The 72,089-nt window shown below is 36.9% G+C and overlaps 1 non-coding gene across 1 annotated transcript; it reads right to left on the bottom strand.

The window, feature by feature from the left end:
- Positions 1 to 30,538: 30,538 nt before the first annotated feature.
- Positions 30,539 to 30,645, bottom strand: LOC145564973 (small nucleolar RNA R71). Its single transcript, XR_014094941.1, has one exon. It is a non-coding gene; the product is annotated as a small nucleolar RNA R71 (small nucleolar RNA).
- Between the last annotated feature and the right edge of the window lie 41,444 nt (positions 30,646 to 72,089).

The following is a 72,089-nucleotide window of genomic DNA, read 5'->3' on the forward strand; positions in this document are numbered from 1 at the left end:
AATGACAACAAAGGAGGGGGGACCAAACTTGATCCCCAAGGCTTAAGGAAAACTGACCACATGCTTGAACCTTGCACCGACCCTCGCGCGCCATGTGGCAGCCCAAGCCGTGGCACCCAAGCTGTCGCTTGGAGTGTTCGGCTGGGTCTGCTTCCTTGGCCTAGCAGCGGCCATGCTTTCACGCCAACTGTAGACACCCATTAGTGTCTCCCCAAAACCAAACCCAGTGATGAGTACCTTTCATGTCGAATCATAATCGAATGAAACGAAAGTGTGGAAAGGTCTAGTGTTGCGGAAAGTTTTATTTCTTTTCTTTTCTTTCCTCTCTGTTTTTGAAAACTTTTTTTTGAGAAAACAGCCAATCCAGTTTGGTTGGTCCATGATATGGGTCTAATAGTGGTGTAGTTGGATGGGGTTTGCAAAGACCTTTCCAACGATATATTATAAGCCCAATTCCGATGAATATTGAGGAAATTATGGTCAATTTACTAAACTGGGCACGGTTTGAGTTTTAAGTACGGCCCAATGATCTAGGGGAGGGCCTAATATGATTTATCATTCCTAATGTGAATGGCTTTAGTCTTCTAGAACACTCTAGAAGGTCTTATCATTCTTAATTCAGTTAGGACTCTTCAGAGTTTTAATTAGATCAAATAGCATTTTCGACTGAAATTATATTATTTTATCTTCCAGTATGGGAAAATTATCAGAATTTCGAAAACGCGTTGAAATCCGAATTGGCGTCCAACCCCAGGCCTTGGCGCCTAGAACCAGGATTGGCGCCTAGCGCTAGCCACTGGTCCTGGCGCCAATGAGCTAGGGCTGGCGCCAATGTGTTTTTGCGATCTTCAGACTCTGTTTTGATAAATTATCTTTTTTGGATGATTTTCTCTATAAATATCGTATCGAAAACTCCATTTTCAAGGATCAAGAGTCACCAATTCTCTTTATTCTTCAACATTCATTAACATTCATCAACAATCATCAATTACCATTCATTAATTCTCTCTTCATTCATCAAGCTTTCATTCATTCTTCTTTCTTTCTTTCTTGCTTTTTAATTCTAAATTCCGCATTCACAAGATCTAGAAACACCTAGCCATATTCGAAGTTGCCTTCGCCCTAGACGTGAAAGGTTTTAATTTCTGAGGGTTTGGTCCCAAATCTCTATTTCAATTACTTAATTTAATTGTTTGTTTATTATTTTCCTTGAAGTTACTAACGTGTGTATTTTGTTATTAGAAAGAGGTACGAGGCATCAAAGTAAGTACTTTAATTGATTTTATTGATTTATGATGTAGAAATCATGTTTATATTGTTATTATTATATTCCTAGTATCATGTCTAGGGTATTTTTAATATTAAATATGATTGCTATGATGCCTTTTATTCTCTTCCTAATATTTATGATTGTTAGTATCATGTTAGGGCTAAAGATTTGATTTTTTTTGCTTAGTGACATGCTAGGATTTGTTATTAATCTTGTTAGTATCATGCCTAGGATCTTGCTATGCTTTAACATGATTATGATTATTATGATTATGATATTATTATTAATGATGTTGATTATTTATTGTGTTGCTTGATTATTTATATTTATTGCTTGATCACGCCTTTATTGCATGTTAAAGGGAATTTGTACTTGCAACCACGCTTAATAAGATAATTAATAATCTTGTTAGGGTTAATGTGATTATAATTCAAGTGATCGCCAATAATAGTTTATTTGTGCATTAAATTCAACCAACATAGATTAAACAGGTTTAGGGTTAATTCTATTGATTGTATGTTAGTCAGAAAGCGCACATGAATACGAGCAGAATAAAGTAGAGGCCTATTATTAGGGCAGGTTCAATCTCTTTTAGGTTGGATTTGTACCATCATCCCCGAACCCTATTTTGGTTCATGACCTTATGGAGTTGACGATCTCTTGGATCTTTAAGGGGTGTAACCTTCACCTCGTGAACGGTTTACAAGTTCCTTAAAAAACTTGTTGGCGACTCTTTTGCTCTATCTTCTTCCCTTTTGGACGCCACCGTACTTTAGTGTATGATCACAGTGGGGTTCAAACTAGTGGGATTAAATAAGGCTTGAAACTATTCCCTACAGTTTTTGGCGACTCCACTAGGGAGGATTTCTATTTTAATTCCTGAATTTGTTTCGGCAATGATTTAGAATGAGTGGATGAGACTCGAAAAGTTCTAAGTATTTCATGTGCGTAATTTTGATTAACATTATTGTCATATGCATAAAAAGGTTCTCATTGGAAAGACCATCCGTAATGAGTCAAAAACATAGGATTTTACACGTAGGAAATTTGAGAAATGTCTTTCACAACTAGGACTGAAATAACACCGCGCGAAACTGGATGATTTTATTGAGCATAGAAAGCTGCTGAGGCATGTGGGAAGTAGCGTCAGGGGCCAGAGCTTGGCGCCACACTTTTAGCCGTAGCGCCAGACGCCAGTATTGGCGCCAGGCGCTACAGTTAAAAGTTGGCGCCAGTCTCTGTTTGCTGGCGCCAATTTCCCCCAATACCGAGCCAGAAATATGCGTTCTAATTTCCACCGGTTTTTCGTATTGTTTGCTCGATCCTACTTCCTGATTGAAATTTTTCTCATTTTTCTGAAACCCATATGTGTTCTACATATGGACATAACCCTCTGGGAAATCATGCTCTATCTACTCGATTGAACGCTCCTGGCAACAAAGGGTACATCTGAGAGGTTGAATTCACCAAACCATGGAAGTGAGTTTTTTCTAAAAACTCGCGGTGTCCTATCCACACACGCTAACCCTTCACGGTTAGGCTTCTACGCGGTGCATCTGGACAATTAACCATGGACCCTATTTGACTAAACCATATCCCAAACTTTAGAGAACTAGAGCCATGGTTAGGTTGCGAACTCATTGCATCATATTGTGCCTACTTGACTAATTGTGCATTATTTGTTGTGCATATATATCCTATGCTCCTCTTAACCGTTTGTTGATTTGTGTTGAGCTAAAATTAATGACTTAAAGAATTTTGCCTAATTAATTAATTAATTAATTTGAGTCAACAAAGTTTTTCCTTTTTTTAATCGGAATTGACCTAGTACGACTTTAGGCATACCCCAGTTGACTAATAATACCGAAAACAGTCCAAGACCGAAGCTCCAATATTGGTGCCAAAGTCTGAGCTGTAGCGCCACTGTATGGTGTGTAGCGCCAGAAATTTACTAAAAAGTCTGGCGCCAATCACCATATTGTGGCGCCAGTCCTGTCGCTTGGCCAACAGTTTGGATTATTGGTCGAGTCATCACCTAGGGTCTAATTAACCAGTTTGCTAATTAATTCGGTTAATTTCCGCTGTCAATAACACCTCGTCGAGCTATTAATCGAGTCTTGGTCACACAGTCTAGCCACATGGTCATGACACGAGTCTTAATGCACCATCTACACTCACTAGTCTTAGCACACACTTTGAGTACATTACCATGACCATGTCTTAGGTTCATGCATGAGTCGGTCTTTTCCGTCGTTTGAGTTGAGGGTACATTCTACTCCTAATTCTTCATATCCCTCCATCTAAATCTTCTTCACATTCTTCCATCTTTGTTCACCTCCTCCATCCATTGCATGTTGAATAAAGTTGGAGTCAAATAATTAACAATAAGTATCCCCAAATTCCTTTCCCACAGTACTTGGTCGAGGAGAGAAGGGCGATTAATCAAGGACAACCTCTTTATTCAAGTCTCGCTTTTTGATAAACCGATTCGTCAAAAGAGAAAGGCTAAGAAGATAATGGCAACTAAAGAAGAAGTCAATGAGCTTAGGGATCAATTGGTTACCATGACTGAGACACTGAAACTCCTCACACTTAAGGTCGATGATCCCGTGAAGCAACAACGGATGGACCTCATGCAAGAGAGTCTGAGCAAGTTATCTAGTGACTATAAATTTCAGGGCATGAGCTCGCAAGGGGTCTCGCTAGATAAAGAACTTCTTCCGCATAAGTTCAATGCCAACGACATCCCAAAATTTAAGGCAACAGATAATCCTTACTTCCATCTAAAAGCTTTCGAAACTATAATGACCATTAAGGGTATCGATAAGAAGGTTTTCCCCTCTCTGTTCCCACTATCTCTTGAAACCGTTTGCCAACAAGGGTTCTTCTCCCTTAACAAGGAGAAAACCTCTACCTGGGAACCGATAGTAAACACTTTTGTTGATAGGTACAAGTGCAATATTCAAGTTGAAACCGATCATAGACAACTTGAGATGCTAAGACAAAAAGAAAATGAAGGCTTTACTTCTTTCTTTAATAAATGGAGGGAAACTTCCTCTAAGATGATTGAGGTCCCCATCGAAAAGGAATCTGTGAGGATGTTTATCAAGAATCTCCAAGAAAAGTATTCGAAGCACCTAAAATATCAACACAATTTGAATACTTTCAAGGCCGTTTATGACATCGGAATTGAAATCGAAGATGACCTTGCAAAGCAAAAAGCTACTAACAATAGTAACCACGGTGGCTGGAAAGGAAAGAAGAACAACAATCCTTCTTCTTCCGAAAACGCCTACTCTAGTAACAATGTTAGTACCTTTGATCTCAGTGAAGTTTTAGCCATAGATAACCAACGATCTAAGAAGCAACTAAGGAAAGACTTCACCCCCATTGGGATGAGCTACGATACTGCCTTCGATCGACTCCATGCCAAAGGACTCATTACTCCCATTGGACCTATTGAAGATCCCGCACCTGAAAAGAGATTGCCTAGTTGGAATCCAGACGAACACTGCAAGTATCATCAAGGTAGGGGTCATACTACTGAGAGCTGTTGGAAGCTAAAGGAGGCCATCCAACATTTGATTGATAATAACAAGCTTCCCATGCCTCCAGTTAACAAGAAGAGCGAGTGATGATAAAGGAAACAACACAAGACAAGAGGCGAGCTCCAACGAAAAGATTTCATGACCTCTTTTTCTATTTCTTTTTCATTTTTACTCTTTCCCCAATCAGTCTAGCATAGGCATCCTTTCTTTTCCCTTAGATTAACTTTGTAGATTCTTTATTTTCCTGTAATAAAATGAGCATCTATGTTCTTGCACATGATCATCACATTACATTGCATCATAAAAATAAAATAAAAAAATAAAAAAAAACCATGTCGAATTAAGCACAAGGTATACCAATGATTTGAGGCACATCATATCTCCTTTCACCTTTCAAATTTACAATTCTTTCTTCATAAACCACTTTGAGCCTTATCTAATGATAGACCTTGCTTTTTTCAACCTACATCTATCTAAACTTGGGATGGGATGGTGTGCAACTTATGTAATTTTCAACGAACAAAGCTTGAGTGATTTCAGAAAATCAAAATAGCAAAAATAAGCAATAATAAAAAACGAATAAAAGTGTACAAAAGGGTAAGTGTTCCAATGTATTTGATATGAAAGTATCTACGATAAGAACACGTCTCAGATTGCGTCTCTTATCGAGTGCTCGGTACCGTGCCTGAGAAACATGAATGTCAAGTGAGTGATAGACCGCATGATCGAGATTGCCCACACTTATAAAAATAAAATAAATGCTAAATCAAAAAAGCTAAAAAAAAGAGTAGAAAACCTCAAGCATAAAAATACAAATATTCAAAAGCAAGGATGCACACCTTGGGGGCTTATCTAGGGTCTTGAGCCTTTATCCCCTTCTTCTGTAAACCTTTAGCCTAACCAAGTTACAACCCTTAAAAAGACCTTTTTGAGGTATACACACTTGTGCGAGGTTTGGCTAGAGCTACGTTCGGCCTGATTCCTAACGGATACGTAGGCAACCTCACATCGAGGTACGGCCGTAATAAACATGCATTCATATTCACATTCATACACTTACACCATGATCATATCAAGGGATCTCCAATGCTCATCCCTTTTCATTTAGAGCTAGACTTGGGGGCTTGATCCTTACATCATTAGCTTACCTAACCTAAGAGTCACCACCATTTGACTCTTTTCAATAATATATTTTTCCACACACTTAGCTCTTGCGGCCTAGCTTTAGTGTCACTATCACACACTGCACAGATACATGACCAAATATACTTCCCTTAGGAACCCTTTGTCATGAAATCTTAATGCTGAAGCATGCCTTGTCATATCAAAATTCACTCATCAATCATAATTGTCATTACATAGAAGTATGAAGTGCTTAGCCTCCGTGCCTAAGTTACCCAAATACTTTCATCATGGAGTCAACCATTGAGATAGCCTAGGATGGATTAATCCTTGCACCTTGAGAGATAGTATCAAATGACATTTGACTAAGCTCATTCAACATGCACCTTCAAACACTTCGATTCTTTTTTTTTCACGTCTTTCTTTTTCAGGAGAAAGTCGGTACCTTCCACAATTGACGGAAAATTTTTGCTTTTTTTCATTTTCGAGTCGCACGATCACATTACAATGCACACACGAGTCATGTACACATTGAGTCGTGTCGTGTCATATAACTTTGATTTGATTCTAACACACATGTCATTTCACTTCGAGTCGAGTCAACCTCGAGTCAGTCAACATATCGAGTCAAGTTTATGCCTTGAGTCGTGTCAAGTTGATGAGTCAAGCAACGTTAAGCCTTAGGTCAACCCTAAGATGATTAAAAAGATTGGCAAAGTTCTATAGTCAAAATAAATACAAGTGCAGCGGAACAGGGAAGACCCTATCACAGCGTTCGGCGACAGAATCAATTCTTGGCGCCAGAAATATTTCAGCAACGATAGAGCTCGAAGCCTCCCAAAAAGGTGATTTCGACTTCATACAGCAATTTCGGGTTCCTTGGTACGCCAGTTAGCCCCTATAAGCAATTTGACATGATTAAGTAGTCAGTTGGATTACAATTGCAATAAGTGATCGACCTGATGAAAGATCGTCTCACTTAGCTTAAAGCGCCTAGGCATTGGCTCAAAAGCAGAAAAGGCACCGACGTATAGGTTCAAAGCAACGAGAGCGCCGACGTACAGGCATAGCAAAAGCAAAGTTCAGGCGAACTTTTAAAGATCGACAGGCGTGGATCTTCGGTATTTTCCTTTGGGAAAATTATCGCATCAAATGAGGATGACTTCAAGTAAAGTTATTTTCGACGGCATTCGCTAAGATTGTGGAGGTTGTCACCAAAGATTTGAGAAGATAGCACGAGATGGGTGGTCTTCGACGGCATTCGCTAAGATTGTGGAGGTTGTCACCAAAGATTTTAGAAGATAGCACGAGATGGGCGGTCTTCGACGGTATTTGCTAAGATTGTGGAGGTTTTCACCAAAGATTTGAGAAGATAGCACGAGATGGGCGGTCTTCGACGGCATTCGCTAAGATTGTGGAGGTTGTCACCAAAGATTTGAGAAGATAGCACGAGATGGGCGGTCTTCGACGGCATTCGCTAAGATTATGGAGGTTGTCACCAAAGATTTGAGAAGATAGCACGAGATGGGCGGTCTTCAACGGCATTCGCTAAGATTGTGGAGGTTGTCACCCAAGATTTGAGAGGATAGCACGGGATGGGCGGTCTTCGACGACTTTTGCTATGATTGGAAAGGTTGTCACTATGATTCAAGAAAAGGATCAAGATGTAGCGACATTGATCGACGGCGTTCCCTAGATTGCGGAAGATCGTCAAAACAAACAGCAAGATGGCGTTTCATAGATTGTGGAAAGTTGTCACAAACAACTGAAGGTGATTTCAGGGCGAAAATGTCTTCGATCATAATTCTTGAGGCATGGAAGATGATCATAATGCGGATGAGAATTATTTCAAGAGAAATAATTTTCGATGATGTTCCTTTGGACGTGGAATATTATCACAGCGGAGGAGGTAGTTTCAGGCGAAGCAATCTTCTAAATGGAAGCAGTTACAAGGCGTAGCGGTTTTCAAGCGGGATGACATTCTCTAGCTTGCAGGAGGTCGTCAAAACAAAAACAACAGTACGACAACAAATCGGTTACTTTCAGAGACGTGTGCTCGACGGTACAAGATACGCGTTTCTTAACTCTTTTATCTATTTAACTAACGCTAGTTTTGCAGGTATCGGCGTTAAAAGAACACGTCGCTTGGAGTGTTCGGTTGGGTTTGCTTCCTTGGCCTAGCAGCGGCCATGCTTTCACGCCAACTGTAGACACCCATTTGTGTCTCCCCAAAACCAAACCCAGTGATGAGTACCTTTCACGTCGAATCATAATCAAATGAAACGAAAGTGTGGAAAGGTCTAGTGTTGCAGAAAGTTTTATTTCTTTTCTTTTCTTTCCTCTCTGTTTTTGAAAACTTTTTTTTGAGAAAACAGCCAATACAGTTTGGTTGGTCCATGATTTGGGTCCAATAGTGGTGTAGTTGGATGGGGTTTGCAAAGACCTTTCCAACGATATATTATAAGCCCAATTCCGATGAATATTGAGGAAATTATGGTCAATTTACTAAACTGGGTCCGGTTTGAGTTTTAAGTACGGCCCAATGATCTAGGGGAGGGCCTAATATGATTTATCATTCCTAATGTGAATGGCTTTAGTCTTCTAGAACACTCTAGAAGGTCTTATCATTCTTAATTCAGTTAGGACTCTTCAGAGTTTTAATTAGATCAAATAGCATTTTCGACTGAAATTATATTATTTTATCTTCCAGTATGGGAAAATTATCGGAATTTCGAAAACGCATTGAAATCCGAATTGGCGTCCGACCCCAGGCCTTGGCGCCTGGAATCAGGATTGGCGCCAGACGCCAGCAATGGCGCCTGGCGCTAGCCACTGGTCCTGGCGCCAATGAGCTAGGGCTGGCGCCAATGTGTTTTTGGGATCTTCAGACTCTGTTTTGATAAATTATCTTTTTTGGATGATTTTCTCTATAAATGTCGTATCGAAAACTCCGTTTTCAAGGATCAAGAGTCACCAATTCTCTTTATTCTTCAACATTCATTAACATTCATCAACAATCATCAATTACCATTCATTAATTCTCTCTTCATTCATCAAGCTTTCATTCATTCTTCTTTCTTTCTTTCTTGCTTTTTAATACAAAATTCCGCATTCACAAGATCTAGAAACACCTAGCCATATTCGAAGTTGCCTTCGCCCTAGACGTGAAAGGTTTTAATTTCTAAGGGTTTGGTCCCAAATCTCTATTTCAATTATTTAATTTAATTGTTTGTTTATTATTTTCCTTGAAGTTACTAACGTGTGTATTTTGTTATTAGAAAGAGGTACGAGGCATCAAAGTAAGTACTTTAATTGATTTTATTGATTTATGATGTAGAAATCATGTTTATATTGTTATTATGATATTCCTAGTATCATGTCTAGGGTATTTTTAGGATTAAATATGATTGCTATGATGCCTTTTATTCTCTTCCTAATATTTATGATTGTTAGTATCATGTTAGGGCTAAAGATTTATTCTCTTCCTAATATTAACCCAACAAGCTTTCTTGTTCCTGGGCGTGGCGCTCCATGCCGCAACTCTCCCACGCTGGCCCTGCGCGCTAACACGCATGCGCTGTTATCTTAATGCTATTGATGCTACTTGCGCATGCTAGCTAGGCTTGCTAGCCATGCGCCAGCACCAATGGAAGCTATGGTGTGCTAGCTTGCACCAGCCAGCCTTGGCATGGCTTGGTGAGCATGCTAGCCACCTTAACTATACCAAATGCCCTCAGCACCCGGTTTTCTCGGGGCATTCTAATGCTAGAGGTATTTTTGTTAAATTGTTGATTAATTAGTAATTTTACTATCTCATCTGTAATTAATTCGACTCAAATTACGACGCTCGATTTCGACGCTCAAATCTCGAATTCCGACGTATAAATATTAATTACTCATGCGACTCATGAATTCCTTCCAAATTAATTCATCGTGTTGGATCGTTAGTTTCTTGGGTGTGACACGATGGTTTCAATCAAGATTAAGCTGTAACATTAATTACACATTAATATTACTGATTGGAAGCGGCCTCCACCTAGGCATTCCGATCACTTGGCCATACTGAATAATTAGCTTTCTAATAATTTCGAACCCTATACCGGAATAATACACTTGTTCAAAAGGACACCATTCCTATCAATCTCCCACTTGTACTTCAGGACAAGTCATTTTTTAGTATATAGCCTTTTTCCTTTGCCACTTAATGTCTCTTCGTGAACTATAAGGTAAGATTTATTCTTCATCCTTATTATGTCCAGAAGGGTTTCTCGATATCCAAATCCGACTTTCAACAAATAGATGATTTCTGAAATCCATCCGAGCACGGCTATGCATTTTCACAGTCTTGGTCTTCGAGAGGCATTGTAAACAACAAAGTCATCTTCGCTATTATTAGTAGGGGGACATTCCCAGTCTTGTACTGTAGCTTCTCTTACTAAGAGGACCTAGCCGCCTGAGTGTTACCATTATAATCTTCATTTACGGCAGACGTTTGACTAACATCATAACAGACTAGAAGTTTAAAAAGAGATCTAAAAATATTCATGTTCGAGGGAAGAGGTTCTGATAGCTATAATGAGAAGTATACTTACGACGATTTTAAATCTCTTAAAGTATTCTCATAGGTAGATCCAGTATGGTTCTAAACCAATACCTGTGCAAATTATTCATGACAATCAATACCTTGTAGCATAAGAAATGGTGCTATAAATCAAACTACATACTAATCTCAAGTAGTCATTAATCGTCCATGATTTAAATAACCTTGATAAGGGGTAATTTTGGATTATAATAGTCAATGTTCACTTAATAGGTGGTTTATTCAAGACTGGTCTTGATACCCTATTTTGAATATTCTCAAATCAAATGGACTTACTATACAATCCTAAACCAAAATTAAATAGAAAACGGAGTAATAAAATTGTATGAAATTTAAATTACTCCAAAGGCCTGAATGGTTCATCTTAGTGTCTTACATTAAAATTTTCAAAATTAATTAAAACACTAAGCATGGAAATCAAAGCCAATCTCCAATGTGCATGATTCCCATTGCCTCAACGTGCTTATTGTGCTTCATTTGAGACAAAGGTTTAGCAAGTGGATCGAATTTGTTCCAAATTTACAAATTCTGATTTCACCCTCTTATTTCCATTCTCTTATCATGTAAAATCGCCACTTGACATGTTTGACCATCTAATGTTCCCTTGGCTATCTGGCCTGAGCAATAGCTCTATTGTTGTAATAATAGAGGGCTATTGGACCCTTGATAGAGAGTAAAAAATCAAGTTCACCAACAAACTTACGATTCCGAACAGCCTCCTTAGCTGCTTCAGTAGCTGCCAAGTATTCAGCTTTAGTTTTAGAATCTTTATTTGTGCTCTGCTTGGAACTCTTCCAACTATCGTGATTTGAAATCATCTTTGTCTATTTAAAAGCTTGCGTCGGTATAACCTTCAACAACTAATTATTTATACCAGAAATTTATCCTTGTTCCTTTTCATGTACTTTAGGATATTCTTGGCCGCAGTCCAATGCGCCTCTCCTTGGTCTGATTGGTATCGGCTCCAGCACTCAAGGCATACGATACATCCGGCCTGGTACATATCATGACGTACATGATCAATCCAATTAGCGAAGAATATGGAATCTAGTTCATCCTTTCTTGCTCATCAGGTGTCTTTAGACACCACTTCTTGCTCAGGGTTATGCCATGTGACATGGTTAGGTGACCTCTCTTGGACTCTTACATGTTGAATCGATGTAAGTACTTTGGCTCAATCCAATAATCTTCTTAGATCTATCCCTATAGATCCTGAAGCCCATTGATATGTACTGAGCCTCTCCCAAGTCTTTCATAGAAAAACATTTTCCAACCCAGGCCTTTAAAGACTGTAACATCGGAATGTTGTTTCCAATGAAGAAAATGTCATCGACATGTAAGACTAGGAAAGTGATGTCACTCCCACTGACCTTCTTGTAAACATAAGATTCATTTAGATTCTTGATAAAACCAAACTTACTGATGGCTTCATCAAATCGCAGATTCCAACTTTTGCTTGCTTGCTTTACTCCATAAATGGAATTCTATAGTTTGCATACTTTTTCAGCGTTGTTTTGGTCGAAAAAAACTTCAAGCCGTGTTATGTACATAGTTTCTTTCAAAATCCCATTGAGGAAGGCGGTTTTAACTTCCATTTGCCATATTTAATAGTTATAATATGCAGTAATCGCTAGGAGGATTAGAACGGATTTAAGCGTTGCGACTGGAGGAAAGGTTTCATCGTAATCAATACTATGAATTTTCCTGTAACCCTTTGCTACCAATATAGCTTTGTAAATAAATACATTTCCATCTTTGTCGGTTTTCAATTTGAAAATCAACTTACATCTTATAGGTGTGTAACCCTCGGGAAAGTCAACCAAGTCCTAGATTTTATTTTCAAACATGGAATCGATTTCATATCTCATGGCCTCTTGCCATTTAGTAGAGTTGGTGCTTGCCATCGCTTGCCTGTAGGTTTTTGATTCGTCTCCATCCATCACCAGGATTTCCTAATTCTCGGTTAATACAATACTAAGATACGGTTGAGACCTCACCTTTACGACCTACGTAGGGTAATGGACTGAGCATTTGCGTTGTCGGTTTGACTTTGCACAATTTAACCAGCATCAACACTTGTTGTTTGAGCACTTTGACTATCAATCTGATTTTGTTGCTCGTCTTCTCGAACTTCATCGAGTTCTATTTTCCCCCCACTTGTCATTTTGGAAAGGTGTTCCTTCTCCAAAAAGACACCATCGCGAGCAACAAACACTTTGTTCTCAGATTTATTGTAGAAGTAATAACCTTTGGTTTCTTTTCGGTAGCCTATAAAGTAAAACTTGTCAGATTTGGGATGAAGTTTGTTAAAACCAATTTCTCTATATATGCTTCGCATCCCCATTTCTTTAGAAAAGACAACGTAAAAGGTTTCTTCGTCCATAACTCGTATTGAGTATTTTCTACAGCTTTTGATGGAGCACGGTTTAGTGTTAGTGCCAAAGTGCGTGTCCCCAAAAAGAGATAGGAAGATCACTAAGACCCATTGTTGATCGTACCATGTCCAACAAGGTTCTTTTTCTCCTTTCGGATACTGCGTTCCATTAAGGAGTCCTTGAAGGTGTCAATTCTGAAAGTATACCTTTTTCTTTTAGATGGTCATCGAATTCTTGTCTCAAGTATTCACCACCTTGATCCGATCGAAGGGCTTTGATTTTCTTGCCAAGCTAATTTTTAACTTCACTCTAAAATTGTTTGAGTTTTTCAATCGACTCAGATTTATGCGACATAAAAGTATACATAACCATATATACTATAGTTCTCCGTGAAGGTGATAAAATATCGATGTCCGTTTCTTGTTGTGGAACTCATTGGTCCACAAACATCGGTGTGTATTAGGCCAAACAAGTCACCTGCCCTTACTGGGGAACCAAACCCGATGATGAACAACCTTTCACCGCCATTATTGGTCGGGTTGAGTATTTAATCTTGGAGTGCTTAAATCCATATTTCCATTTCATAAACCAACCCAAATCCGATCCCATTTCCCCAAACCATAACTTATTTTCCACTTTTCGTGCCTTTAAACCCTAAATAATTCATTTTGTGTCCTTTAAAATCATTCATTTCGTGTCCTTTTTAAAAAAACGTTTAGTCCAGTTTATTTTTGTCCATTATCTGGGTTCAATGATTGAATAGTTGGATGGGGATTTAAAAGAGCATTCCAATGATATATTATAAGTCCAAATCCAAGTTATAACGAATAAGTTATGGCCAAAATATTAAATTGAACCCAAACCGAACCTAAGCCCACCATACCTACGACCCAATGATCACGTGGAGGGTCCAAATCATTTAATCCCATTCCTAAACAAATTAGGATTAATTTGAAGCTTCTATAAGTTTCTAAAAGATCTTAATTATCCTTTTTGAAAAGATAAGATTAAAGAGTTTGAAATTGACTAAAACTATTTCTATCCGAATTGAAAGATGTTCAAAGATACTCAGATATGATTTTCGTGCCTCATATTTTTTTTATCCAAATTTTATATGGTTGGATAGCCCTTGAAATTATATTTCCAATGATATATTATAATATCAATTCCGAGCTATAACGGAAAAGATATGAATAAAAATTCAAACTCTATCAAAAACTGACACTGTCTCACTATTTCGGCCATATATTTAATTATACAAAATATTTTAATTTGATTCTAATTAGGTTAGAAATTAGACTTCAATATCTTTTAACGATATATTATTTATCTTATTCCAATTTTTGGATCAAAAGATATGATAAAAACAAAAACCACAAAAACAACAGTTTATCAAGTTTTATTCCGATTTAATTCGGATCTTGTCTTGTTTTTTCGACCCTTCTTTCTTCTCTATAAATAGAGGTCTTATCTCCCCTTTTTTAAAGATCAACAAGAATTATCATCAAATCCTTCTCTCTTTCTCTTTTACACCAAAAATCATTCTTCTCTCTCTCTCTCTCATATTCTAAGCCTTAAACCTATATTTCAAATTACACCATTCTTCCTCTAAGCACTCCAAGGAGTCCATACTTAACCAGAGGTTCCTTCCTTAAACCAAGGCGTGAAAGGTACAAATAACTGAGAGTTTGGACCAAATCAACTCTACTTTAATGCGGAAATTACTCACTAATCATACTAATAACAAGATTAATTAACAAACAATCAAGAATAAACATGATTAACAAGCAATACCAACAACTAAAATATTAATCAAAATAAAGTAAATAAAAATAGAGGAGAGAGAGTTAGAGATTCTCATTTATTGAATGTGAAAATCTACAAGCAAGATGATCAATATTCCTCTTCAATATCCAAGCTCAACAATGGTGAAACCCTTACTTTCTCTCTCTAAACTACCCTAATCCTAACCTAAATATAGAGAGAGAAGCTCTTCTAAAAACTAATTAGAGAGTTGAAATAAAAGTGGTAATTGTCTTCCATCCCCCTTTTAATTACCCCAAAAAATGGGTATATATACCAAGCTAAGAATACTAAGTAAGTAAAACAAAAGAAAAGGAAGTAAATTTAAAAGGAAAAGTAAAATAGGAAACTAATTAAAAAAATAAAAGAAAGAAATAAGAAAAAGGGAAAAGAAACGAAAGAAATTAAAAATAAAAGAAAAAGAAAATAAAACCCCAAAATCCCACAAACACCTCAGACTCTTTCAAGCTTCTTCGAAGTTGGCTGCTTAAACTTCATCACCACTGCACACCATCATCACCACACATCATCATCACAAATCGAAGATCAACGGCCATCACCAAGCTTCAATTGTTTGATCTCATTAAATATCATGTGCGAGGCTCGTGAATTGGTTCGGTCGAACCAAGGGTTAGTGTGGCCGAATTACGGGGTTAGTGCGGTCGAACCATGGGTGTGTTCGACCACACCTCTTCAATTTACAGAACTTTAAAAGTCTCTGACTCGTACTTTGATCGAACTCTCAACGATTTGCTCGAACCCAATTGGAATTGCATTTTGCTCGTGCGAATGGGTAATTGGATTAATATTTGCAGGTTGTTGCTGGTTGTTGATGGTGGTGCAGATGGTTGGTAAAAGCGGTGAAGGGCTACTGTAAATTGGTGGTCGTATTGAGGAAATTGGGTTGTCTGGGTTGCAGCTTGTGTTGGTGAGGGTGAGTGGAATTGGTGGGTGATGGTGGTTCAGGTGCGGTTAATTGTTTTGGCTGCTATGGTTTTGTTTGGGTGGCTGCTGTGGCTGATAGGGGTGTGGAGTAGGGAATTTGAGAGGTGGAGTTGCTGTGTGCGCCGATTTGGGTGGCTAAGGGTGGTTAATTGGTGTGGATTGTGGTGGTTTGCGTGACTGGTTAGAGTGGTGATGTGAGGGATGTTGCGGGGTGTTGGTGTATTGGAGGTGAGTGGTGGTTGCTGTTATTGCTGGAGCAGGGGAGTTGTTAGGTGGGTGAAATTGGTGGGTGTTGGTGGTGGTGCGGCTGCTGGTTTGTTTGGTTAAAGGGGCAGCAGTGGTGGTCATTGGTGGTGAGGTGGTTGATTGGTGCGTGAGGGAGCAGGGGAAATGGTGTGGTGGAGGATGATAGGAGGTGGCTGTGGTGGTGTTGGCGGCTTGTGCAGTCGGCTATTAACTTTTGACATGAATTCGGAAACCGAACTCACTTGACTTAAAACCCGAACACCTACACGCAAAACCGAGGAAAGGGATTAAGAAAAATAAAATAGAACTAAGTAATAAAATAAAACTAAATAAACAAAAATAAGAAATGAGAGAATTAAAACTAAAACTAACAAAATTAAATAAAACACAAACAAATAAAATATGAAAAACACTCCAAACTAATTAAAATAAATAAAAGTAAAATAGAAATAAGAGAAATAAAACTAAAACTAATAAAGACATAAAACTGTACAAGTAAATAAAATAAACTTAAAACTAATTAAAACTATGAAAGTAACAAATGAAAGGAACGAAATAAAATAAATCGAAAGCAAATAAAATACAAAAATAAACTAATTCTAATAAAAACTACGAAAAGAACTAAAACACGACAAAATTACCAAATAAACAAGAAATGTTATTAAAGAGAAAACAAGAGAAAGAAAGTGAAAATAAGATAAAATAAACACGAAAATGACTCTAATACTACTCCCTAAGAGTGACATAAATGTCACTCATCATCCTCATGTCTAGCCATGCGATCATACCATGAGTCTTAATAAACTCACCTAAACTCACATGTTGAGTCGTTGCACACACTTTGTCTTCGAGTAATAAACTATATTGTTTATGATCGTATACTAGGACCATGCATGCATCGTTTTCCGCCGTAATAAGAATGAGTAGAGTATTTACTATCAGTTTTCAAAATCGTTTCATACACTCTTCCTTTTCAATCCGAGTATTAAGTGAATTCATTAAGTGAGTTCTTCCTTACACAATACTTGAGTCTAAAATAACTAGGCAATAGTTGGAAGAATAAGGGGAACGTCACTCCTTCCTTCTTTCCTTCCAATCAAAGCATCATTAACAAGAAACTATTTTCTTTAGCAGGCAGCTAGAAGTAATTCATAAACAGCCATGAAGACAAAGCACGATGCAAGCTTCTCACCAAGATTTCATGTTTTCTTCTTCTTTTGTTTCAAACCCTTCCCCCTAAAAAGTCTAGCATAGGTTCTCCTTATACATGTGTTTGTGTGTCACATTTCTTACCTTCTTCATAAACGAGCATCTCTTTCTTACATTCGATCATGTGATTAGCAAAAAAAAAAAAAATTAAAGAAAAAAAGAAAAAAAAACTATTGCCGTACCGAACACAAGGTATACCAATGATATGAGGTGCCTTTGCAACCCATTCATTCCCCATTAACCACTCAATCACAGATCAATTTCATCATCAACCACTTTGAGCCTCGTCTAATGATTGAACTTTTTTATTCAACCCACATTCACTTAACCCTAGGATGGGAATGTGTGTAATTGTATAACATTCAAAAATCAAGTAAAAAAAAAAAGCAGCAAAGCAACAATAAAACAATGTCTAAAGGCAAGTGTTCCAATATCTTTGATATGAACACGTCTCAAATTGCGTCTCTCATTGAGTTCTTGGTACCGTGCCTGAGAAAAATGAATGGTAAGGTAGTTATGAACCGCATGATCTGAGATTGCCTACATTTATTCAAAGAATGAAGAAAAAAAAGAAAAAGAAATTTAAAAAATGTTGAAAATAAAACTTGCAAAGTCTAATACATAATTGCATATCTTGGGGGCTTCTCTTGGGTCTTGAGCCTTTTATGCCTTTCTTTCTTAAACCTTCAGCTTAACCACCTTATAACCATTGAAAGACCTCTTTGAGGTGTACACACACTTGTGCAAAGTTCGGCTAGAGCTACGTTCGGCCTGATTCCTAACGGATATGTAGGCAACCTCACATCAAGGTGCGGCCACATTCATATTCATATCCATGCATGATCGAGTCAAAGAATATCCAATGCTTACCCCTATCCATCTAGAGCTAGACTTAGGGGCTTGATCCCACATCATTTAGTCTACCCAGCCTAAAGAGTCACCATTTTTACTCTTCTGACATAAATTTCCATCACCATAGCCTTTGCAGCCAACCTTAGTATCACATTCACACACTTCACTCACACATCCATATCACATATCCATATGATCTTTCTTTTATAAGAACCCTGTTTCATGAAATCTTGTTTCAACAATGTGCATGTTTCATCATCTTTCAAGACAACATTCATTAGAAGAAACATTGTATAGTTGCTTAGCTTCCTGATCTGAGCAAAATTCATTGTTTCATGCATCGCATATCGTGATTAGCTCCTTGACCTAAGCAACATTCATTATGTAATACTCAATAATCACTTCATCTATATACGTGCTTAGCTTCCAGACCTAAGTGACGTTCAAAATCATTTCTTCAAACCATATATGATGCTTAGCTCTATGACCTAAATTCTATTCATTCATCTATTGTGTTACATGATGTAATTGTCCTAAGCCTCTTGGCCTAAGAACATGTATCATGCATACATTATCTTCAAGAAAAGTAATTCAATCCATGCGATTCATTTCGTCTTGCTCAACGAGGAAGTTCAAAACTTCTTCCCTTTTTCATGTCTTTTATTTTGAAGAAGTTCAAAAAGTTTTTTAAAATTTTCTCATCGAGGGAAGTTCGAAAATAAAATTTCAGTTTCACGTCTTTCTTTTTTGGGAGAAAGTTGGTACCTTCCACTCGACTCATGACAAAAATGACGGAAAATTTTTGCTTCTGCATTTTCAGTTGCTTGTGTTTGTACACACACACCATGTACACACACAACCAAGAGTTATACACATGTCATGTCAAGTCAAGCTTGGTCAAGTTAGTTGGTCATGTAAATCATAGTCTATACGAGTCCCTTGGCAAATTTTATTTTGCAGGTGTCAATTACAGCCCACGTTCGGGGACAAGCGAACCTTTTACAACCCACGTTCGGGGACAAACGAACCAACTATAACCCACATCCGGGGACAAGCGGACCATCTACAGCCCACGTTCGGGGACAAGCGAACTATCTATAGCCCATGTTCGGGGACAATCGAACCATCATCATTTTAGTGATCATCTCCGAAGCGAAGATGATTCACGTTGCAAGGTTCTCGATACACAAAAACATGCAATCTCATCATCAGACAAGTCTTTCCTCAAGCATGGAAAGTATTATCCGGTAGATTTCTTCAAGAATAGAAAGCTTCCAAAATCATCTATCGACTTTCCATAAGAATGGAAAGTATTATCCGGTGGATTTCTACAAGCATAGAAAACCGCCAAATTCATATGCGACTTTTCTCAAGCATGGAAAGTATCATCCGGTATATTTCTTCAAGCATAGAAAGCTACCAAACTCGTCAGCTGGCTTTCCACAGGCATGGAAAGCATTTCAACAAACGTCATCCGGTGGATTCCTTCAAGCATAGGAAACTACCAAACTCAGTCGTCACTTATACACTAGTGTCAGATAAGAGTTCTATCCCTTTACTCTTTTATCTGTGGAATTAACATTTTTTGCAGGTATCGGCGTATATAGAGTGATTTAGGATCGTAGAACGTCTTAAATCATTCTCTGTCCCTATCGACTACTTTGACTATCACTTTCAAAACTAACGTTTCTACTAACTCTGTCAAAGTGGGGGCTTTTGTAGACACCTAAAAATGTCTCCCCAAAACAAAACCCGATGATTAACAACCTTTCACGGCCATTATTGGTCAGGTTGAATATTTAATCTTGGAGTGCTTATATCCATATTTCCATTTCATAAACCAACCCAAATCCTATCCCATTTCCCCAAACCATAACTTATTTTCCTCTTTTTGTGCCTTTAAAACTAAAATAATTCATTTCGTGTCCTTTCAAATCATTCATTTCGTGTCCTTTTTATAAAAACATTTCGTCCAATTTATTTTGGTCCATTATCTGGGTTCAATGATTGAATAGTTGGATGGGGCTTTAAAAGAGTTTTCCAACTATATATTATAAGCCCAAATCCGAGTTATAACGAATAAGTTATGGCTAAAATATTAAATTGAGCCCAAACCAAACCTAAGCCCACCTTACCTACAACGCAATGATCATGTGGAGGGTCCAAATTATTTAATCCCATTCCTAAACCAATTAGAATTAATCAGAAGCTTCTATAAGTTCCTAAAAGATATTAGTTATCCTTTTTGAAAAGATAAGATTAAAGAGTTTGAAATTGAATAAAACTTTTCTTTATGAAAATTCTATTTCTATACGAATTGAAAGACGTTCAAAGATAGTCAGATATGATTTTTGCGCCTCATATTTTTTTATCAAAATTTTATATGGCTGCATAGCCCTTGAAATTATCTATCCAATTATGTATTATAATATCAAATCCGATCTATAACGGAAAATATATGAAAAAAATGTCAAACTCTATCCAAAACTGACACTGTCTTACTATTTCTTCCATATCTTTTATTATACAAAATATTTTAATCCTTTTTCAATTGGGTAGAAATTATATATCATGTGCTTTCCAATGATATCTTATTTATCTTATTCCGATTTCTGGATCAAAAGATATGATAAAAACAAAAACCGCAAAAACTGTAGTCTATCGAGTTTATTCCGATTTAATTCGGATCTTATCTTGTTTTTTTTACCCTTCTTTTTTCTCTATAAATAGAGGTCATATCTCCCATTTTTTAATGATCAACAAGAATTATCATCAAATCCTTTTCTCTTTCTCTTTAACAACAAAAATCATTCTTTTCTCTCTCTCTCTCATATTCTAAGCCTTAAACCTATATTTCTAATTACACCATTCTTCCCCTAAGCTCTCCAAGGAGTCCATACTTAACCCGAGGTTCCGTCCTAAAACCATGGCGTGAAAGGTACAAATAACTGAGGGTTTGGACCAAATCAACTCTACCTTTGTTTAATTTAATTTTCATTTGATTTATATTTTTATTGAAGTTATGAACAATTTATTCATGATGCAGCAATTTCAAGGAAACGCGAAAAGTGAGTAATTAATCACTTAATTACTCTTATTTTTATTTTAATATTGCTAGCATCATGATTAGGCTATTTTATATTTGTTTTGACTAACGCTATTATTGTTAAATTGCTTCCAATATTGATGTTTATTCTATTTTATTACTGATCACCATACTGCATGTTTAAAGGGAATATGCAATTGAAAATCACGCCTAATATGATAATTTGGACAACCGGTTAAGGTTCCTTTTTAATCTTGTTATTTAATTCAAGTGATCACAAATATTTAGAATTATGTGTTGCATTAATAATTAACCAATTTAGCTTAATAATAGTTTGGAGCAAATTGAATATTTTGTTTGTATGCCTTTGCGATCGCAAGAATCACTTTTCACTATAAGAATCGAGTAAAGGCCAATACGAGCGAATGTGACTACATGACTCACTTTGTACCATCATCCCCGATCCTCTTTTCGTGGTTCTGAACCATATGGAGTTAGTACTCTCATGGATTATGAATGGGGTGTAACCTTCACGGGTCAATCGTTGTTGCCTATTGTTGTCCATTTATCATGGTTGCCTCTTATGATCCGTGAACGGTTTACAAGTTCGTTAAAAACTTGTTGGCAGCTCCCTATTTTCCTTGTCCCTATTCGTATACGTCAATTCTCACTTCCTAAGAGTTCCAAGCATATTCACACATGCTTTAACGTAGGCACACTTTGAACGACGCCTACAGGTGCTAATGTGCTTGGTATAAAACCCCGCCCTTTTTTTAGCCGATTTTTGCCACCGGTTTGGACTGGACCGGTGGAAATTGAGGGTTGACTTTTTGTTTTTTTCTAGTAGTGCTAAAACTAAGTTAGTTAATTTTATTTACACGTATTAATCACGTAGGAATTCCATTGCAAAGTTGTTGTTCTTTATTTAATTCAAGTTCGTGATATGAACAAAATAAACAAGAATCGCCTTGGCTTAAGTGATCACTCAACAAATATTTATTCAATTTTATTCTTTTTTTAACGAAATATACTACGTGAAATTGACTAATTAGAAATCGGTTTAAAGTGATCAAACAAGACTAATAAATTAATTAAAGTCCTTTTAAACAATAAAAAATAAAAGTGATGGGTTATCTAGGTGCTCGGGAATTCACCACTTCTCTTTGCTATATCATCTTTTAGAACACTTGTGGACTCCTTCTTGTTCGGGAACCTCCACCGTAGTAACAAAGATTAAGTGGGGTGAGTGTTTAGGACAAAAGGGTTTAGTTGCACAAGTTCACTAGTTTTCTGCCAGCAATTTAGGTTAATTTCTGTGTCTTTGTGCCTCGTATAAAGCCCGTATTTATAGGGAAGGGATATAATTAGGGTATTGGGAATTCTGATGGGTGTCATAAATGGCACCCATTTGATGAGCATTTAGGTTGTTTTATTCCTCTTTTCATAGCTTTCATGCTCAATAAATGCCTAGTTTAATGCATTTGGTATTGGTTTTACCTTTCCTCTCATATATTGTAGCTTTTATGCATTTTGTTGGTTTCTCTACTCTTTTCCCCTTTATTTTCTATATTCTCGTGGTTGTAGGTATCGTACGAGGTTCGGGTCTTGATATTGGTTATTTACTAAGGTGTAGGAAGCCTTTGGAGCAAGCTCATGGCAATAGGAAAGCTCAAGATGCAAGGAAGTGGATTCTCCAAGTTCTAGCTCTTGCACTCTTAAGCCGTGCTCTCATGAATATGGGGTGTTGAACCCACAATCAGGTGATTTTGGGATTGCCTCACTTAGTGTCCATCATCATCATGATTGTGTGTTCATTCGAAGACCTAAGCGAACGCACGAAGCAACGAGAAGATCGAAGAAACCTAGAGAAGCGAGGGCGCGCAAGGCACGGCCGCGGGGGCGCCATCCCTTGGCGCGGGCGTGCCACCCCTGCAGCATGGGCGCGCCTCCCATGCAGCGCGGGCACGCCTTCCTAGGTATTTGTTTGCTCGGTTTTTGTTTTTGTGCCTCTATAAATACCTTTGAAACCCAATTTTTGGGGCAAGTTTAGAATAAGCTTCATTTCACATTTTAGATCATATTCTAAGCTTAGTTGAGAGCTTCTCTCTCTTTTTTTAGGGTTAGTTTAGGAGTAGATTTTAGAGAGAGAAAGTGAGGAATTTCAATGCTGATTGAGAGATTGAAGATTTAATGGTGACAATTGTGTTAGAGATCTTCTCTATTATCAATGAGCATTCTTAACTCTATCTCATTTTATTGCTTTGTTTGTTTTCATATATCTTTTGTTTGATTTTGATATTTGATTGTTGATTAGTGTAATTGTTCTTCATAGATTGTTGATTCTTGATTTCTTTAGTTGTTTGTTGATTTGGTGATGATGTTAGTGTAGTTGTTTGCTAGGAATTGGGTGAAACTTGTATGATTGATTGATTGTGCTTAATTTGGTAATTATTTTGATTAATTGTTGAGATTTAATTGATTAATGGAAGTTTGCATGTGTGTAATTTGATTAGGCCTTGAGAAATACGCTAGATTGCATTGTGAGTCTACATTGATACGTACTATTGATTTGTATTTTGCAATTGTCGATTGAGCTTGATTAGTGATGCTCCTAGTTAGAGTCTTGATAGGCTAAAGTCGTATCACCTAATAAAAAATAATTCATAAATCCTCCAACTAATGTAGATAGGGAAGTAGGGTCGAATCCACGGGGAAACTGGTCTTTCTATTCCTAATTAATTACAGCAATCTAAATTAGAAAGTAACTAATATATTATAATCAAAGGATAACTAAACTATAGGAGTAAAAGTAGGGAAGAATAAGAATAGAGGAAATCAATGAATAAAAGACCTAGGGCATAGGTTCACCAATAAATAACATTCTAGGGTAAAGCATAATAATCAAACATCAATGCAGCAATTAATCAGATCATAAAGGGGTTTCGTTACGTATTACAATCACAGAATTAATCTACCGGTATTAAATCTCATCTCTCGAATCTCGAACCAATATTGTCAAACTCATGCATAAAAGATTAGGCCCAATCTAGTCACAGAGCATTAAATCAATCAATAGGAAATTAATCTAGCATTGATAATCAACAACAATAAATTACCCCTTCATATTATTTACGGATCCCTACAAACACTAGACTTAAAACTACTCACACATAATTAAATCTAAACTAAATTAAGCAATAAAATAAGACATGGTGAAAGAATATAAATAAATAACTGAGATTAAAGTATGAGAAATCGTTACCAAATAATTTGAATTAAGGATTGAGTAAAGAACAAAGTTGTAGAGAGAGAGAACCTAATCTAAAAGCTAAGTAGAGAGAGGAAATCTAAGAGAAGAATTAATAAAGCGTAAGAGAAGATGCTATACTCGCTTAACGGAAAAGTATTTATATTAAGCAAGAATCCTTAACTAAAACAAACTTAAACGACGATTAAACCTCCTAATAATGACATGCGCCCGATCGGGTAAGGCACTTCCCGATCGGGCCTGCCTTTTTACTCTCAGGTGTGTCTCCTGCGCCCGGCCGGGCGCGAGTTTGGGCGCCTGATTTTCTTCCCACGCCTGGCCGGGCGCGCCTTCGGGCGGCACTCTTGGGCTATTCCTTGGACTTCGATTGGGCTCCAATTCTTCAGGCCATTTCAGTTTCATCTTTGGTTCTTGAAAACTCGGTCCAAATGCCTGGGTGTCACATATACCGAGCCCTTAATCACCAGTTCGATGGCTCTAACCAGCCCTGGGCTATGAAGGATGGTCGTGCATCTCCAATGCTCGTAGATACTCCATAATATCTCGGGAAAATGCTCCAAAAGTGCAAATCCCTACAAAAGTCAACCAAATCTACGAAAACACTAGAAAACACCAATTAGTAATAAAAGTGGCTCTAAAGAGCCAAAAACACTACTAATTATGACCAAGGGACGGGGGTAAAATACTATATAAAATAGACATATCAAACTCCCCCAAGCCAAACCTTTGCTTGTCCCTAAGCAAAGATCTCATCAATGAATAAATAAATAAATATGCTTCACCCCAAAAAGTAAAAATCAAGCACAAACAATTCAAGGTAAATCTAATAAACATCCTTCAACATCAACCAATATCATCCATCCAATTACTCTTCCTCCCTAAAAATTGTCAAATAGAGAAAACCACAAGAGCATATAGAATTCAAGACTAGTGCTCACACACTCAACTCTCATTTATGTGGCGAGTAAAAGATGTACTCGATCGCTCTCCAACCAACCCCTTTATGTGAATAATGCCCTCCCAACTCACACTCTCGTGTGTTTCAAAAGATGTACACTCAACCTACTAGTCGACTCGAAATATGTCAAATCATAACTTGCATTGATAAACAACATTTTCTCATTCATACAACTCTATGCACAAAGGTCGGAAGGTCTTTAAAGCTTGTAATGTAAGGCTAGGGTAAAAGGTAGGAAACATTTGGGAATAAGTGAGAGAAAAGCTATGCTTAAGGGAGCAAATCCTAATAAAACCCATGATCAAAATAAATAATGATCAACATCTCCTACATAACCAACTCCAACAAAAATCCACCAAATATACACCAAACATAACAAACAATCCCAACACTTACAAATTCACTTACAAAAAATATAATAATATAAAACTTGAGTGAATAAAACAAACTTTATTTTCCAAACTCGAATTTTTCATTGAAACTCATCATCTTATTTTCTTTCTTTTCATCAACCTCTAACTAGAACATTTGAACATTAAACAATCTTTTCCTTTTTGCTCTTTTTTTTTTCTATTGAAGTTGACTCACTTTTTTTTTCTTTGAACTTCTCTTTTTTTCATATCATCATACTTTATTTTCCAAGAAAATTCAACTTTCAAACTCATTAAAAATAACTATGATCAAGAACAAAATAACCTCTCAAAATCCACCAAAATTGTGCATTTAATAAGAACACTACAAACTCCCTCGCCACACTCACTAATAGCTCCCCCAAGCAAAGCTTGGGACTAGTAACCAATGGGGAAAAATAGGCTTGTAATGTGGCTAATAAACAACCAAAAGTCAAGGCAACAACATGGGTAGCAAGAAGGGAACAAATGACTAAAATCATCTGAAGGCTACCTAAAAGAACAAATGTCTTCGTCCTCCACAATGTGCATAATAATGAGTCATGTAAACATTACTTATAGTTGCAAATCAATACTCAAATTCATTGACATACCAGGAACTATCACACATTCCTAACCAAATTAACTAGTCAAGCACTATATTCACAAGCAGTTGGATGATAAGTGACTTTTATGTCACTTTTAGGGTATTTTTATGCTTATTTTCCGGTTTATTTTCTAATAATTTCCCTAGTTTTACGCTTTATTTCACTCTTTTCCTTATTTTCCTTATTTGATCTCTATTTTATGTATTTTAGTAGTTTTAAAAGTTTTTAGTTTTTTTTCTTAATTTATTTAAATTTCTCTTATTTTCTATGTCTTTTTTTTACGTTTTGTGTTCTTGTTATATAATAAATTTCTAGCTTTTCTCTATTTCTTATTTATTTTAGTTTATCATTTTATTTTAGTTTATTTTTATTTTTAATTTATTTGTCAATCTACCATCGTGATTGTTTTTGGTTGTAGGTGTGTTCAGGTTGATGCTCCGTTTTCATGTTCAAATCAAGTTTGGTGTTCCGGGATTGAGTCGTGTCAAATTTCACAATTCAAAACCTTCCAAGCCATCATAGTTGCTGCTACCTAAACCTTCACCACACCCTTACACCCCCCTTGCTCCCCTGCCCTTCACGCACTCCACAATAACAGCACCATGTCACGGGTCATCTCCCACACCAAGGATAGGCGTCAAGAGGGTCACTAGGCAGCAAGGCAACAATCGAGGCTAGGGGGCTTGCCTTGGTGCTCAGGTAAGCAATTCCCCATAAAGAGCTTTATTTAGCACCTTGCTTGTAATCCTAGTGAACACCCACTTGACAGGAACACAATAATGGGTCGTTTGAAGACCCAAATGAAGTCCAAATGGGCCCAAATTTGGGGGACCACCGTATTTTGGGCCAAGGAAGACGATGGTGGTGTCGGTTTTCCAAGACAAGGTCCCGAAATACAAGTTTGTGCAGCAGGTAGCCCTGAAAACGCGGGAAGCTTCTAGAAGGTTCCGGAGCTATCTACGGGGTTCTTTTGGAGAAGTATTCTAGAGGGGATGTCTCTAGAACATTCAAGGTTCATCTAGTGCATCTTAGAAGTCTGTAGGGTCTTCTATGTATGTACATTTTGTATGTAAAGTTCTATAATGTTCTAGGTTAGTCTTTAGCATTCTAGGTTTAGATGTGTATAGAAACCTCCATGTATTTATGTTCCTTTGGAGGTGGGAACTTTCCAGATTTTTGTAGTCTAGAACCCTCTATTTTAGGAGGTTAGGAACGTTCTAGAGATAACTTGTAAGTAGGGAGGAGCACTATAAATAGGCTCCAAGGCATCATTGGTACATTGAAGTTGAGAGCAATACAAAAAGCATTCCAAAGCACTTGTGTTCTCTTGCAACTCAATCTCTTTCCTTCAAACACTTAGAGAGTGTGAGGAAAACTAAGGCACGAGGGTGCCAAGTGAGTGATGGGGCATACTAGCAAGGGTGATAGCTTGTGTGCTCAATTGTCTATGACACTTAGTCGTAAATTCGGATTAAGGCACTAAGTGTAAGTGCTTAGTTTAACAAGGGAACTTGTTAGCACCAAGGGATCGTGCTAGCAAACTTATTCTAGCAGCACAAAGGGTTGTGCTACGTGGACACGAGGAGTAGCGCCAAGGAGAAAGCCTGACTCGTCTTATGACGGACTGTAAGCGAGTGGCACACGGTGCATGACTAGGGAAAATAAGTCGGCACGTGACAACCAGCCCACATAACTGCCTCCTCACTCAAACCACCAGCCAACTCCCAATTTGAGTCACAACCGCCCTGAACCACTATCAATAACCACCCAACAGCCACACCACAACTCAACCTCATCTCCCACTCCCCTTCTTTCCCCAACAACAATTACAATAGCATCAGAGCAGCCCAACGCCACAAACTAACCTCCCCTGCTCCACTACGCACTCCGTACCAACACAAACACCTGCTGCGCCTCCAATTTCACCACCAAACCACTCATAACTACCTCCAACCAAACTCACTCCGGCCATCAATCACCACCTACCCGAAAACCACCCCCACGCATCCACCACACCAACAATTTGCAGCCAGCCGCAACAACCCAAACCACCCAACATCACCCGCACTCGCAGCTCGAACTCACCTCCAATCTACATCCGTCAGCCACTAATTAAGACAACCGTCAGCCGTCAATTTCCCGCAATTGCAGCGGCACCTACACCAGCAGCGAATTCCGGCCACCTCTCTCACCATTTGCAAACAATCAAGACTCAATTTAGCTCACATTTTATTGGAGCTTTGCGGCCGCGCAGCCCTGTCAGAAGGCGCACAAATGGAGTGGAGATTCAGATTGTAGGCAGCAAGTTTGCGAATCCTCTGCGCGATGTCTTCGCGGGCGCGCAAATGTGGATTCAATCACGAGCTTTTCACGTGATTTTAATAAAAATCAGATGGCCACAATTTGATGCTCGATTATAGTTGATTATGATTGAACGGTGAAGATGATGGTTGATGATGCGGTGATGGTGAAGAAGATCAAAGATCAGAGCAGCCAATAAATGAAGTGGTTTTTATGGGATTTTCGTGGGTCTGAGGGGATTTTGGGGGGGGGGGGGGTGGGTTTTATTTTCATGTTTTTATTTTAGTTTTGTTATTTATTTATTTTGGTTAGTTTTCTTTATTTTATTTTATTTTCTTTTGTTTTCTCTTGTCTTTTTCTTTTATTTAGCTTAGTCTAAATACCCATTTTTGGGGTAATTAAAAGAGAATTGTATAATGCTATTTTCTTAATTAATTTAGGAGAGATTATCTCTCTTAGGGTTAGATTAGATAATTTTAAGAGAGAGAAAGTAGATTATTGCTCAATTTTCTTCCAAGTATTCAACTTTGTTCAAGTTTAATTTTCAATCAAGCAAGAATTCAAGTTTTCATCTTTCATTAATCCTTTCTTTAGTAATCTCTAATCCTTTCCTTTAGCTTTATTTATTTGCATTTATTGTTGCTTATTTTTGTTAATCTTATTAGTTCATCTAGTTGTTATTTATTTCATTGATTTTAATCATGTTTTGTTTTGAGTTTCTTGAGTTTTTTTCTAGTTTTGATATTATGTTTAATCTCCCTTCTCTAGGCTAAACCCTTAGCTAGGGGAAGGGGTGGAATATATGAGTTGATATTGGATGAATGATGATGGTTGTATTGAACTTGTGCCATAAATTGATGAAAGACATGATTTTTAATAGCTTGAGATTATTGTTGCACAATATTTGATGTTTTCTAGTTTAAATGCAAGAAAGTGATTTGAACTAGATTAAGATCATCTCTATTTTAATGATTGCATGAGAATGAGTTATTAAAGTGGAGTTCTTATGGATTGTGCTTCTTTATTCTCTTGATTTGATTGTAACTAATAGGATGCATGAGAATGATCCTTATTAGCGTAGACCTCTTTCATTGGTTTTCCTAGACTATTGCATGAGAATGAATTGTTTAGGTAGAATCTTGTGTTCTTTGGCATGTGTTTCATGATAATCATCATTATTCCCCTCATTCTAATCATATTGGACACCCCCGTACCCCTAGCGTCGTCTCTTTCTATTTTAATCATCATTATCTTTGCTTATTTGTAGTTTTAGTGCTCTTTATTCAAAAACAAAGAAATCCCCTTTTACTTTTGCATTAGTGAAAATTGATGTTAAATTAGTGAGCTTCCGTAGTGGTTCGACCCTTTACTTGCCCCTATACTTGTATTAGGGTAGTTTAGGTATATAAATGATTAATTTGATTAGGGTAGTATTTTAGCGACCTATCTAACCCTCGATCAAATTTTTGTGCCGTTGCCTGGGAGGCGGCTTGTTTAACATTTATTTTTGCTATTGTTAGAGTCATTTTATTTGCTTTCCTTTCTTTTATTTTGCTTGTTTAATCCTACTTGTCATTGCTAATCGTGTGCTTAGCTTTGTTGTATTCAAAAAGAGATATAGAAAGACAAGAGGATGACCTTCTTTTTAGGGAGTTTGGAAATCCTGAAATCTATGAGCTCACGAGTGGTATACTTCTCCCGACCACCGAGACTAATTTCACAATCTATCCACAATATGCTAGGATGGTTCAAATTGAGCAATTTTTCGGAGGCGTAAGTGAAGACCCCATTGAGCATTTGGACCGATTCCTTGAGTTGTGTGCAATGATGCAAATAAAATAAGTGATCCAAGACTACATTCGTATTCATCTCTTTCGGCAATCTCTCACCGGAAGAGCAAAGAAATGGCTCAAGCTTTTGAAGCCCAACTCTGTCACCATATGGAAGGAAGTTGCGAAGGCCTTTCTCAAGAGGTTCATTTCCGATGAGCAAACCGCAAAAATGAGGAGGAAGATAGCTTCCTTTGAGCAAGAATCGGATGAAACTCTTGGGGAAGCATGGGAAAGGTTTAAGGATTTGATTAGAGCATGTCCTCATCAGAATTCAACCATAATTTGCTTATGAGATTCTTTTATGATGACTAAGAGCCAATGTCAAGGACCAATCTAGTTGCGGGTGCTGGTGGCCAATTGATTAAGATCCCTCAAAGCCAAGTTGAAGCTACAATTGAAGAAGTGGCTACTAGCTATTCTCGGGGAGGCCAAAGAAGGTCCCAAGGGATGCAAGGAGGTCTTTATGAGTTGGAGAAAGTTGGCCAACTTAAGCACATAGTTGAGCTCTTCAATGAAGGTCTTTCCAAGTTGAACTCAAGTGTTGTTTTGTGTTCAAAACATTCACAAATCATTGATTTCTCATGTGCTCGTTGTGGTGGGACGGATAATGATGCATCCTATTGTAGAGAGTTCAATCTCAAGCATGGTGAAGTTTTGAATTTGAAGGAAAAAGAGTTTGTAACCCAAGCTCAATCCCAACAACTTCAACAACCTCCAAGGCAAGAAAACTCCTACCCCCAAGATGGACCTCTCTTCAATCCACCAACCCAAAACTTTTCCTACCTTTCCAATCAAGTAGATAACTCTCAAGATCAAAATCATGACCTATTTCCTCAAGCGTATGAAGAAAAATCCCCACCCGACCACACACAAACCCAAATTCTTCAACAATGTCAAATTATCACTCAACAATTCCAAGAAATCAAATCTTACAATGAAGTTGTTGATTCCCAACTAGCCAAAAATTCTTCTCTCCATTTAACCACAAAACTCCCCTTACAATTATCTACTAACCCTTCACATATTTATCAACCCGAAACTTGCAAGGAGGACAAGGTTGTAGATGATGTGGTTGAGAAGAAGGTTCAAGAACAAAATGAGGAGCCATTTGATTTTAGTGAACCAAACAAGTTTGAAGGCCCGATTCCCTTTCCTTGTAGGCTAGTTGAGAATGTCGTTTTGAAGAGCCCTATGGCGGTGAGCGTATATAGAGGTAATGTGGCCAATGATGTGACGGCTAATGAAAGCTTACCTCCACGTGATGTTAAGGTGACAATGAGGTAAGATGAATTCCTTTAAGTTCCCGCTTGGTTTGAAGGCTCTCTTGAGGAAGGTTAGGTTGCCCTTCCTAATATTGAGGATTCCAAGCTCGATCCCCCTTTTAGAAGGAAAAGAAAGAAGAGTGAAAAAAGAAGAAGAGAAAGAGAAAACATGAGCCACCATCGGCTCTCTATTCATTCCCTCCTTTTCCTTGTGGTGATGTGAGACCTCTAGGAGTGCTAGTTCTCAAGCTTGGGGGCATCTATGATTCAATCCTCAAGTTGATGAGGGTGATGTTCTTTAATCCACCTTTAATGAGGTGAAGGGTCAAGCTAGAGACCATAAACAAGCGCTTCCTTGGAGGCAACCCGGAGGATTTCTAACCCTTTTTCTCCCCCTCCTTTATTTTTCTTTTTGGTTTATTTCTTTGTTCTCTTTTAATGTTTTCTTTTGTGTCTTGTCTTGCCTTGTAGGTTGCTTTTTGGAAGTTTGGAGCGGAGTGACATTTGGTGAACTCTATTTTATGCTCCTTAATTCTTTTAAGCCAACCTCCCGGTGAGACCTTTCTTATTTTTACTCTTTTACTCTTTCTTTGAGTGCTTAGTTTAGGACTAGTTTAGGAAGAAGTTGAATGGTTCGAGGTTGTTTGCATTGGTTCTATGGAACCTGGGATCGTTGATGTTGTTATCGAACGATCAATTGTTTGACGATTGGGACTTATTTGGATTATATGCCTCGTTTGTGAACCTTTTTGATTTATTCCTCTTACTTTTATTTTGTTTTCCTTTTTTTTGTGGCAAACATGACTATGGCAAGATGAAATGAATTTGTTTTGGGATTCGCTCATGCATTTGGAATTGATTGCTTTGATAATGTGCCAAAGAATATTTTTCTTCCCAATTGATGATGGCCTACACGGTTTGAGAGTGCTTGTGGTTGAGATAGAAAAAATTTAAGCTAAGGTAGCAAGGTTAAGAACTATTGAGGACGTTTGAACCCTTAGTTCACGGGATAGTGGTAAGATGGTGTTGCCCTCTATAGTGGATATGAAGCTCTTTATTTAGTATTTGCTTACTTCCCATCCCTTGTGAGGTTTAGATTGTTCAAGCCTTCATCAATTTTGTTGAGCGGCGTTTAGGATCCTTGACTATGCATATCTTAATCCTTGTGTTGTCCTCTAACTCCCAAGATAGTGACCAAGCGTCTCTAGGGGAGGAAAAGGGCACCCTTTTCTCATTTTTCTTTATCTTCTTTTAGTTTTGTTACATATTTTATTTTGTATTTGCTCCTCTTGCTAACCCTTTGAGCCTATTCACCTTCTTGATTATGATGCGCATTATAAGCCTTATGACCTTTTGTTTTCCCTAACACTTAGTTTGTGAAGCATTTTGGTTTGAGAATTTGTTTTATGTTGTAATGAAAATGAGAAAGTATTATGCTCTTTGTACCAAGCAAGAAAGTAAATTGTATATATTGTGTGTAATGAAGCAAATGCATCCCAGAAAAAGCCGTCCTTAGTTAAAAAAGGCAGGGAAAAAAAAAAGGAGAAGAAGCAGGTTTCGTTTTCTTCCCTAAGTTAAGCATTGAGGACAATGCTTCGTTCAAACTTAGGGGGGAGCGTTACTTCGTTTTCGTTTTTATGGAATGTTAGTGTTGAGTAAGCTTGGGGGGGGGGGATGGAATTATCGGTATTTTTGTTCGATGTTTGGTGATTTGTTGAGTTTGTTTTTGAGGTTTGATCACCCTTTTGCTTCACTTAGGAAATGTCACCAAAATTTTCAAATTTTTACCCCGCCTTAACCCTTTGCATTACTTTACAACCCTAGTTAAGACCCTTAGAATTTAGAGGTGAGAGGTCCAATTCCGGTGGAGGGAGATAGATTTCAACCCTATGGAGAGAGTATGCATAGTTGAGATGTCGGGATGACCCACTAATTCCACAAATTGAATCTTTTTTCCGGTTCCTTCGTGGAATCATGAGGAACTAACTAGGGGTGATTTGAAGCTAGTGGAGAGAACGTGGACCGTCTTGGATGGGGCTAGGGCGGAGAATGATTTCTCTAGTTCACTATGCTTAGCTTAGGTTTGTCTCTTTCAACCATGAGCATCTTAGAACGTGTTTTCCCTCATTGAATTGAGAAAGGTGAGTATTCTTTGGTGCATGTGTCTTCTTTTTCAGTCCAAATAGAGTATTTTCCGCCTTTGAGCTTGATTGGTTTTCCTAAACCTTGCCATGTGATGTTGGTCATGGTTGTGTTTGTTTTTTGAGTTTTCTTTTTCTTTTTCTTTTTGTTTTGCCTTGGTTTTTGTCTAGAGTTGTGGGTTAAGCTCTTAGGAAACCCTCCCGAGAGCATACTCGTCCTCTAAGGCGATCTAGGGGTTTAAAGGGCTTGTCTTTAGTTGCTAAAATTGACCGTGATTCCTACGAAAGTGAGTTAGTGTACATTCTTATCTCCTTTAGTGTCTTAGCTTTGCGTGAATAATTCACTCTCTGTCTCTCGTGTTTCATGTTAATTTTCTTGAGGACGAGCAAAAGTTTAGCTTGGGGGAGTTTGATAAGTGACTTTTATGTCACTTTTAGGGTATTTTTATGCTTATTTTCCGGTTTAGTTTCTAATAATTTCCCTAGTTTTACGCTTTATTTCACTCTTTTCCTTATTTTCCTTATTTGATCTCTATTTTATGTATTTTAGTAGTTTTTAATAGTTTTTAGCTTATTTTCTTAATTTATTTAAATTTCTCTTATTTTCTATGTATATATTTTAATTTTTTAGTTCTTGTTATATAATAAATTTCTAGCTTTTCTCGGTTTCTTATTTATTTTAGTTTATCATTTTATTTTAGTTTATTTTTATTTTTATTTTATATGTCAATCTACCATCATGATTGTTTTTGGTTGTAGGTGTGTTCAGGTTGATGCTCCGTTTTTATGTTCAAATCAAGTTTGGTGTTTCGGGATTGAGTCGTGTCAAATTTCACAAATTAAAACCTTCCAAGCCATCATAGTTGCTGCCACCTAAACCTTCACCACACCCTTAACTATCCTACACCACCCAAACAACACACACCAACATCACAACACCTCCCCTGCTCCCCAGCCCTTCACGCACTCCACAATAACAGCACCAGCCCACGTAACTACCTCCTCACTCAAACCACCTGCCAACTCCCAATTTGAGTCACAACCGCCCTGAACCACCATCAATAACTACCCAACAGTCACACCACAACTCAACCTCATCTCCCACTCCCCTGCTTTCCCCAACAACAATAACAATAGCAGCAGAGTAGCCCAACGCCACAAACAACCCTCCCCTGCTCCACCACCCACTCCATACCAACACAAACACCTATTACCCCTCCTATTTTACCACAAAACCACTCGCAACTATCTCCAACAAAACTCACTCCAGCCATCAATCACCACCTACACACTAGTAGAAAAAGGCTCATTTGCGTCGCTCATTTATAGTGTATTTGCGTCGCTTCTATGAGCGACGCAACTGCTCGCGACGCAAATGATTTAAAAGTCATTTGCGTCGCTCCTAGGCGCGACGCAAATAAGAGTCATTTGCGTCGCTCCTTTACAAAGGAGCGACGCAGATGACTCTTCTGATAAACTTCTTTTTTGTTATTTGCGTCACTCCTTAATAAAGTAGCGACGCAAATGACTCTTATTTGCGTCACTCCTTTATAAAGGAGCGACGCAAATGACTCTTCTGATAAACTTCTTTTTTGTTATTTGCGTCACTCCTTTATAAAAGAGCGACGCAAATGAATCTTCTGATAAACTTCTTGTTTGTTATTTGCGTCACTTGTTTATATAAGAGTGACGCAAATGACTGACTAGACAATACAAAATTGATGTATTTGCGTCACTTGTTTGATTAATGAGTGACGCAAATGAGGTGATTTTTTTTTTTAATTATAATAATTGCCTTGTATATGTTTGTAGTACCTGTTTTCCTTACTAGTGGTATAAAGTAATATGCTAACGCTAATATAATTGAAATTAAAATGCAATATTATTGAATAATGCAAATGTAAATTTCGGCAGAGTCTCCTTTGTAATTTGGCCTACCAATAAAATTGGGAATGACGGCATTATATTAACAACCTGTCCAATAATTTACATCTCAATATCATAGACATTATACTCATCATCCCAACACCAATTAACCAAAATCATTCATGTCAAGCCTATAATCCAAAACAACAGTTCAACATGCGCTAAGTGTAAATCTAAAGTTCAACATTACATTTAAAATACTCTGTCCAAATATCTCGAATCTCATTGATCTCCTCCTTGGTATACGGTGTAAAGCTTGCACCAGACAATGTTGTCAATAGTCCCAGCGATTCACCAATCTTGAAGGCTCCTGCTCTCATAACTCCAATAGTAGAAGGACCTATAACAGCTTTAAACACCAAATAATAAACTGAACAAATTAGTACTTGAATCTTATGCAAAATGATTGTAATAAGATATTAAGTATTAACCAACCACATACCGCAAAAAAAAAAAAAAAAAAAAAAAAAAAAAAAAAAAAAATTCACATATTCTTGAACAAGAAAAAGGGTAGTATTTATACACATAAGCCTTCATAATATATGATATATTTGTGAATAAATTAATATTCAATGTTTCTTGATCTTAAGAAGGTTGTGGTCTTGTGGATATCCTGTTGCACGCAAGACGCAACACAAAATGGCAATGTTAGTCTCTCTTAATTGATGTAATTATCATTAGACATCAAATATCGCATAAAATGACTCACTATAAAATATCGATAAAATCACTCATAAACCAAAACTCCACTAATTATAACTATTGACCTTGGAAAAAAAAGGAAGATAAAAAAAAATGGGCCATAGTGCTAAAAGTATGGTCAGGGGAAAGATGAATGATTAGAGTACACAGCAACAACTACTATCTAAAGTGAGGAAAAACTATCTAATGTATCACCATGCTATAATTTAAGATAATTATTTAGTGACATAGCCTTCACAATACTCTTTGTTACCTAGCAGTGACTATTTTTCTTTCATGAGTAGTTGTATTATGATTAATAAAGTCTCCTAATTAAAATTTCATGGTATAGATAGTATTGTTTAGGAGTTGGGGTTGTATAAGAAAAAGAATAATACATCTCCTTAGAAAATTTCACATAAGTGAAAACTCTATAAGAAAATGAAGGGTGTTTCGAATATTTTCTTAGATTGTATTAATCAACCTCAAATTTCATGCTATAGCTAATACGCTTGAATTGAGCATTTCCTAAATAAAGATATTCTCTATACTAAGATTACTAACAAGCCAAAAATATTACAACTTCTCTCGAAATTAAGAATCTGCCATATAATTAAGAATCTGCCATATAAAATTACACAAGCTCCTATTGAAATAAATTATACTCCCTCTGTTCGAAATTAATAATTACAACTATTTTAAAATGTCCAAATAAAGGCGTCATATATTCTAACGTGGATTGTAAGGTTTTATATAAAATACTAATATGCCACATTGCAGCTACTTTAAATTAAGTGATGGGCTTTATCATGTCAATACATTTAATCAGAAATTGCTAGAAAATGTGACAACAAACTTGAAAGATGGAGTAATACACAAGCTAGACTGAACTTGGTGGGGGCACTATCATCAAAAGTTCAAAACAACAGATGTAAAGATATCAACCAAGCAATGCAACAAATTTACATAGTAATGAACACATACAAAGATGAAAAGAATCGAACAAAATTTCATGAACTCATAAGAGATTTACCTTGGCCGGATCAACAACAAATATCTTTGAAAGCAGATGTTGACATTCTGGAGATATATGTACATAGTCAGGAATAGAGTAATGGACATTTAAAATTCGCTGCACCAGCAGATATTACTAAGGGTCAGACAGGCAACCAAAGAAGCCACCACCTTGGTATATAAAATAGTAAATGACTTACATGTATTGTTTTGCGAAAATTTTTGGGTTCCTCAGGGTCCTCAAATGGGTAAGCCCCGACCAACATTACATACAAAGTTACCCCACAAGACCACACATTTGCAATCTGAAATGGCATGGAAGCAAAGATGAATAAGAGTATTCAAGTGTAGCCAACTAGCTACCACTTAATAGTCTTAACATCAAAGAGTGCAGCATGTTTAAATTTCCCACTTCTTCATGAACTGGTAATATGTGATACTCGTAACAATGTAACATAAATGGCAATTTATAATAGCTTTCGAATGACAAGCTTTATCCAAAACATTAGTAGTCATTTATAGTAAGTGTGCCAAAGATGTGCTTTTTTCATTTCAATACTATAAAATATCTTGGCATGTATGGGTAGTTTTACTTGCCTGAAAAACATGAAAGTAGTGAGTTTGACAAATACACATTACTTAACAAAAATTACAGCAGCCCCATCAAAGAAAACAAAGTAAAAAGCTTTATGCTTACAATTCCAAACCAACTTGTGGTGATAGGTACTACCGCCTTAATCGTTTGTCCACAACCAGAACCTCGAGCAACTTGTGGAATTCACTTCCGCATAATTAAGAATCTGCCATATAAAATTACATATATTAAACCAACAAAATTCAATCATACTATAAAATATTTTCTAATTAATGAATTAATAGTAAACCTGAAATTAAACTACGTCCTTGTTCAAGTCAAATGCTACATTCTATCTACCATGAAAATATTGAACATTTTTTTTTGAGGAAATGAAAATATTGAACATAAATAGAAGCAATCTTACCTTAGGTGAAATCGACTTCACAAATTCAACAATGTCGTTCCTAAATGCAGTTGATTTGGAGGAGCGAACACGGTCGAACTGCTATGGGTTGGTATCAGTTGACATGTTGTACTCATAATCAACCTATCAAAGCAAACAGTTGAACAATTTGGTACCCATAACTCACAGTAAGAGAAAATTTATTTTATGAAAAAGGATCGATTATCAGAATGCCCGTCTTGGCTGTTGGGCATTGTAAAAAGCGCAGAAAATTTAACTTAAAACAGAAAATTTAACATAAAACAGAAACAATCTTAAAACAGAAAATTTAACCCACAACACTGTATAGTAATTTTGAAAGGAAAAATTCACTTTAATAATCCCAACTATGGGCGATTTACCTACAATAATCCCAACTATCGTTTATTCCACAATAATCCCAACTATGCCCTGAGTTTTCCTCTACCAGTCCCAAAAACCGGTTACTTGCTAAAAGGGTAAACTTTTTTAAAAAAAAAAAAAAAAACAACACATGTCATAACATGATTGGCTTAATATACAAAAAAATAAAATAAAAAGAAATAAAATTTATCAAAAATTATCCCAGCCACCCCCTTCTCCCTTCAGCCGCCTTACGCCCACCGTGAAACCCAAGACCATGGCGGCTCTACCTTTTTTCTTCGCCCTACAAAGCGGCTCCGCCGCCTCCACCTTCGCCTATCCCCTCCGACCAACCGCAGCAGCGCAGCCCCACCCGATTGACCCGAAGAACACCCACGAAACTCCTTCTTTCTCTCTCCTCCGCTGACGAACACCCACGATTCCACGAACACCCACGATTCCACGACCACCAACGCTGACGAACACCCACCGAAATCTCAATGTCGACCTCATCTTCAACCCCCAGACCCAATCCACGCCTGTGACGACCTTTTAGGTGGCGAGTTCGAGGTTGGGCTCTTGTTTTGGGGGTCAGGGAGGGCTGGTTGGGCGGTTTCAGGGGTTGGGGGTGGGTGGTAGCTAGAGGTCGGCCGACCATTTTCGGTCGTTGGCCGGCCAATTCCCGGCGATAGAGGGTTGTGGTTAGGGTTCCGGTGAGTTTGGGGGTGGGGGAGAGAGTGGCTGCCACTTTGGAGGTGGTGGTTGGGCTGCCAGATTTATTTTTTTGGTTCTTTTTTTTATTTTTTTTATTATTTTTTTTTTTTTACTTTTTTTTTACTTAAATTTTTTTTGGAACCACTCACACACTGACACGTGTCAAACAACCTACAATAATAGGTTGTTGACTTTTGTTGACCGGTTTGGGACTAGTGGAGGAAAACTGACCTAATAGTTGGGATTATTGTAGAATAAACGATAGTTGGGATTATTGTAGGTAAATCGCCCATAGTTGGGATTATTAAAGTGTATTTTTCCATTTTGAAAATATTGAATATAAATAGAAGCAATCTTACCTTAGGTGAAATCGACTTCACAAACTCAAAAATTCCCAACATTTCTCAACTATGAGGACAATAATTTTGCTCGAATTTTTTGGGGTTTCTAGGGTTCGAATTAATATGGTTTTGATTCGATTTTTTTGCTCGAATTTGCTCAAATTAATACTCGATTTTTTTAATCGAATGTGCTCGAATTAATGCCCAGAATTTGCTCAATTTTTCTGGGGGTTTTTTTTTGGTGTTTTGCTCGAAATTGGAGGATTGTAGCTCTGAATTTTTTCCGATTATGGGTGTTGATTTGATTGCGGTTTGGTTGTTGAATTTGTGGGGGTTTTTTTTGGTCGAATTTCTGGGATTTTTGGGTTGATTTTCTGGGGGGTTTTGGATCACTTTTCTGGGGGTTTTAGGGTTGAATTTCCTTGAATTTTTGGGTGATTTTTGTTCGAATTTCTTGGGGTGTCTGCTGGGTCGAATTTCTGGGGTTTTTTGCTCGAATTTCTGGGTGTTTAGATCTTGGAAATCGTTGTCTTGGAAGATAGGAGTAGTAAAATGGAGGCAACTAGCAAGTGAATCAGAAATAACCTAAATGCAAATGCGTTATTTGCGTCACTCAACTAATAATAAGTGACGCAAATAATTAAAAGTATAATGCTGCACATTATTATTTGCATCGCTCATTAGTTAAAGGAGTGACGCATTTTAATTCTATCACTCATTTGCGTCATTTGTCACTAAATGAGTGACGCAAATAACATTATTATATGCGTCGCTTCAATAATTAAGAGCGACGCAAATAACAGAAAGCTAAAATGTATATGACTTTTGCATCGCTTCTTAGCTAATGTGCGACGCAAATCACTTTTAATGATGCTAAAAAAAAGCATTTTCTTCGTTATTTTGTATGAGTGACGCAAATAAGGCAACGCAAATGTACGTTTTTCTACTAGTGACAAAAAAACCACCCCCACGCATCCACCACGCCAACAATTTGCAGCCAGCCGCAGCAACCCAAACCACCCAACATCACCAGCACTCGCAGCCCGAACTCACCTCCAATTTACATCCGTCAGCCACTAATTAAGACCATCGTCAGGCGCACAAAACTAAGCAACGCCACCTACACCAGCAGCGAATTCCGGTCACCTCTCTCACCATTTGCAAAGAATCAAGCCTTAATTTAACTCAAATTTGCTTGGAGCTTTGCGGCCGCGCAGCCTTGTCAGAAGGCGCACAAATGGAGTCGAAATTCAGATTATAGGCAGTAAGTTTGCGCGACCTCTGCGCGACGTCTTCGAGAGCGCCCAAATGTGGGTTCAATCACGAGCTTCTAACGTGATTTTAATGAAAATTGGATGGCCACGATTTGATGCTCGATTATAGTTGATGATGATTGAACGGTGAAGATGATGATTGAACGGTGAAGATGATGGTTAATGATGCGGTGACGGTGTAGAAGATCAAAGATCAGAGTAGCCACGAAATGAAGGGGTTTTTATGGGATTTTCGTGGTTTTGAGGGGATTTTGGGGGGTTTTTGGGTTTTATTTTCCTTTATTTATTTTGGTTTTGTTATTTATTTATTTTAGTTAGTTTTCTTTATTTTGTTTTCTTTTCTTTATTTTCTCTTTTCTTTTTCTTTTATTTAGCTTAGTATAAATACCCATTTTTGGGGTAATTAAAAAAGAATTTTATGATACTATTTTCTTAATTAGTTTAGGAGAGCTTCTCACTTAGGGTTGGATTAGAAAATTTTTAGAGAGAGAAAGTAGATTATTGCTGAATTTTCTTTTAAGTATTCAACTTTTTTCAAGTTTAATTTTCAATCAAGAAAGAATTCAAGTTTTCATCTTTCGTTAATCCTTTCTTTAGTAATCTCTAATCCTTTCCTTTAGCTTTATTTATTTGCATTTATTGTTGCTTATTTTTTGTTAATCTTATTAGTTCATCTAGGTTTTATTGATTTCATTGATTTTAATCACGTTTTGTTTTGAGTTTCTTGAGTTTATTTATAGTTTTAATATTATGTTTAATCTCCCTTCTCTAGGATAAACCCTTAGCTAGGGGAAGGGGTAGAAGATATGAGTTGATATTGGATGAATGATGATGGTTGGATTGAACTTATGCCATAAATTGATGAAAGACATGATTTTTAATAGCTTGAGATTATTGTTGCACAATATTTGATGTTTTCTAGTTTAAATGCATGAAAGTAATTTGAACTAGATTAAGATAATCTCTATTTTAATGATTGCATGAGAATGAGTTATCAAAGTGGAGTTTTTATGGATTGTGCTTCTTTATTCTCTTGATTTGATTGTAACTAATAGGATGTATGAGAATGATCCTTATTAGTGTAGACCTCTTTCATTGATTTGCCTAGACTATGACATGAGAAAGAATTTTTTAGGTAGAATCTTGTGTTCTTTGGCATGTGTTTCATGATAATCATCATTATTCCCTTCTTTCTAATCATATTGGACACCCCCGTATCCCTAGCGTCGTTTGTCTTGATTTAATCATCATTACCTTTGCTTATGTGAAGTTTTAGTGCTTTTTATTCAAAAACCATAAAAAACATTCCCCCTTTTACTCTTATATTAGTGAAAATTGATGTTGAATAAGTGAGCTTCCTTAGTGGTTTGACCCTTTACTTTCCCCTATACTTGTATTAGGGTAGTTTAGGTATATAAATGATTAATTTGATTAGGGTAGTAGTTTAACGACCTATCTAACCCTCAATCATTGGACAAAATTGACACATTTTAGGACATCTAAGTAATCAAACATCAAATCATGATCAACAAATCCACAATGCTTATCATCATATACCAAGAATCAAAACAATATTTTCAAAGTATAGGGCACAAGAAAGCATGATTTATAACTCACTAGAACATATTTTTGGATTTTGTTTTATTTTTTTCAATTCTTTTTGTATTTTTCATAGAATAAAGCAATAAAACTAACCTAGAAAGCAATAAATCTAATCTAAGAAAACACACCAAAAACAAATGAAAAGAGAAAAAGAAAGCTACCAAATCCAAAATCTCCCCCAAGCCAGAATCAGACAATGTGTTCATTGGCCCGGGAGCTAGCCCAGCATGGCTAATCCTCATCATCCTCATCCATTGAGCTGAAACCTCCAGCTTCGCTGCCACCTGACCACCAGCACCAGAAGAGCTACCACCAAAATAATCAGCGTGAAAACTCCCCCCCGCCAGTCCCCCGAAAGGAATGTCCTGGTCGTACCCATGGAAGGCAGAATAGTCAGTATAAATATAATCGACATTGGGATTCCAATCGTATCCCCGGGGTGGAGGCTGAAATCAGTCAGGGTAAATGGCATCGTCGGGAATGTTGCCCCGACGAGAATAATCATCATACATAGGGTAGAGAGCTCTACCCTGCTTCCGCTCAAGGTACCCTAATGTGTGGTCAATGGAGCCAACCATCCTCCTAAGGCAAGTGTGGGAATGCTCAATACGGCCTAAAGCCTGACCTATACTCTGGAGGTCATAAACTGGGTCAGAGTCAACATGGGGGACAGTGTGAGACATGCAAGGTGGTGAATGCACTACCTCAGGCTCAGGCTGGGGTGGTGGGACTGGTGGTGCTTGCCGCCTAGCATGGGAAACTAAAAGGTTATACGTGTAGGACACTTGCCCGGGGGGAAAAGCGGACAAGTCAGGACTAGGTAGGGGAAAGATAGGCAATGGCTGCTCAGTTCAAGTCCTAATACACCAGTGGGGGGTTTTCTCACTAACCAATCGTACCCAACCCAACTCCTCAAAATACCTAGCAGTTATAAATGTATCCGGTCCACAATTAGTCATCTGGTGGGGTCCACTCTAAAAAAAAACCGGCCTTTTTAACTGTTATCCTAGTGATCAGGCCTCCTATACGAATAGGGGTACGAGACTGGGTACTTGCAGTGGCATGTCTACTTAGGTGGTGGATGACGTATCTACCTATGTTCAGCTTACCAAACCCATATACATAGTGTCCAATAACATCTAGTTTGTTGGTTTTGGCTTTGTGAGGCTCGCTCCTACCAAGAAAACACAATCCTGCAAATCTTTGCCAGATTTTTTGGATAGGGTGATGAATAGGTTTCGTACTAGCATGTTGGTGGTCGGGGGTTGGTAAACCAGTTAAAGCATGATTAATATAAGCCATTTTATAATTAGGAAGCCATTGAAAACGTAATTCAGAGTTGAATTCAAATAATTTACAAAATTCAACATAAGTCAAACTAATATTCCTATTGTTAAACCTAAAAAATAAGTTTGGTCCATTTCTACTATTTACAACTTTCAAAGAGGACAAAAATTTACACGTTAATTCACGATATGTAGGATAATGCATGTCAACAAATTTTCTCATTCCTATATCGTTCGAAAAATGTTTAACGAAATCATACAAACCATAAGATTCAAGGGTAGGGCGGTGTAACAAAATCATACAAATCATACAAATTTTCTCTCTGTTTTTGAAAACCTATTTTAAGAAAACAGCAAATCCTGTTTGGTTTGGTCCATGGAAAGTGTCCAATAATGGTGTAGTTGGATGGGGTTTGAAAAGAGCTTTCCAACGATATATTATAAGCCCAATTCCGATGAATAATGAGGAAGTTGTGGCCAACTTACTAAACTGGACCCGGTTTGATCTTTATATGCGGCCCAATGATCTAGAGGAGGGCCTAATATTGATTTATCATTCCTAATGCAATTAGAATTGATTTTAGTCTTTTAGATTTTTCTAGAAGGTTCTTTTCATTCCCAATTTAATTAGAATTGATAAATTGACTTTGGTTAACTTTTTAAAATTTAAACAGAATTAAAGAATGTTTTTAAGGAAAATACGATTCTGCCCTTCTGTACGGCTAAATTTATAAAAATTAAGAAAACGCGTGAAAACGGCTATTAGCGCCTGACGCCAGTTATTAGCGCCTGGCGCTCGCCTTTAGCGCCTGGCGCCAATGTCCAGTGCCTGGCGCTAATGTCTAGCGCCTGGCGCTAATGTCCAGCGTCTGGCGCCAATCGTGTTGTATTCTTGTCGAAACTTTGATTCGTTTTTCTAACCGTTTGGCTTATTTTCTCTATAAATAGCCTCCTAAAACCTCCGTTTTTAATCATCAATTCTCATCAACAACAATTATTTTTCTTGTTCTCTCTAGCTTTTAAGAATTCTTTTCTAAACTAGGTTTTCTCAAACAAAATTCCGCATTCACAAGACCTAGAAACACCTAGCAAAATTCGAAGTTGCCTTCGCCCTAGACGTGAAAGGTATTAATTTTTGAGGGTTTGGTCCCAAATCTCTATTTTAATTGTTTAATTTAATTGTTTGATTTTATATTTTCCTTGAAGTTACTAACGCGTGTATTTTGTTATTAGAAAACGATACGAGACATCCAAGTAAGTGCTTTAATTGATTTATTGATATTACGATATAGAAATCATGTTTAGTTGCATTGTTATTTTAATTACTAGTATCATGTTAGGATGCTTGATATTTTGAATAACAACAATGATTCCTAGTATTATGTTTAGGGAAAAGGTTTCTAATACCAAATATGCTTATTATGATTCCTGCGATGCTTCCTATATTCTTTCTAATATTCATGTTAGTATCATGTTAGGGTTAAAGCTTTGATCTTTATTGCTTTGTGACATGATAGGGTTTGTTATTAATCTTTTTAGTATCATGACTAGGATCTTGCTATAATTATTATGCTTTAACATGATTATGTTAATTATGATTAATTTTATTATTATGATTATAATTATAACAATTTATGATGATTATTTTAATTATGATTGTTTTTATTATTATTATTATTATTATGATTATAAATATGATTATAATTGTTATAATTATTATTATGTTGCTTGATTATATTTATTTGTAATTGCTTTATCACACCTTTTACGCATGTTTAAAGGGATTTTATACTTGTAATCACGCTTAATAAGATAATTAATAATCTTGTTTAGGGTTAATTTGATTATAATTCAAGTGATCGCCAATAATAGATTTGTTTTTGCATTAATATTCAACCAATATAGATAAACAAGTTTAGGGTAAACTTATTGATTCCATGTTAGTCAGAAAGCGCACACGAATACGATCAGAATAAAGTAGAGGCGTATTATTAGGGCAGGTTCAATCTCTTTTAGGTTGGATTTGTACCTTCATCCCCGAACTACCAGTCATGGTTCAAGGCCTATTGGAGTTGACGATCTCCTGGATCGTTAAGGGGTGAAACCTTCACCTCGTGCACGGTTTACAAGTTCCTAAAATTTGTCGGCGACTCTTTTGCTCTTGCTTCCTTCCCTTTGGACGCCAACGTACTTTAGTGTATGATCACAGTGGGGTTCAAGCTAGGGATAATGCTTGAAATATTCCCTACAGTATCCCATCAAGAGCTGGAGTGGGAGTAAGGTGTGGAAAATCTGTAAGCTTTGGTTGTGAATAATCACTAAGCTTTTTAGGTACTGCCATCTCTGATTCTAGATCTGAAGATACCTCTGAATTGCTAGAATCAGTTGGATGGTCTCGGTGATTATTATTATTACTGAACCCGCCAGAATTTGCTTGTAAAAATTCTTTTGTCTATGGAAGGATCGTTCGATCTCAGGATCGAATGGGATGTAACCTGATCTGGAACACATGGGCATTAACAAAGAACTAAAAGCAAATATGAGACTTGCCTCAAAGAACTAACATTCTCTAAGACAAAAAGAAATAAACCTAGACTACAAAAATAATCAGAAATAAAAATAAAACCGTCTCCCCGGCAACGGCGCCAAATTTTGATAGGCTAAAGTCGTATCATCTAATCGAAAGTAATTCCTAAATCCTCTAACTAATGTAGATAGGGAAGTAGGGTAAAATCCACAGGGAAACTGGTATTTCTTTTCCTAATTAATTAAAGCAATATAAATTATAAACTAACCAATATATTATAATCAAAGGATAACTAAACTATAGGAGTAAAAGTAGGGAAGAATAAGAATAGAGGAAATCAATGAATAAAAGACCTAGGGTATAGGTTCACCAATAAATAACATTCTAGGGTAAATCATAATAATCAAACATTAATGCATTAATTAATCAGATCATAAAGGGCTTTTGCTACGTATTACAATCACAGAATTAATCTCCCGGTATTAATCTTATCTCTCGAATCTCGACTTAACCATAAATAAATTAACCTGCCTATTGAAACTAGACCTAAACATCAAATCTCATCTCTCGAATCTCGAATTAATATTGTCAAACTCATGCATAAAATATCAGGCCTAATCTAGTCACAGTGCATTAAATCAATCAATAGGAAATTAATCTAGCATTAATAATCAACAACAATGATTTACCCCTTCAGATTATTTATGGATCCCCACAAACCCTAGAAATAAAACTATTCACACATAATTAAATCTAAACTAAATAAAGCAATAAAATAAGACATGGTGAAAGAATTAAAATAAATAACTGAGATTAAAGTATAAGAAATTGTTACCAAATAATCTGAATTAAGGATTGAGTAAAGAACAAAGTTGTAGAGAGAGAAACTAATCTAAAAGCTAAAAAGAGAGAGAAAATCTAAGAGAAGAATTAAGAAAGAGTAAAGGAGGATGCTAAACTCGCTTAACGGAAAAGTATTTATATTAAGCAAGAATCCTAAAATCGTAAACGACGATTAAACCTCCTAATAATGACACACGCCCGATCGGGCCCGCCTTTTTACTCTCAAGTGCGTCTCCCGCGCCCGGAGTTCGGGCGCCAGCTTCGCTTCCCCCGCCCGGCCTGGAGCGCCTTCGGGCGGGACTTCTAATGGCCGGGCGGAACTCTTGGGCTATTCCTTAGACTTCGATTGGGCTCCAATTTTTTGGGCGGTCTTAAATACTCAGTCCAAATGCCCCGGTACCATATATACCGAGCTCTTAATCACCGGTTCGATGGCTCTAACCGGCCCTGTGCTATGAACGATTGTCGTGCATTTTCAATGCTCGTAGATACTCCATAATATCTCGAGTAAATGCTCCAAAAGTGCAAATCCCTACAAAAGTCAACCAAATCTACGAAAACACTAGAAAACACCAATTAGTAATAAAAGTGGCTCTAAAGAGCCAAAAACACTACTAATTATGACCAAGGGACGGGGGTAAAATACTATATAAAATGGACATATCAAGTCTCTCGTAGTTGTCCCTAGTTTGACCCCTAGGAGATAGCTTGTCGACTCTTTTGATTGAGCTTGCCATTAGTCTTCACAACCATAGACTTGCATGTATTTCCGAGTTGCTACAATTGTCATGATTTCTTGTTGATCCTGTTCCTAGTGCTTTATTTGTTTGGTTTCTTTATTTGTTAGTTATTAGTGTTCTCTCTTTATCTTTGTCTTCGACCTAGCTTAGGCGCATAATTGAGAGCGCTTGAACATTTCCGTTCGTTTGGGTTCGACCCTTGACTTGCCTCTATACTTTTATATAGGTTAGTTAAGTGTTTATAAATTTTGTTTGACTGAGGGAGGATTAGTCTCATCGACCTAGTTCCACCCTTCGTCAAAATGGCACCTTTGCCGGGGAGTGGTGTCTATATTTGAGTGTATTTGATTGCTTGAGTCTAGGTCTTTGTGTATACTTTTCTTTTATTTGATTTTTGTTTGTTTTGTGAAAAAAATGGCATATCTATCATTTCCTCAATATGACAATGAGCCTATTTGTGAATATTTCATTAGACTTGAGGGATTTTTATACTATAATTGTTGTCGTCTTTGGGAGGCTTGCGAGATTTGTTATTTTGGTTTAAATGAGCAAACTAGAAATAAAGTTGAATGCATGCATAGTGGTGAATTTAGAGCATTGTCAATAAATAATAATTTGGATTTTTATGTTTGGTTTACTAGGGATGTTTATAAAAGGGGTGATCATGTTTCTAATGTTGATGTGCAATGTGTTGAATCTTCAAATATTAGCATGAATTCCCATGATTTGTCACTTTAGGCGTCGCTCGATGTGCGCCTACGTTAAAGCGTGTGGTGAATATGCTTGGCACTCATAGGAAGTGGGAATTGACATAACACGATTAGGGACAAGGAAAGTAGGAAGCCGCCAACAAGTTTTTAAGAAACTTGTAAACCGTTCACGGATCATAAAAGGCAACCACGATTAAGGGACAACGATAGGCAACAACGATTGACCCATGAAGGTTACACCCCATTCATAATCCATGAGATTACTAACACCACATGGTTTGGAACGACGAAAGGAGGATCGGGGATGATGGTACGAAGCGAGTCATGGAGTCACATTCGCCCGTATTGGCCTCTACTCAATTCTTATACTGAAAAGTGATTCCTACGATCTCAAAGGCATGCAAACATAGATTCAATTTGCTCCAAACTATGATTATGTTAAATTGGTTAAATATAAATGCAACACATAATTCTAAAATATTAGTGACCACTTGATTAAACAACAAGATTAAAAAGGAACCTAAACCGGTTGTCCAAATTATCTTATTAGGGGTGATTTTCAATTACATATTCCTTTTAAACATGCAAAATTGTGATCATAACAATAATAGAATCAACATTAATATTGGAAGCAATTCAACAATAATAACGTTAGTCAAATCAAATATAAAATAACCCTAATCATGATACTAGCAACATAAAAATAAAATCAGAGTAATTAAATTAATTAATTACTCACATTCTGCACGTTCCTTTAAATTGCTACATCATGAACAAACTGTCATTAACTTCAAGTAAAATATAAAACAAATTGAAATAAATAAATTAAGAAGTAGAGTTGATTTGGTCCAAACCCTCAGTTACTTCTACCTTTTCACGCCTTGGTTTTAAGTATAGAACTTCAGGTAAAGTATGGACTCCTTGGAGTGCTTAGGGGAAGTATTTTGAGAGAATAGGGTGGCTAGAGTTTAGGCTAAAGAGGGAGAAGATAATTATTTGATGACCAAGCTTGTTGATGATTGGAAAAGGGGAGATATGACCTCTATTTATAGAGAAAAAAAACAAGGGTCGAAAAAACAATATAAGGTCCGAATTAAATCGGAATAAAACTCGATAGACTGTAGTTTTTGCGGTTTTTGTTTTTATCATATCTTTTGATCCAGAAATGGGAATAAGATGAATAAGATATCGTTGGAAATATCTTGAAGTCTAATTTATAACCCAATTAGAATCAGATTAAAATATTTTGTAGAATAAAAAATATGGCCGAAATAGTGAGACGGTGTCAGTTTTGGATAAAGTTTGACATTTTATTCATATCTTTTCCTTTATAGATCGGAATTGATATTATAATATATCATTAGAAAGATAATTTCAAGGGCTATCCAACTTTATAAAATTTGGATAAAAACTATGAGGCACGAAAATAATATCTGTCTATCTTTGAATGTCTTTCAATTCGAATAGAAAATAGAACTTTCAAAAAGAAAAGTTTTATTCAATTTCAAACTCTTTAATCTTATCTTTTTAAAAATGATAATTAAGATATTTTAGAAACTTATAGAAGCTTATAATTAATCCTAATTGGTTTAGGAATGGGATTAAATAATTTGGACCCTCCACATGATCATTGGGTCGTAGGTAAGGTGGGCTTAGGTTCGGTTTGGGCTCAGTTTAATATTTTGGTCATAACTTATTCGTTATAACTCGGATTTGGGATTATAATATATTGTTGGAAATATCTTTTAAAGCCTCATCTAACTATTTAATCATTGGATTCAGATTATGGACCAAAATAAACTGTATTAAACGTTTTTATAAAAAAGGACACGAAATGAATTATTTTGGGTTTAAAGGCACAAAAAGAGAAAAATAAGTTATGGTTTGGGGAAATGGGCTAGAAGTTGGGTTGGTTTATGTAATGGAAATATGGATTTAAGCACTCCAAGATTAAATACTCAACCAGACCAAAAATGGCGGTGAAAGGTTGTTCATCATAGGGTTTGGTTTTGGGGAGGCATTTTTTGGTGTCTACAGAAGCCCCCACTTTGACTAAGTTTTTAGAAACATTATTTTTGAAAACGATAGTCAAAGTAGTCGATAGGGACGGAGAATGATTAACGGCGTTCTGCGATCCTAAATCACTTTGTATACGCTAATACCTGCAGAAAAATGTTAATTCCACAGATAAAAGAGTAAAGGGATAGAACGCTTATCTGACACCAGTGTATCGGTGACAAATTAGTTCTGTATTTTCCTATTGTTGTAGGAATCCACCGGATGACGTTTGTTGAAATGCTTTCCATGCTTGAGGAAAGCTGACAGATGAGTTTGGTAGCTTTCTAAGCTTGAAAAAACCTACCGGATGACACTTTCCATGCTTGAGGAAAGTCGACAAAGGAATTTGGCGGTTTTCTATGCTTGAAGAAATCCACCGGATAATACTTTCCATGCTCGAGGAAAGTCGACAGATGATGAGATTGCAAGTCTCTGTGTATCGAGAACCTTGCGTCATGAAATGATGGTGGTTCGATTTTCCTCGAACGTGGGTTGTAGATGGTCCGCTTGTCCCCAGACGTGGGTTGTAGTTGGTTCGCTTGTCCCCGAACGTGGGCTGTAGATGGTCCGCTTGTCCCTGGACGTGGGCTGTAGTTGGTTCGCTTGTCCCCGAACATGGGCTGTAAATGGTTTGCTTGTCCCCGAACGTGGGCTGTATATGGTCCGCTTGTCCCCGGACGTGGGCTGTAGATGGTCCGCTTGTCCCCAGACGTGGGTTGTAGATGGTCCGCTTGTCCCCGGACGTTGGCTGTAAATGGTCCGTTCGACCCCGGACGTGGGCTGTAATTGAGACTTGCAAAATAAAATTTTCCAAGGGACTCGTATAGACTATGATTGACTTGACCAACTGACTTGACTAAGTTTGACTTGACACGACATGACATGACATGAGTATGACTTGTGATTGTGTGTGTATAGTTTGAGTGTGTGTGTGCAGACACAAGTAACCGAAAATGCAAAAGCAAAAATTTTCCATCATTTTTGTCATGATACTAGTGGAGGGTACCGACTTTCTCCCGAAAAAGAAATACGTGAAAAATGAAGTTTTGTTTTCGAACATCCCTCGATGATAAATTTTTGAGAAAGTTTTATGAATTTCCTTAAAAGAAAAGACATGAAAAAGGGACGAATTTTTTAACTTCCTTGTTGAGCAAGATGAAATGAATCATACGGATTGAATTGCTTGTCTTGAAAATAATGTATGCATGATGCATGTCCATCATGTGACACGATAGATGAATGAACTTAGGTTATGGAGCTAAGCATCATATATGGTGTAATGAAACGATCTTGAACATCACTTAGGTCTGGGAGCTAAACACGTATATAGATGAAGTGATTATGAATGTTGCTTAGGTCAAGGAGCTAAGCACGATATGCTTTGTATGATTAAAAAATGTTGTTCAGCACATTATGCGATGCGTAAAACAATGAACATTGCTTGGGTTAGGAAGCTAAGCAAGTATACAACGTTTCTTCTAATGAATGTTGTCTTGAAAGATGATGAAACATGCATAGTGTTGAAACAAGATTCCATGATAAAGGGTTCTTAATTAAAGGGAGGATGATATGGATATGGATGTGTGATTGAAGTGTGTGAATGTGATACTAAGGCTGGCTGCAAAGGTTATGGTGATGGAAATATATGTGAGAAGAGTTAAAGATGATGAATCTTTAGTCTAGGTAGGTTAAATGATGTAGGTTCAAGCCCCCAAGTTTAGCTCTATATGGATAGGGGTACGCATTGGATATTCTTTGACTCGATCAAGCATGGATTTAAATATAAATGTGAATATGAATGTGGCCGCACCTCAATGTGAGGTTGCCTACGTATCCGTTAAGAATCAGGCCGAACGTAGCTCTATCCGAACTTTGCACAAGTGTGTGTACACCTCAAAGAGGTCTTTCAAGGGTTGTAATGTGGTTAAGCTCAAGGTTTAAGGAAGAAAGGGGTAAAAGGGTCAAGACCCGAGAGAAGCCCCCAAGATATGCAATTATGTATTAGACTTTGCAAGTTTTATTTTTCATATATATATATATATATATATATATTTTGAATTTCCTTTTTTTTTTTTTCTTTTTTCCATTCTTGTGAATCAATGTAGGCAATCTCATATCATGCGGTCCATCACTCACTTAGCATTCATGTTTCTCAGGCACGGTACCAAGCACTCGATGAGAGACGCAATTTGAGACATGTTCATATCGGAGACATCGGAACACTTGCCTTTAGACATTGTTTTTTTTTTATTATTTATTTACTTATTCTTTTCCCATTTATTTTTATTTTGAACTTGCTTTCTGACTGTCACGCAAATTGCACACCTTCCCATCCCAGGGTTAAGTGAATGTGGGTTGAATAAATAAGGTCGATCGTTAGACGAGGCTTAAAGTGGTTGACGAAGAAATGTATATGTGATTAAATGGTTAATAGGGAATGACAGGGTTCCAAAGGTGCCTCAAGTCATTGGTGTACCTTGTGTTTAGTTCGGCAATTTTTTTTTATTTTTTCTAATTATGTGATCGAATGTAGGAAAGAGATGCTCATTTATGAAGAAGGTAAGAAATGTGAAACATAGACACATGGATAAGGAGAACCTATGCTAGACTTTTAGGGGGAAGGGTTTAAAACAAAAGAAGAAGAAAACATGAAATCTTGGTGAGAAGCTTGCATTGTGCTTTATCTTCATGGTTGTTTATGAGTAACTTCTTGCCGCCTGGTGAGGAAAAAAATTTCTTGTTGTTGATGCTTTGATTGGAAGGAAAGAAGGAAGGAGTGATGTTCCCCTTATTCTTCCAACTATTGCCTAGTGATTTTAGACTCAAGTACTGTGTAAGGATAAACTCACTTAATACATTCACTCAATACTCAGATTGAAAAGGAAGAGTGTATGGAACAATTTTGAAAACTAATGAGAAAAACTCCACTCATTCCTATTACGACGGAAAATGACGCATGCATGGTCCTAATATACGATCATAAACAATATGGTGCATTAGTCGAAGACAAAGTGTGTGCAATGACTCAACATATGTGATTAGGTGAGTTTATTAAGACTCGTGGTATGATCGCATGGCTAGACATGAGGACGTTGTGAAAAACAAAAGAACCAATGGCCAAATAGCACGGAAAACTAAAAGACAAACTAACTTGATTAATTTTGTCCAATTTTAATGTTTATGATATTTACTAGGTGAAAACGGTCCCTTGGAAATCGTTAGTCATAAATAACATCAACCACAATCAAAGACAAAGAACGTATGTTAAGGTTAGCACAAGAATTGATCACAAGAAACTAGGAAGATGACTAGAATACTAGAAGAGTTATGACTCATGGGTATAAAAAATAAATAAATAAATAAATAAAATCTATAATCCAATATTATACGAGTTGACACGGATTAAAAGACTTGGCTAAGACTAGCTTGACACGAAGAGATATAAAAAAAATTAAACAAAAAAAAGTTGACGCTAAAAAGACACCTAAACTGGACAGGCTGTAGTATATCGGTTATAACTTTTGATCTGTGACTTTGATTTGGGCGAAACCAACGCTAAATCAAAGATAAAACTCGGGGCTATAGATACATAGGTTTCACGACACGTAACTCTTTCTAGAAATCCGGATATGACCAAAACAAGTTGACTCTTGTGCAGTATACTAGAATAAAAATCCGGGGGACTCAAAAATTAAAAAAAAAAAAATCTATGGCTCGACTCTAATAATAAAAAAAAAAAAGGTGTTTGATAAGAGAAAAAAAAATAATTAAAAAAAGGTCAATAAAAAAAATGCACACATAAGCATATAGTCACGCATGATTCAATAAAGTTCGCAACCTAAAGTCAAGTTTTATGTTCGACTATGGTCAAGCTTTTGGGTGTCAAAGGGTAACATGGTTAAGAGTTTGGACGCGTTAGCAAGGCAGCCTCCCTTGAGGGTGTATGCCAACGGGCGGCTCCGCGAGTTTGTGATGAAATCGAACTCGACTCCATGGTTTGGGTGGATTTAAAAACTCGGATGAACCCTTATTGCTATGAGCGTTTTCGGGTTGGTAGAGCATAAATCCCCCGGGCTAGCCACATACGTAGAACACGTACTATTGTGGCAAAATAGGTAACCTAAAAAAAATCATAAGCATATGTGACAATGCCAATTAAATCGCAGGAATACAATTCAAGAATCTTTCAAATCTCATCCACTCATCTAAATTAAATAGCAATCACTCAAATCGATAAATAACCAAGAATCCTCCCTAGTGGAATCGCCAAATTGTAGGCATCGCTCGATGTGCGCCTACGTTAAAGCATGTGGTGAATATGCTTGGCAGTCATAGGAAGTGGGAATTGACATAACACGATTAGGGACAAGGAAAGTAGGGAGCCGCCAACAAGTTTTTAAGGAACTTGTAAACCATTCACGGATCATAAAAGGCAACCACGATTAAGGGACAATGATAGGCAACAACGATTGACCAGTGAAGGTTACACCCCATTCATAATCCTTGATATTACTAACTCCATATGGTTCGGAAGCACGAAAGGAGGATCGGGGATGATGGTACGAAGTGAGTCATGGAGTCACATTCGCCCGTATTGGCCTCTACTCCATTCTTATAGTGAAAAGTGATTCCTGCGATCTCAAAGGCATGCAAACAAAGATTCAATATGCTCCTAACTATGATTATGCTAAATTGGTTAAATATTAATGCAACACATAATTCTAAAATATTAGTGACCACTTGATTAAACAACAAGATTAAAAAGGAACCTAAACCGGTTGTCCAAATTATCTTATTAGGGGTGATTTTCAATTACATATTCCCTTTAAACATGCAAAATGGTGATCATAACAATAATAGAATCAACATTAATATTGGAAGCAATTCATCAATAATAACGTTAGTCAAATCAAATATAAAATAACCCTAATCATGATACTAGCAACATAAAAATAAAATAAGGGTAATTAAATTAATTAATTACTCACATTCTGCACGTTCCTTTAAATTGCTACATCATGAATAAACTGTTAGTAACTTCAAGTAAAATATAAATCAAATTGAAATAATTAAATTAAGAAGTAGAGTTGATTTGGTCCAAACCCTCAGTTACTTCTACCTTTTCACGCCTTGGTTTTAAGTATAGAACTTCAGGTAAAGTATGGACTCCTTGGAGTGCTTAGGGGAAGTATTTTGAGAGAATAGGGTGGCTAGAGTTTAGGCTAAAGAGGGAGAAGATAATTATTTGATGACCAAGCTTGTTGATGATTGGAAAAGGGGAGATATGACCTCTATTTATAGAGAAAAAAAACAAGGGTCGAAAAAACAATATAAGGTCCGAATTAAATCGGAATAAAACTCGATAGACTGTAGTTTTTGCGGTTTTTGTTTTTATCATATCTTTTGATCCAGAAATGGGAATAAGATGAATAAGATATCGTTGGAAATATCTTGAAGTCTAATTTATAACCCAATAAGAATCAGATTAAAATATTTTGTAGAATAAAAAATATGGCCGAAATAGTTAGACGGTGTCAGTTTTGGATAAAGTTTGACATTTTATTCATATCTTTTCCTTTATAGATCGGAATTGATATTATAATATATCATTAGAAAGATAATTTCAAGGGCTATCCAACTTTATAAAATTTGGATAAAAACTATGAGGCACGAAAATAATATCTGTCTATCTTTGAATGTCTTTCAATTCGAATAGAAAATAGAACTTTCAAAAAGAAAAGTTTTATTCAATTTCAAACTCTTTAATCTTATCTTTTTAAAAATGATAATTAAGATCTTTTATAAAATTATAGAAGCTTATAATTAATCTTAATTGGTTTAGGAATGGGATTAAATAATTTGGACCCTCCACATGATCATTGGGTCGTAGGTAAGGTGGGCTTAGGTTCGATTTGGGCTCAGTTTAATATTTTGGTCATAACTTATTCGTTATAACTCGGATTTGGGATTATAATATATCGTTGGAAAGCTCTTTTAAAGCCCCATCCAACTATTTAATCATTTGACCCAGATTATGGACCAAAATAAACTGTATTAAACGTTTTTATAAAAAGGACACGAAATGAATGATTTTAAAGGACACGAGATGAATTATTTTGGGTTTAAAGGCACGAAAAGAGAAAAAAAAGTTATGGTTTGGGGAAATGGGCTAAAAAATGGGTTGGTTTATGAAATGGAAATATGGATTTAAGCACTACAAGATTAAACACTCAACCCGACCAATAATGGCGGTGAAAGGTTGTTCATCATTGGGTTTGGTTTTGGGGTGACATTTTTAGGTGTCTACAGTCACATGATCCCTTAAGTGAACCTTAAACACATGATTTCAACTCTATTTCCCCTTTTGTTCATGATGATGAAGTGCATGCTCAAGTTGATGGTAATGGTGTGTTTCAATATTCTTCATTATTTACCATGCCTTCTTGTGATGTGCTTCATTCCCTTGATGATAAAGCTCATGTGTTTGATTGTGCCCCCACTCCCCAATGTGATGTATATGCTCATGATTTTAATGTCGATTCTTTCAATATTTGTTGTACTTCTTCTTCTTCTCTTGTTGAGCCTCAACCTTCTACACCTTTTGAATCTCTTATTGCTACTTTGGAAACTCAAATTAGGCATATTGAGCTTAGTGATGATCTTGGGCCTAAAAAGGAGTCGATTCTTAATTCATTGAGAAGTCAATTGGAGGTGATGAAAAAGAGTGTGGAGAATCTTGAGGAGGGAAGAAAGAGAGGTAAAGAGCTAGAAAGCCAATTGTATTCTTAAATGCTTGTTCAAGAAAAATATCTATCCGATGTGTGTGTTGAGGATGATGATGATAAATTTGAGAAACCAAGAGAGTGTGAGGATCCCATTGGTGAGAATATGAGTAATGGTGAAGGAGTTGAGAATGAAGAGAGAGTTGAATTTGAAAATCCTGACACTCTTTCCCATCTTGATGAGCCTCAAGTGTATGTTTGTAAGCCTTCAATCTATTAATACATAGACTCTTTTGAGGTAATGTCCCATTTGTTTTGTGAGAGTCATATGAAGATTTATAGATTCTTTGATGAGTTCATCGAGAAAGCTTATTTGGATTTAGATGAGTTTACGATGACTCTACCTCCACTCATGCACGGTTTTGAGGACTTAGGTTTTGAGTTGGTTGAAGGAAAGGTTGTTTATTGTGGTGCAAAGGAGGTTGAGGTTGATTCCTATGGAGTTTTTGAGCTTGAGGGAGATGTAGATTGTGAGAGATCTTCATTTGAAGACTCTACGATTGATTTTCATGCCCTCATTGGCGATGTGAGACCTTGTGTTGAGGGAGTAGCTACCCCTTTGCCTATTTCTCATACCCCTTTTTCTCAAAGGTTTGATCACATCCCCTATTGCCCTATTTTTCTCCCTTCCTATCTCAATGAGCCTATTGGGGACCCCCTTGTCTATGATGATCATAATGACCCTCATTCGTCTATTGTTGAGGAAAAAGGTGATGTTCCCACCAAAAAATATCTTAGTGAGGAGGATTTGTCTTTTTCTTTTTCTTTGCATTCTTTTATTCCCCCTTCTTCATCTTATTTTCTTGTTTTTCCTTTTGATCCTTCTTCTTCTTTCTTTTAGCACCTCCCTCCTCACCTGCGTGCAACAATCTTGTTGCACGTTCTTTTTCCGTCGTTTGCCTACCTTTTATCATATGAAATGATTAGTAGTGCATTTGACAAGCTCTTGCGTGCATTAAATTAATATTTTCTAGAATGGTTAAGCTTGGAACTTAAGCAAGCCTTTCTCAGGAAGTAACCTGTGCTTTATATTAGATTTTCATTTTCTTTTTAGAATATATTTTCTCTCATGGAAATGTTTGTGTGCCTTCTGCTAGGTACATCACTTGATATACTTTGGTGCTTCGATTTGGATCAAGAATCAAGGAAGGTTGACTCCTGTTTTTGCTAGCATATGGAAGGCAAGGTTCAATTCTTGAGGAAATTAGCTTTCAAAGGTTTAATTGGGTCATTTGCGGGTATTTACACCCACCTAATATCCGGTAATATCTTTCCTTGCTCTTTCTCAAGTGGATGATGACTTGTTGGACGTTTGTTGGTTTGTTGGATCGCTCTCCTTGTTTTCCCCTCCCATGGTTTCTATGATTTATTTTGAGTGTGTTGTCTCATTCAAGCTTGGGGGAGGGTATTCTATCATGTTTGATGGGATTTTAATTCACATATGTTATGCACCTTTGTATATGCTTTTCTATGTTCTTATATTTTAAAAAAACTCAAAAAAGATTTTTGTTTCTATCAAGGCAAATTTGCAATGTATCTTTGTTTTGTTTTTGCTTTGGACATAATACTTTTGGAATTGTATAATTGAATGATTTTCTTCTTAAATGGTTACAGTGTGCACGATTTGAGAGTACGCTTAGTTGATTCTAGGATAAAGCATGCTAAGGTAGTTGGTTAGAACTATAGGGACAATGAAACCGGATTCTACTTGTTTGTGGCTTGTTGGTAGTTGCTCCCTATAGTTGATTTGACATCAATAGTGAGTTTTTGCTAAATCCATGTGAGGTTCTTTGTTTTTCAAGCCTTCAACATATATTTGCATGAGCGGCATGGATCCTTAACTATTGCGGACCAAATCTAGAATCTTGACTCATAATTTTCAAACACAAGACCTAGCCATCTAGGGAGGACGAAGGCATCTTTTTAGGGTGGTAATTTTTCTTTTCTTGGTTAATTTTCTTTCTTTTTATTTCATGGGGTTTACATTTGCCTTCTAGCTAACTATCTGAGCCTTTTTCCTTCTTTTCAAGCCACATCTTTAGAACTTTGAGACTTTTGTTTCTTTTTGCTCCCTTTTTGGTTTTTGTGAATCAAATGGTCATGTTTTTGGAGTTTGTGGTATATAAGGTTGGATATTTGTTCTATTTATAAGCAAGCTTGTGATTTGTGTATATTTTGTGAATAATGGCAAATGTATGATAGAAAAAGTCGTCCAAAGTTAAAAAAGGCAAGGACATAATAAATGCAAAATTGTAAAAGCCGTCCTAAGTTAAAGAGGCATGGACAATTGCTTTGAAAGAAATGAAAATAAAAAAAAAATGAATATAAGAAAAATCAAAAATATTTTGATGTGATTCTTTTCCCCTTTTCAAGCATTGAGGACAATGCTTCCTTTAAGTTTGTGGAGAAGCGTTTACGCTTTTTGTATATTTGATTGTGGTTATAGCTTTGAATTAGCTTGGGGGTGTAAGTTTGTTTTTTTTTTGGTGACTTATTGATTATGGTGTAGAGGATTGATCACCCTTTGTTCACTAATTAGGAATACCGTCAAATTTTAAAATTTTAAGCCTATTCTCACCCCTTTTTGCTCTTACGTTACAACCATTCCGAATTACCTTTCGACCTAGAGGTTGATTCATGTACCGAGGGAGGGAATTATGAGTTGAAGCCAAAGGAAAGGAGACGCATTATCAAGACGTCGAGTAGCCAAAAATTATCTCTTTTTTCGGTTCCTTCGTGTAACTTTTGAGATGCTCACTAGGGAAAGATATGAGACTAGTAGGGAGAACGCGGTAAGACCGTTTGGGATGAAAGTGGATTACGTTTCTCTAGTTCCTATGCTTAGAATATTTATGTTTCAATCAACCTCGGGTATCTTGAAACGTGCACTCCCTTACTTGTTTAGAAAGATTTGCATTCATTTGTGCTTGTACATTTGGAAAAGTCCTTTCATGAACATTTGTTTGCTTTTCTTGTATTTTGGTTTCTTTTTCATGCTTTGCCTTGTTTGTATTATTACAAGAGTTATAGGTTAATCTCTTAGGAAACCTTTACGAGAGCATCACTCGTCCTCTAGGGCGATCTAGGGGTTTAAATGGCTTGACTTTAGTTGCTAAAATTGACCGTGATTCCTATGAAAGTGAGTTAGTGTGTATTTTTGTCTCTTCTCTTCTTTTTGTTTGTTTGAATAAGCTCATCATTTCTCCCTTGGTTTTTTTTTGCTCGAGGACGAGAAAAGGGTAAGCTTTGGGGTATTTAATATATGGGTGTCATAAATGGAACCCATTTGATGAGCATTTAGGTTGTTTTCTTCCTCTTTTCATAGCTTTCATGCTCAATAAATGCCTAGTTTAATGCATTTGGTATTGGTTTTACCTTTCCTCTCTTATTTTGTATCTTTTATGCATTTTGTTGGTTTTTCTACTCTTTTACCCTTTATTTGCTCTATTTTCGAGGTTGTAGGTATCGTATGAGGTTTGGGTCTTGATATTGGTGATTTACTAAGGTGGAGGAAGCCTTTGGAGCAAGCTCATGGCAATAGGAAAGCTCAAGATACAAGGAAGTGGATTCTCCAAGTTCTAGCTCTTGCGCTCTCAAGTCGTGCTCTCATGATAATGGGGTTTTGACCCACAATCATGTGCTTTTGGGACTGTCTCACTTAGTGTTCATCATCATCATGATTGTGCGTTCATTCGATGACCTTAGCGAACGCACGAAGCCGCGAGAAGATCGAAGAAACCCAAAGATGCGCGGGCGCGCAAGGCACCCCTTGGCGCGGGCGCGCCACCCCTGCAGTGCGGGCGCGCCTTCCTGGGTATTTTTTTGCTCAGTTTTTGTTTTCATGCCTCTATAAATACCTTTGAAACCTGATTTTTGGGGCAAGTTTAGAATAAGATTCATTTTACATTCTAGATCATATTCTTAGCTTAGTTGAGAGCTTCTCTCTCTAGTTTTAGGGTTAGTTAAGGAGTAGATTTTAGAGAGAGAAAGTGATGAATTTTAATGGTGATTTAGAGATTGAAGATTCAATGGTGACAATTGTGTTGGAGATCTTCTCTATTATCAATAAAAATTCTTAACTCTATCTCATTTTATTGCTTTGTTTGATTTCATATTTATTTAATTTGATTTTTATGTTTGATTGTTGATTAGTATAATTATTCTTCATGGATTGTTGATTCTTGATTTCTTTAGTTGTTTGTTTAAAAGAGGATGATGTTAGTGTAGTTGTTTGCTAGGAATTGGGTAAAACTTGTATGATTGATTGATTGTGCTTAATTTGGGAATTATGTTGATTAATTGTTGAGATTAAATCGATTAATGTAAGTTTGCATGTGTGTAATTCGATTAGGTCTTGAGTATTATGCTAGATTGCATTGTGAGTCTACATTGATACGGACCATTAATTTGTAGCTTGCGATTGTCGATTGAGCTTGATTAGTGATGCTCCTAGTTAGTCTCTCGTAGTTGGCGCTAGTTTGACCTCTAGAAGATAGCTTGTTGACTCTTTTGATTGAGCTTGCCATTAATCTTCACAACCATAGGCTTGCATGTAATTCCGAGTTGCTATAATTGTCATAATTGCTTGTTGATTCCGTTCCTAATGCTTTATTTGTTTGGTTTCTTTGTTTGTTAGTTGTTATTGTTCTCTCTTTATCTTTGTCTTCGACCCTGCTTAGGCGCATAATTGAGAGCCCTTGATCATTACCGTTCCTTTGGGTTCGACCCTTGACTTGCCTATATACTTGTATATAGGTTTGTTAAGTGTTAATAAATTTTGTTTGACCAAGGGAGGATTAGTTTGAACGACCTAGTTCCACCCTTCGTCACATTCTGCCGCATTAGGTGTCGCGCGCGTCTTAATTGGTTGCGTGCGACTTACTAGCGCAAGTGATTTATAGCAGCGCAACAGATTGTCTTGCACGCAGTATTATGGTAAGATTCGATTTCATATTTTTATAAAATTCTGAATCTTTCGCAAGCGCATCACTGGAGGTTGTGCTGGGTGTTGTGTGCAACCTTGTGAGTTGCACACGCCAGACCAGCGCTACTCTTTGCGCGGATTTATCGACGACAGCATCAATTTTAACCTAAGCACCTCTAAATCCGTCATTATTAGGGTTTAAGACTAATTATGGTCGGGTTAGTTGATTGGACCTTAATGCTTTTGCTTTTGGGTTAGGCTAGTTTTTTTTTATGTTCTTGCAATTCAATCAGTAATCCACAAGTGTTCTTCACGTTAATCTAACACGAAGTTGGTTTTATTGATCGTTATTGCACTTCCTGTCGGGAGAGGAAGCCATAAGTTGATGTCTACAGGGGGATTCCTTGGTAAAATACAGTACATAAGTCTATTTATCAACAAATTGACTATGACTTGTGAGCCAATATTAAAAAAAATTGAAAAAAGAGGAAAAACATGAATGGGACGATCAAAGCCAAAAGGCCTTTGAGAAAATCAAATATTATCTCAAAAGTCTACTAGTTTTAGCACCACCTATACCCAAACTACCTCTTAGGCTACACATCATAGTCACAGATACGACCACAGGAGTTATGTTAGCACAAGAGGTAAAAAAGTCGAGCGTGCAATATATTACATAAGTAAAAAATTCATTCAATTTGGAACAAAATACAGCACCTTGGAAAAAACAAGTTTAGCGTTGGTGTGGGCAGCTAAAAAATTACTACATTATATGCTACCCCACACTACTCAAGTTATTTCGCAACAAAATCCGATAGTATTTGTTTGAACAACCAGCAATACAAGGAAGAATATCCAAGTGGTTGGTAATGTTGGCCGAATTCAAACTAAAATATATCCCTGAAAGGTCAAGAAAAGGGAAAGTCATATTTGATTTTTTGGCCCAACATCCTATTCAAACAAGTCCTGCAGAATTTACTCATCTACCGGATGAAGAGATACTCATGACGCAATATGAAAAATGGTTAATGTACTTTGACGGTTCTTCCAATAAAAAAAGATGTGTTGTGGGAGTGTTACTCATAATTCCAGAGGGAGCACATACTCCAATCTCTGTTAAACTAGACTTAGAGGTTACTAATAATGCCGCAGAATGTGAAGCGTGCGTTATTGGACTAGAAGCAATGTAAGGAGGGTTATCCCATCATAAGGGGGTCCTTCCTTAGATGCCCATGGCAGTTTAAGAGCCTAGGACTTTACACTTGTTAAGGTGTAGTAGGATTTGAATTCCTGATTGTTGTGGGGACCTTGAATTAGAATTGATTCTATCGTTACGCTTTTTTATATGAAACAAGTAGAAGTCGCCAATGAGTTTTGGGAAAACTCATATACCTTGTTCATGCCTTTCTTCCATGTGGAGTTCATTGAATAATTAGCACGAATTGTAAGTTTACCCATGCCCTAATTGGTCTACATGAACCAGAAATGAGTTCGGGAGCGAGGGTACTTAAATAACGTTCCCTTTAGGGGGAATCGCTATCCTAGCCCTAGTAAAGCCTCTACTAGCTCTTCCTTTTTTACAATTTCATCACCAAACAATATATGCAACCTGATACCTAAAACTAAGTTAGTTGATTTTATTTACACACATTAATTCACGTCGAAATTACATTGCAACGTCATTATTCTTTATTTAATCAAATTCGTGAATATGACAAGAAATAAACAATATTCGCCTTGGCTTAAGTGATCAACCAACAATCAATTATTCAATTCTACTCTTATTTAACGCAAGATACTGTGTAAAATTGATTAATTAAACCTTTTAAAGTGATCAAGCAACACTAATTAAAGTTCTTTTAAACAATAAAATAAAAATGATTTATCTACGTGCTCGGGAATTTACCACTTTTGTTTGCTAGATCTCCATTTAGAACACTTATGCACTTCTTCTTGTTCAGGAACCTCCACCGTAGTAACAAAATATCAAAGGGGTGAGTGTTTAGGACAAGAGGGGTTAGGTAGCACAAGTTCACAAATTTTTCGCCAGAGTGTTGGGTTATTTTTCAGTCTGTTTAAGCCTCGGATTAAGCCTCTAATTATAGGGAATGGGTAGGTTTAGGTTTTGAACATTCTTCCGCAACAGGTGTCGCGCGCAACATCATAGGTTGCACGCGCCCACCCACCGCAAGTGATTGAGTTGCGCTGTTATAAGCAGCACAACTAATTGTCTTGCGCGCGACTCTATGACAAGATTCGATTTTCCAATTTTCTAAAATTCTTAATCTTTCACGAGCGCAAACTCTGGCAGTTGCGTTGTGTGTCACGCGCAACTGAATTAGTTGCGCGCGCCTGCCCAGCACGACTCCTTCAGATGTGCGGGTTATTTTTTGCGGCAGCACTTACTTTAACCTAGGCGCTCCTAAATCCGTTATTATTGGGTTTTAAGTATGGGCTTAAGCCTAATTATGATTGGATTTAATTAATTTGACTTTGTTTGGCTCTGTTTTTTAGTTTTGCCTAGTCTTTTGTGTTTTGTGGTTTAACTAGTTTTCCATAAGCATTCTTCACTTCGATCCAACACAAATATGGTTTTATTTATCGCCATTGCAGTTCCTGTTGGGACAAAAGGTCAAAATTAGTTGTCTACAAAGTAGCCCCCACTTTGATCAAGTCTAGATTAGACTATGATCAAAGTAGTCAAGGAAATAAATCTGAGACTCATTCTGCGAAGTTCTCAAAGAGTCGAGAATCTTTCAGAAATGCTAAGGATGTAGAAACGATCCTTGATTCACTAAGTGTATGAAACAAGTAGCTATTTAGGCCAGAAAAAGTTATTTCTACACTAGGTGAAAAAAGGGCTTTGGCAGCGGTTCAAACCCGGTCTAAGGCACCAGTTTGAACCGCTGCCTATGTGGGGGGTGCCAAAAACCCACTTTTTAGCACCAGTTCAAAACCGGTGCCATAAACCCAATTAGGCACCGGTTAACCGGTGCCATATGCCCAGTTAGGCACCGGTTAACCGGTGCCTTTAACTGCTCTCCCGCCATTTTTTTTTGTGATAGCTATTTTAGGCACCGGTTGGTGCCTAACCGGTGCCTATTCACCAAATAATTTTTTTTTTCCAATTTTCGTGCAATAATATTTTTTTAAAAAAAACCTGTTTCCAGCAATAATAATAACCTCTAATTCCAGCAATTATATTAAATATAATAATAAATAATATTATTATTATAATAACTAATAATAATAATATTATTAATTATTACAATAAGATACAAAAATAATATTAAAAACAAGAATTCAATTATATATATAGATATAAATATTCCCTAACGCAATACAAAAAAAAAAAAAAAAATTGCTTACATATACAAATAATAGTAAGTAAATATATAATGAATAATAAGTTATATAGTTCAAAAGTTAACATAAATATATAATTTACAATTACAATGCCATTTACATGTTGAAGGTGATAAAAGACGCCAACATGTCACGAACTTCATTAAGCTCCTTGATTGTCAACGAACCATCCTTTTGGACCTTGCAAAACTTGAAATACAAAAACATTATGTTAAAATTAATTAATTAGGCAAAACAATATGTATTTTATCAAATATTACCTATATGACTTCTATGTAGCCCATTTCCTACATTACTTATCAAATGAACTATTTCTTTCTCATAACATGTCAATGTTTGGTAGTTGTATGTGTGTAAGCTCTAAAATTGTATAGGAGAACATTTTATTAAGGTTTATGACGCTTTTTACTCAAAATGGCCCGAAAATGGCCTATATGACTTTATTTTGCCCATTTCCTACATTTCTTATTAAATGAAATTTATTTATCTCAAAACATGTCAATATTATCTAGTTATTGGTGTATAAGGAAAGAAATCACATCAAAAGAGCATATTAACACAAAATGGCCCAAATATGGCCCATATGACTTCTATTCAGCCCATTTTCTACCTTTCGTGTCAAATGGCCTTTTTGTTTCTCATAACATGTCATTTTTAGGTAATATTAGGTGTCTAAGGCTAGAAATCACATCAATATAGCATTTCAATAAGTTTAACAACGCATTTTACTCAACCTGGCCCAAATAGGGCCTATATGACTTCTATGTAGCCCATTTCCTACATTACTTATCAAATGAACTATTTCTTTATCATAACATGTCAATGTTGGGTAGTTGTATGTGTGTAAGCCCTAAAATTTTATAGGAGAACATTTTATTAAGGTTTATGACGTTTTTTACTAAAAATGGCCCGAAAATGGCCTATATGACTTTACTTTGCCCATTTCCTACATTTCTTATTAAAAGAACTTTATTTATCTCATAACATGTCAATATTATCTAGTTATAGGTGTATAAGGAAAGAAATCACATCAAAAGAGCATATTAACACAAAATGGCCCAAATATGGCCCATATGACTTCTATTCAGCCCATTTTCTACCTTTCTTGTGAAATGACCTTTTTTTCTCATAACATGCCATTGTTGGGTAATATTAGGTGTCTAAGGCTAGAAATCAAATCAATATAGCATTTCAATAAGTTTTAGAACTTACCTCATCAAGCTGTTGAGTGTCTGTACAATGAGTCACAATGTCAAGCATGAATCTCATCACATACAAAGCACAATCAAGTCCATTCTCTTGTTGTGCGCAATATCATATGACAAACAAATCACATTATCAGTGAAACATGCAAAGGAAATGAGAAAATATTTACTAACATAGATTTTCAAGATAATCACAATATCATGTAAATTACCAACGGTGACTTCCATGTTGGACCCTTTGGAGCACGACAATGTAGCTTCTTCATAACACTGTAGTAAAAAAAAAGTACATTCAAATTTGATTAGTCGTATGATTACTAAATTAGTTATTATTAGCAATAATCATCACTAGGTTGCTATATATATTTACTTTTGCAATATAGACTTCACGAGCCACTTCTCCGATGATCGAGCTGAACCAAGGTGATAAATTGTGTTAGTGGAATTACAAATCACCATGAGGCTCCAATGCTCCCTACATAAGTTCACAATAGACAAGCAAATTAATATTTAGGAGTCAACATATAATGAGGCCAAATCGATTGAATTTGACATGGTTAGACTTACTCTCTATAACATGGGGCAAATATGAACTTGACACCCGCACGCACTGATTTCCTGATACTCTGTTCAACATAGTACAACACATCATGAGGGTTGCCTATTATTCTAGTAGTGGATAACTGCTCGGGGCATAACCACCCAACTTTACAAGGAGAATCAGTGTCAGTTAAGTGCTCTTGTAGTGCTCTACGTGCATGAACATTGAATAATTAGTCAGATGTAGGATAATCACCATCAATTTGAATAACTTGAAACAAGTATAGATTATGTGGGCAATGAAGTAACTCATGAATGTTTGAATGAGGGAAATGTTAAGCTTTGCACCACGTAGAAATTCCTTCACATCTTCTTTGCTGATCCATGCAACTGCATCCTTATCATAGTGGAACATTGCCTTAGGAAGTGCAACTTCCATGGGATCGACCAAATGACAAGCACGGTTGTGAAGAAAGGTCATGTCAGCAGAGAGCGGTTGAAGAACAATGTCTTCAACAAGTGGAGTAGGTGGCATGGGTGAAAGCACGGTTGTGAAGAAAGGTCATGTCAGCAGAGAGCGATTGAAGAACAATGTCTTCAACAAGTGGAGTAGGTGGCATGGGTGAAACTTTCGAAGAGTGCAACTTCGGTGCTTGTTCACTCTTGGACCGTTGTTCACTTAGCTTCTTCTTAGGTTGATTAATTCATTTAGGCTTCTCCACCCTCTTTCTCTTTTAAGTTTTGCTTCCATGCAAAATCTGAAATAGTTTAAGAAAGAATAAGTTTATTAGTTGTGAAATGAAGAAAATAGGCAAGTGAGTAGCCATTTCGGCTCAAAATGGCTTTATTTTGATGAAATGCGGCAAAAAACTTAGAACTTTGATTCTTTTATGCAATTTCAACTCACAATCACTTATACATATGTAATTATGATATGGTTTGAGAATGAATAAGTTTGCAAGTTGAGAAATGAAGAAAATAGGCAAGTCAGAAGCCATTTCGGCTCAAAATGGCTTTATTTTGATGAATTGGACCCAAAACCTTAGAACTTGGCGATTTTTATGTAATTTCAACACACAATCACTAATAAATAAGTAATTATGATATGGTTTGAGAATGTATAAGTTTATTAGTTGAGAAATGAAGAAAATAGGCAGTGAGTAGCCATTTTGGCTCAAAATGGCTTTATTTTGATGAAATGCGCCAAAAAACTTAGAACTTTGCTTCTTTTATGAAATTTCAACTCACAATCACTTATACATATGTAATTAGGATATGGTTTGAGAATTTATAAGTTTATTAGTTGAGAAATGAAGAAAATAGGCAAGTGAGTAGCCATTTCGGCTCAAAATGGCATTATTTTGATGAATTGGACCCAAAACCTTAGAACTTTGCGATTTTTAAGTAATTTCAAATGAAAAACACTTATAAATATGTGATTATGAGTTTTTTTGAGATGCAAGGAGTTTATAAGTTGAGAAATGAAGAAAAAAGGCAAGTGAGTAGCCATTTCGGCTCAAAATGGCTTTATTTTGATGAAATGCGGCAAAAAACATAGAACTTTGCTTCTTTTATGCAATTTCAACTCAAAATCACTTATACATATGTAATTATGATATGGTTTGAGAATTTATAAGTTTATTAGTTGAGAAATGAAGAAAATAGGCAAGTGAGTAGCCATTTCGGCTCAAAATAGCTTTATTTCGATGAATTGGACCCAAAACCTTAGAACTTTGCTATTTTTATGTAATTTCAAATGACAACCACTTATAAATATGTGATTATGAGTTTTTTTTTTAGATGCAAGGAGTTTATAAGTTGAGAAATGAAGAAAATAGGCAAGTGAGTAGCTATTTCGGCTCAAAATGGCTTTATTTTGATGAAATGCGCCAAAAAAACTTAGAACTTTGCTTCGTTTATGCAATTTCAACTCACAATCACTTATACATATGTAATTATGATATGGTTTGAGATGTATAAGTTTATTAGTTGAGAAATGAAGAAAATAGGCAAGTGAGAAGCCAATTCAGCTTAAAATGGCTTTATTTTGATAAAATTGCTCAATTTTTTTTTTTTATAAATATGCTAGTTCTGCCAAACCGGAACACCCGAGGGAGACGCCCCCACTGCCGGAACAGCGAAGGCATCCTGCGCTGAGGCCACAGCAGCCCCGGCAGCCGCATGCCAAGGCTGTAGCAGCCACGGCAGGTGGCTGCCATGTCTACTGCAGCATTGGCAGCAGCCTGCCTGGGCTGCTGCAGGCTCGACAGGCAGTTGCCATGGCTGTAGCAGCCCAGGGAGGTGCTGCGGAGGCTGCAGCAGCCATGGCAGCCGCTTGTCGAGGCTGCTGCCGAGGCTGCAACAGACATGGCAGCCACCTGTCGTGGCTGCTAGAGCCTTGGCATGCGGCTGCCGGGGCTGTTGTGGCCTCGGCGCGGGCTGCCTTCGCTGTTCCGGCAGCGGGGGCGGCTCCCTCGGGTGTCCCGGTTTGGCGGAGCTTGCATATTGTAAAAAAAAATATTTGAACAATTTTTAATCAACTTGGCGGAGCTTGCAGATTGTAAAAAAAAAATATAACACTTACAAAAATTGAGAAATAAATAATTTACCTCCTTATTAATCAACTTCACCCATGCACGTGGCCAATTAATGAAGCTACCTACAGCTTGCCAAAACTTTGTTATCTAAACCTCCTCTATCGGTACGGGTAGTGGGATGTCTTCGAACCCCGCAACCACTGAATCGATCCCAACCGAGTAATGATGTGGCCCCGCCGTAGCACCCGTCGTCGGTTGGGCACTACCATACGGCACCCAACTCAACGCCGTACTATTTGCATGCCCCGGGGCTAGAAGTGCACACCGGGTGTCTTCCTACACAAGTATATATATAAAAAGAAGATAGTTAAATAGGACTTTTACAACAGCATAGATAATATAACAAAATTCATTAAGGTAGAGGGTTACAAATCACCTGTAACTCTAGAAATTCATGCGGTGTTGGATTTTCAAGCTCCCTAGAGTCCGCATGTGTAGGAATAGGAACCTGCAACAGTACATCAATCATCGCACCTCAAATCTCAATTAACTCAGTATAAAAAAACTTTTAATAACCAAATTGATTTTACCTCAGGTGGCACATCTTCCCCACGTATCTCATCTCCTCCATGTCTATCACCTTCTCCTTGTCCTTTTGGTTCAGAACATGAGTCGACCGGGGTACTCGTGAGGAACGGAAAAGTCGGTATGTTCATCAGCTTCGCCCAAGCATTCAATTCACCAACTAACTCGTTGCATACTTGTTCCTTAATTGATGCAACCTTGACATCCAACTCCCTCAGTGAGTTAACACTGGCTCGAGATCTACCCGATTTTGTGTATTCAGGACCCATCACCTTTTTCCATCCAAGCAATGACCCTTCCGAACCTACTACTCGTCCTGGATGGTATGGCCTTCCCAAAGCCATGGTGAAAGGGTCATTCTCCATACTTGGTTCAAATTTGCCCTCCACCATCTCTTGAGTGTGCTCAAGCTACAGCATAAGGAAAAATGAGGTCAGTAAAACAGTTAATGGTTTGTACAGTGATTTAGATGCAAAAGTGACTTAAATTCAACAATTCATAGGTAACTTACAAGCTTATCTGCCAGTTTTTTGGCTTCCGGACCCTTGATGACCCATTTTCTGATTTCCTTATCAAACGTATGGAGAGAACAAAAGAAATCACCGGCACAACTAACCAATGTAGTGATCGTGGAATTAGAGGGTTCCTTCGATGCCACTAGAAGCGATTTAGGGTATAAACCCGAATCGACCCACACAGGTCTCTTTTCACCAAAAGTCTTAGGACCCATACGATGGACGTATTCCTTCTTTTCTGCATTCTTTTTATTTTGCTCTCGAATATCCTACAAAACTAAAAATGTTAGTATCATTGCTATAAAAAGTGTCAAGCTATTATTCAATTGAGATCAGATTTACACAAATTTACAATGGCTTTCTTTTGAGTCTTCATTCTAACGAACTCTTCCCAATCATCTTTTGACACGGTCGGCCATATTTGCCACGGGAGACGGTCATCCTCATCAGCTTTCTTCTTCTTTGATTTCTTCTTATTCTTGTAGATCCACCCATTAGTATACTTGGTCTTAAAGCCTCTGAATCTTTCCGCTAATAAAGATTCAAACACCCTACTCTTTTCAGGATCATTAGGAATAGAAAACAACCTCTGCAAGCACAAATTAAAACCGATTATTAGTTTCTATTTAGTAACAACCATAAGATTAAGGTATCTTAAATTGTCTAAATGTGCTAAAAACACACTTACCCTTGTATCGTCCTAAAATGTTTGAATCAAACCCCGAGGTACTTGCTGCATTACAAGTGTAATAGAGATTTTCCAAGCACCTATGCAAACTTGAT

This window comes from Chenopodium album, chromosome 1 (assembly GCF_948465745.1).
Source record: "Chenopodium album chromosome 1, dcCheAlbu1.1, whole genome shotgun sequence".
NCBI lineage: Eukaryota > Viridiplantae > Streptophyta > Magnoliopsida > Caryophyllales > Amaranthaceae > Chenopodium > Chenopodium album.